The sequence below is a fragment of the Lynx canadensis genome, chromosome C1, assembly GCF_007474595.2.
Source record: "Lynx canadensis isolate LIC74 chromosome C1, mLynCan4.pri.v2, whole genome shotgun sequence".
Lineage (NCBI taxonomy): Eukaryota > Metazoa > Chordata > Mammalia > Carnivora > Felidae > Lynx > Lynx canadensis.
This window is the reverse complement of record NC_044310.1, coordinates 92429397-92492536: the sequence shown is the minus strand read 5'-3', so window position 1 is coordinate 92492536 and position 63140 is coordinate 92429397. Positions and strand designations below refer to the sequence as shown.

The 63140-nt window shown below is 40.3% G+C and overlaps 1 protein-coding gene across 1 annotated transcript; it reads left to right on the top strand.

Moving 5' to 3' along the window:
• The first annotated feature begins 22177 nt into the window (after positions 1-22177).
• Positions 22178-62210, top strand: AKNAD1 (AKNA domain containing 1). The gene is made up of 13 exons (XM_030324594.1): positions 22178-23167; positions 25531-25570; positions 26189-26337; positions 26431-26493; positions 31645-31775; positions 39482-39638; positions 46997-47082; positions 50731-50828; positions 54355-54477; positions 54569-54676; positions 58619-58700; positions 61161-61284; positions 62040-62210. Exons 1-13 carry the CDS (start codon positions 22178-22180, stop codon positions 62169-62171), a joined length of 2283 nt encoding a protein of 760 aa, XP_030180454.1. The 3' UTR covers positions 62172-62210.
• Positions 62211-63140: the final 930 nt, after the last annotated feature.

The window sequence follows — 63140 nt, the reverse complement described above, 5'->3', positions numbered from 1 at the left end:
TGGATATCTTCTCTTTATTGAATAAGCCAACAGAAAACATTTCATCACAGGGTTTATGAAATCCCCCACAAAATAAAGGAGAGGGAACCTCTTTCTGAATATTCAGATGGAGAGTAAAGTCTGAAACAACTTATTGTAGAAGTACAAGAACATTCCAGGGAACATCTGCATAACGGGATGCAGGAAGACCTGGCATAAATAAGAGAGACACACATTTTAGAAGCAATTGGGGAAATTTGAATGTAGATAATATATTACATAGTATTAGAGATTTACTGTTAATTTTCCTAGAGGTGACATGGAATTATGGTTACATAGGAGAATTTTTTTTTTATTTTTAGGAAATGCAAGCTGAAATACTCAAGGATAAAAAAACCATCACTTCTGCAACTTATATTCAAATGGTTCATCACTTCTGCACCTTATATTCAAATGGTTCAGCAAAAGACAGAGAAAGGAGAGAAATATAAACTAAATATTAGCAATTAGATCTAGGTGAAGACATCTCTCTTATTCTCGTACTATACTATTCATGTATTATTCTTTTACATTTGCTAGAAATTTAGAATATTTCAGAATAAAAAGTAGTGAAGAAAATCACTCTGTAGACTTCCATGTCTGACAGTAGTAAAGCAGATTCCCTGTTCAACTCTCCCACTGAAAACAACTAAAACAACTTAAAATGCTTTTAAATATTTTTTAAAAAATAGAAAATTTATTAATGAACCAGCATTCGGATTAGGATTACTCAGAAGCTAGGAACTAGTAAAATAGATTAGCAGAGGAACTTGAGTTTTAGTTGTCATGGTCTCATGAAGCATGGAAAAAGAACAAAGGTCAAATCCTACCAAGATGAGGAATCCAATGAGAGACTCCACACATAGGTCAGGATTCCCTAGATCTTTTCTTACTGTCTTTTACCAGAAGACAACAAAAGAAAATTACCTGTAATCATCCTTAGCATAGAATGAAAGAGGAGATATCTCCTCTGAGATTTTTTTTTTTATTTAAAAAAATTTTTTAAATGTTTATTTATTTTTGAGAGAGAGAGAGTGAGACAGAGTGTGAGTGGGGGAGGGCCAGAGAGAGGGAGACACAGAATCGGAAGCAGGCTCCAGGCTCTGAGCTGTCAGCACAGAGCCCGACGTGGGGCTCGAACTCATGGACAGTGAGATCATGACCTGAGCTGAAGTCGGACACCCAACCGACTGAGCCACCCAGGTGCCCCAAGATTTTTTTTTTAAACCAAAGGCAATAATCTGCTCTACCTGGCTTTGTCTGAAACTCAAGCACATAATTTAAAGTGGTTTCAGGTTGGTGGTGCCTCCAGCCAGCTGGCAAAGGTAAACCAAATCACCTCTAGAGAAAACCAACTGCTATAGACTGAATATTTGTGTCTCCCCCAAATTTTATGCTTAAACTTAATTCCCAATGTAACAGTATTTGGAGATAGGGTCTTTGATTACGTCATGAGGGTGGAGCACTCATGAATGAGATTAGTGCCCTTATTAAAAAAAAAAAGACCCTAAAAACAGCCTCTTACACAGGGACACAGTGAAATGACAGTGCTCTGAGAACCAAGAAATGGGCCCTCACCAGACACAATCTGCTGGCACCTTGACTTTAGACTTCCCAGCTTCCAGAACTGTGAGGAATAAATGTTTTGTTTAAGCAACCCAATTTATGGTATTTTGTCAGCTCAAATGGACTAAGACACCAACTTAATCCAGACCCAAAAAATTTACACAGAGAAAGTTCCAAGAATTATTCTTAAACAAGAATTAGCAGGGAAAGACAACAGAATCAAACTCTTAAAGACATTGAAATTAGAATTACCAGTCATAGATTATAAATATGTTTAATATATTTAAAGCAATAAAAGATTGAAAATATAAATAAAGAGCAAAGTTCTGCCAAAAATGAATAGGCAGACTTAAAAAAGAATTCAAGGGGTGCCTGGGTGGCTCAGTCGTCTAAGCATCTGACTTCGGCTCAGGTCATGATCTCATGGTTTGTGAGTTCGAGTCCTGTGTCAGGATCTTTGCTGACAGCTCAGAGCCTGAAGCCTGCTTCGGATTCTGTGTCTCCCTCTCTCTGTGCCCCTCCCCCACTCAAGCTCTGTCTCTCTGTCTCTCAAAGATAAATAAATGTTAAAAGAAATTTTTTTTAAAGAATTAAAAAAAAAACCCTTCTAGACTTAACAAAAAAAAAAGACATAATAATTAGAATTTAAAAGTCAATGGGCAGGTTTAACAGTGATCAGACATGCTGAAGAGAAAATTAGCAAATTGGAAGCTAGAACCAAATTCATTTTTTCATGTAAAAGAAAAACATGGAGGATAGAGGGAGCTCTAACGTGTCTAATTGAAATTCTAAAATAAGAAAAATGGACAATAGGCAATATTTTAAAAAGAAAAAAAGAGGGGCGCCTGGGTGGCTCAGTCGGTTGAGCGGCCGACTTCAGCCCAGGTCATGATCTCACGGTCCGTGGGTTCGAGCCCCGCATCGGGCTCTGTGCTGACAGCTCGGAGCCCGGAGCCTGTTTCAGATTCTGTGTCTCCCTCTCTCTCTGACCCTCCCCTGTTCATGCTGTGTCTCTCTCTGTCTCAAAAATAAATAAACATTAAAAAAAAATTTAAAAAGAAAAAAAGAAAAAAGATACTTACACATAAGATAATGAAAATGCAGAGCACCAAAAACAAGTAACTTTACAAGCTGTACAAGAGAAAGGGCTGACTACCTCCAATGAAACAACACTTAGCTGATAGGTGAGTTTGCAACTGTAAAAATATAAGCCAAAAGAATGTGCTGAGAGAAAATGACTGTCAACCTAGAATTATTTAACCAGTGGAAATATCATCTAAAAAGGAGAGTGAAAGAAAGGCATTTTTAGATGAACAAAAAGTTATTTTGCCATCACAGGCCCTCACTAATGGAACTTATAAAGGTTCTGCTTCAAGAAGAAGGAAAATGATCTTAGATGGATAAAGATGCAGGAAGGAAGTGATAATCACAGTAAGTGGTAAATATGTGAATAAATATAAACCACTATTAACCAATGTCATTGCTTTCTTTGTAAATTCACTCATTCATCTGTTCAATAACACATATGTTTAAATACCTACTATGTGCCAAACACTATTCTGGGTGCTAGGGACATAGTGGGGTTTTTACTGCATTTCCACATCTCTTGAAAACTCCTCTGGTGTTGACACTGCTGACATTGACACTTCTTGACCATTTTCCAATGCCTTGGAGAAGAGAGAAAGCAATGAGAGTGTGCATAGCCTTACAACATGCAAGGTTGTTAGGATAGCCCAAGCTTAATGTCTTCTTTTTGTTTTGTTTTGTTTTGTTTTGTTTTGGGTTTAAGATAAAGCTAGGGTGGCTGGACTCTCCTCTGAGTTATAAAAGAACCAAGTCGAGGCAAATTTGAATAATCAAGGAGAAAACACTTTTTCTTCCCTTTCCAACAAAGTCTATCAGAGTGTAAGAGTGCTTCCTTAATTAAAACCAAGTCAGAATATTAGGTATAGGGGCTCCTCAACAAAGATGTGGACTTGGTAGCTCTCTACCTTTTGGAATAAAAGAGGGGGGAAATGAGAGGGAAAGAGTTTTCCAAAGGAATATCTAAGAAAAGGGGCATGGAACGGAGACATCAAAATCCAGGAGAAACAGTCTATTTGTAGGCTTAATCTTCCATTTGAAATGTAGAATGATTTAATAAATAATGATAACTAAGATTTATTGATGCTAAATATGCACCAGCACTGTTCTAAGCACTTTACATGTTTCAGGATTATACCTGGACCCTGACTGATTTAAGGACTAAATGAATTAACATGTGTAAAATGTGTCTGACAATGCCTTACCCATAATAAGTACAAGATACTATTAATTAATATTTAATCTTTACCACAACTCTATGACACAGGTACTAAGAGCATCCCCTTTTACAGAATCTTAAGTTGGTTCCCTAGAAGCAGATTCTGAAACAGGGATTAAATATGCATGATTTATTGAGGAAGGGCTTTTCGGGATGAACCTGTAAGGAAAAGAGCAAAACCAGATAGGGAACAGAAAACAGACAAGCAAGACTGTATCTTAGAAAATCTAAGCCTTGGTCTGATTTATACAGGGAGGTCTCTAGACTGTAGAGCATAAACCATAAAATTAGCCCCCACTTTATAGAAGAGTGGCAGCTTTTTGTATCTCTGTATTGGGATGGGATGGGGTATAACTTCCCCAGCTCCCTGTAGTGCAAACTCTAGAGAGAGGGACAGCTGTAATCCTTAGTAGCCAGCCTCACAGGTCTGAGAGATGTGGGTACTGGTCAGTAAAAGGTATCTGAACAGGGCACCTAAGCAGCATAACCACAGCTAGTAAATGGCAGAGCCAGTCTGTTTCAGGGCCATGCTTTTAACCTTTCCCTATATTGCTTCTTATAAAGTTAAAAGGAAAATGGCAAATGGAGACATGTGATAGGCAAAGGGTTAATTATGAAATACTTATATTTAAAGAGCTCTCACAATGAAACAGTCTAACAGAAAAAAATGACAACAATCCAAATAGAAAGGCAAAGGACAAGTACTAGCACTTTCTAGTGGAATTTTAAGAGACCACAATGAACCCACATATTAACTCCAGCTTCACTAGTGTTGAAATAAATTCAAATTAAAACAATGGGACACTTTTTTTTTGCCTGCCAGATTTCAGATGAAAAAGAATAATACTCAATGTTGGTGAGGATATGATGTAATTAGTCCTCTCACATGTTGCTTTTGGGGCTGGAAATTGGCATAACCATTTTGAAGGGAGATTTTGTAAGGTATATCAAAAGCTTCAGTACCCCTTGACCAAAGAATTTTATTTATGGACTTTACCTATGTAAATGATCAGACAAGTGTGAAAAATAAATGTACCAGATGTTCATCACTTTCATCACACAATCATTTATAATATGGAAACATGAGATACAACTTATATGCCCAGAGATTGGTAAAAACAGTATTTGTTCATCCATACAATGGAATATTATACAACCATTTAAAGTGATGGCTTAATACACAGTTAATACACAGTGGAATGACCACACCCAAAACCATTCCCTCAAGTTTAGAAAAAGTAGCTATTCTGCCTAATTCATAGAAACAAACACAAAACATCAAGCAACAAAATATCAGCAAACTGCATTCAATAATATATTAAAAGGATCATATGCCAAGATCAAATAAGATTTATTTCAGGGATGCAAGAATGGTTCAACATCTGCAAATCAATCAGTATAACAAAACACATTAACAAAATGAAAGATAAAAATCACATAATAACCTCAACAGACGCAGAAGAAGGGGCACCTGGGTGGCTCAGTTGGTTAAGCATTCAACTCTTGATTTCGACTCAGTTCATGATCTGATGGTCATGAGACTGAGCCCCATGTCAGGCCCTGTGATGTACATTGAGCCTGCTTGGGATTCTCTCTCTCCCTCTTTCTCTCTGCCCCTCTCCCTGCTCACGAGCATGTTCTCTCTCTCTCTCTCTCTCTCTCTCTGTCTCTCAAAATAGATAAACAAACATTAAAAAAAATAGATGCAGAAAAAGCATTTGATAAAATTCAACATCCATTCATGATAGAAACTCTCAAAAAAGTGGGTTTAGAAGGAACATACCTCATGCTTGCTTCAGCAGCACATATACTAAAATTTGGAATGATAGTGGGAATATATGTCAACATAATAAAGGCCATATATGACAAACCCACAGCTAATATACTCACTGGTAAAAGAAAGAAAGAAAGAAAGAAAGAAAGAAAGAAAGAAAGAAAGAAAGAAAGAAAGAAAGAAAGAAAGAAACCCAAAAACCTGAGAGCTTTTCTTCTAAGATCAGGAGTAAGACAAGGATGTCTACTCTTGACACTTTCATTCAACATAGTACTAGAAGTCCTAGCTGTGGCAATCAGACAAGAAAAAGGAATAAAAGGCATCCAAATTCGTAAGGAAGAAGTAAAACTGTCATTATTTGCAGATAACATGATACTATACATAGAAAATCCTAAAGACTCCACCCAAAAAACCTGTTAGAATTAATAAATGAATTTAGTAAGGTTGCAGGGTACAAGATTAATATACAGAAATTGGTTGCATGTCTATACAGTAATAACAAAATAGCAGAAATAGAAATTAAGAAAACAATTCAATTTACAATTGCACCAAAAAGAATAAAATATCTAGGAATAAAGTTAACCAAAGAGGTAAAAGACCTGTATGCTAAAAACTACAAAACACAAATGAAAGAAATTGAAGATGACACAAAGAAATGGAAAGACATTCCATGCTCATGGATTAGAAGAACTAATATTGTTAAAATGTCCATACTACTCACAGTGACCTACAGATCCAATGCGATCCCCATCAAAATACCAATAGCATTTTTCACAGAACTAGAACAAATAATCCTAAAATATGCACAGGACCACAAAAGACTCTGAATAGCCAAAGCAATCTTGAGAAGGAAGAGTAAAGCTGGAAGTATCACAATCCCAGATTTCAAGATATACTACAAAGCTATAATAAACCGGTATGGTACTAGCACAAAAATAGACAAATATCTATGGAACAGAATAGAGAGCCCAGAAATAAACCCATGCTTATATATGGCAAATTAATCTACAACAGAGGAGGCAAGAATGTACAATGGGGAAAAGACAGTCTCTTCAATAAATGGTGGCAGGAAAACTGAACAGCTACATGCAAAAGAATAAAACTGGATGGGGCACCTGGGTGGCTCAGTCGGTTGAGCATCTGCCTTCAGCTCAGGTCATGATCTCACACTTCATGAGTTTGAGCCCCGCGTTGGGCTCTGTGCTGACAGCTCAGAGCCTGGAGCCTGCTTCAGATTCTGTGTCTCCCTCTCTCTCTGCCCCTCCCCTGCTCATGCTCTGTCTCTCTCTGTCGCAAAAATAAATAAAAACATTAAAAAAAATCTATTTAAATAAAAATAAATTTAAAAAAGAATTAAACTGGAGCATTTTTTATACCACACATAAAAATAAACTCCAAATGGATTAAAGACCTAAATGTGAGACCCCAAACCATTAAACTCCCCAAAGAAAATATAGGCAGTGATCTCTTTGACATCAATCTTAGAAACATTTTTCTAGATACTTCATCTTAAGCAAGGGAAACAAAAGCAAAAACAAGCTATTGGGACTATACCAAAATGAAAAGCTTTTGCACAGAGAAGGAAACCACCAATAAAACAAAAGTCAATGTACTGAATGGGAAAAGATTATTTGCAAATGATATATCCAATAATGGGTTAATATCTAAAATATATAAAGAACTTATACAACTCAACCTAAAAAAATTACCTAATTCAAAATGGGCAGAGGAACTGAATAGACATTTTTTTTCCAAGGAAGACACACAAATGACCAACAGACACACGAACAGATGCTCAATATCACTAATCATCAGGGAAATGCAAATCAAAACCACAATGAGATAAATTCACATGAGTCAGCATGGCTATTATCAAAAAGATAAGAAATAACAAGTGTTGGGGCACCTGGGTGGCTCAGTTGGTTAAGCACCCGACTTTAGCTCCAGTCATGATCTCACAGTTTATGAGTTCGAGCCCCACGTCGGGCCCTGTGCTGACAGCTCAGAGCCTGGAGACCACTTTGGATTCTGTGTCTCCCTCTCTCTCTGCCCCTCCCATGCTCATGTTCTGTCTTGTTCTCCTTCAAAAATAAATAAACATTAAAAAATTTTTTTCAAATAGCAAGTATTGGCAAGGATATAGAGAAAAGGAACACTTATGCACTGTTGGTGGGAATGTAAACTGGTGCAGTCACTGTTGAAAACAGAACAACAATTCCTCAAAAATTAAAAAAATAGAAATACCATATGATCCAGTAATTCCACTACTGGGTATTTATTTACCCAAAGAAAATGAAAACACTAGTTTGAAAAGATATATGTACCCCTGTATTTATTGCAGCATTATTTACAATAGCCAAAATATAGAAGTAACCCAACTGTCCATCAAGAGATGAATGGATAAGATATCATAATCATATATATATATATATATATATATATATATATCAGATACATATACAATATTTGCAATTTGCAATTTGTGACAACATGGATAGACCTAGAGAGTATTGTGCTAAGTGAAATAAGTCAGAAAGGGAAAGACAAATACCATATGATTTCACTTATGTGTGGAATCTAAAAAACAAAACAAATGAATAAACAAAGCAGAAAAAGACCAATGATATAGAGAACAAACTGGTGATTGCCAGAGTGAAGGGGGCTGTTGAGCAAAAAGTGGTTAAGGGCAGTGGAAGGCACAGGCTTCCTTTTATGGAGTGAATAAGTTATGGGGATGAAAGGTACAGCGTAGGGAATATAGTTAATGGTATTGCAATAGGATTATATGGTAGTTATACTTGTGGTGAGAATAGCATAATGTATAGAGTTGTCAGAATCACTACATTGTACACTTGAAACTAATGTAACATTGGGTGTCAACTATATTTCAAAAAAAGATGGCTTAAACATACACTCGTTGACAGATACAATATATTGGATTGAGTTCTTTAAGGGGCACTATAAACAGTTATAAAACACTATCAATACTAGCATTTTCTAACACATTTCACAATGAACACGTATTACTTTTGTAATAAGAAAAAAATTAGTCATATTGTAGATAGTAGATAAATGAGCAAAGGACTGAGGTAATTCACAAATGAAAAAATAAAAAAGACCAATAAACATATGAAAAATGTCCAACCTTACCAGTCATCAAAGTACTGCAAATTAACACAGTGTTGAAATACTTTTTTTTTTTTTTTTAATTTTTTTTTTCAACGTTTATTCATTTTTGGGACAGAGAGAGACAGAGCATGAACGGGGGAGGGGCAGAGAGAGAGGGAGACACAGAATCGGAAACAGGCTCCAGGCTCTGAGCCATCAGCCCAGAGCCCGACGCGGGGCTCGAACTCGCGGACCGCGAGATCGTGACCTGGCTGAAGTCGGACGCCTAACCGCCTGCGCCACCCAGGCGCCCCGAAATACTTTTTTTTTAATTGACTAAGATTTTTTTTAATGTTAGTGTTCAGTGTTACAGAGCATATCAAAGTATCACTGGCATGTTGCTGGTGAGAGTATATGCTTGTACAGCCTTTTTGAATTCAGTATTAGGAACATTAAAATGTTTATACTGTGTCCTAACACTTTCTCACATAAGAATTTATCCTGAGGAGATAATTTAAAATATAGGTAAGGATGTTTACTGTTATGTCACTTAAAAATATTGAAAACTGGGTACAATCTAAATGTCTATTGTTAGCAAAATGATTACAGTATAGCCATGTAGTAGATATAACTATTAAAAAGATATTTATTTCAAAGTATAATATGAGGAAATGTTCTTTATGTCCGGTGAAATAAAAGCAGGTTGTAAAACTGTTCATTTATTATGACCCCAACTATGTAAAACATGTTTAATAAATAGAAAGAATTATGTTGAAGTTTTCTGATGCTGGACATTTCTGTATTTTCCCATTTTATACAGTAAGTTAAAAGCATAAAGCAATAAAAAAGGTTTAAAAACTAAGACAAAATACTATGGAGATGAATATTCGCTCATAAGGGTGCTCTCTGTTACTTCCTTCTGGTGCTTTCTATTTAAAAAAGAGATATGAAACGGATAAAAATTTAGAGGTGAAAGGATAACAGGTTAGGAGTTTGGCAGGGGTGAGGGTAAATGCCATACACTACATTCTTGGACTGAGGGCATCCCAGGATGAGAAATTTTTACTTTAAATCCAGAACAGGAGTTGGTAAAGGCAGGTGAGCAAGGCAACCCTTTAAGACTTGCGGAAAAAAGAAGATCCTTTTAAGAAGCCTGTCTGAGAAAGAAAAGCAAGTAAGTAGTTCAGGGCTCTGATCAGGAAACAGCCCTGTGTTGCTTTATAGGGTTAACTTTTGGGGTTCTCTAAATAAAGTTCAAGTGGTCAATATCACTGCTTAACAGCGGATTTGGAGGCTCTTGTTAGCAAAGCAATCAAATGCTTTTAATTCTGGTGATGTCAGGCAGAAAGAAGTTGCACAATGAACCTAACTTACTACTCTGTTATTCTAAAGATCACTTAGGGTGGATTGCTTAGGAAGGAGGCGGGACTTTCTTACCTGTTGCAGTCTCCCATGTGTCCAACTTCTAAGAGTCTGTTTGCCTTTAGGATAGTATGCGTATTCAGATGTTTCCCTCTAAAGATTATACCCATTATTTTATGATGCTATTATCAGTCTTAATTATGGGATTGCAGATGTGCCCAGAGGTTGCCTTGATGGCAAATCATATGAATCTAAATTGTGGTCATTTAGAACTCTTTCTACTTTAGTGGCTAGAAAAGACACCTCATATAATGTTTACTGACCCTTCCAAGCCTACCCGCCCCCGCCCCCCGCCCCCGGCCCCTTTGGCATCAGTGGGACTTCAGTAGGACCCTGATCTCAGAGACATAAAGGACCAAGTAACTTTTTAGAGGTGACTCACTTCCCAGTTAGCTCATATTGCTTCCAAGAAACCAGGTATAGCCATCCAACATATACTTGTTGCATGCTGGAGGAATTATGAAGAGAAGGTCTTACAAGAATATTGAGCAACACTCCACATCAGTTCTATGAATTCCCCTCATTGCTTCTACTCACAATCTATTACAACCGTCTACCCCCTGACCATGGGCTTTCTTTAAGACGTTTGTGAGTTCTCAGAGTCACTTAAGTCCATTTAGAAGGCTTATAGAACTGCTCTCCGTCAAGCTAGGCATCAAGGTTTTTTTAGTCCAGCATTTACATGCCCTTCCCTCAGGGGAAGAGGAGGGAGAGAGAGAAAGAAGATTTGGCATTTACCGAGTACCCTCCATGTGTCAGACGCTAAACAAGATACTCTGTATACTTCTGTCCTTTAATTGTCACTAACACCTTTAGCCCCATTTTGTGGATGAGGAAACCAAGGTTCAAATCAGTTAGGTAACTTACTCAAGTTCCTCAATTAATAAGAAGCTGAGCTAAGAGTCTGGTTTTTTTCAAATGCGTGTTCTTTCCGGGGCACCTGGGTGGCTTGGTCGGTTAAGCTTTGGACTTAGCTCCAGTCATGATCTCACGGTTCGTGAGATCAAGCCCCTAATGGAGCCCCGCATTGGGCTCTCTGCTGTCAGCATAGAGCCTGCTTTGGATCCCCTGTCCCCCTTTCTCTCTGTGCCTCCCCTGATCACACACGTGCTCTGTTTCTCTCTCTCAAAAATAAACATAAAAAAAAAAAATGTGTGCTCTTTCCATCCTCCTCAAACAGCCAAATGAGTCTTCTTCTCTGCTTCCCTCCTCCCTCTTTCCCCTTCTTCCTTCCACCAAGGTTTTATCCTTGTAATAAAGGCTATTAGAGAGATACACAGAATGCTCTGGAAGCTTATATCAGGGGAAACAGACCTAGTATAGGAAATGAGGGAAGCTTCTAGAGGAAATGACATGCTAAGGATGAGTAAGGAGTGACCAGGTAGAAGGGAGGGAGGGGGAGCAGCCTCTTCAGGCTGAGTGAACAGCGTGAAGTGAAGACCCCAGGGTGGGAAGGAAAGGATGAAGTGCAGACAGTAAGAGGGAAAAGTGACACTTGGCTGGTGAAGCAGACAGGGGCAGGGAGAGTGAGTGCTTGCAGCTAGGGGAGAGGATTCTGGTCCTTTCCCTGAAGCACTGAGGATGAGGAATATTTTCAGTCTCTATAAAGAAAACACCCTTTATCTTTAGAGTAGTGTGTTTTATTTCTAAATGAAGGCCTTATTGGCATCTTGGATGTGATAATTCTTCTTTTTACAGGGCTGCTCTGTACATAGCTTCCATCCGGTCTCCAGGTACAATGTGCCGGTAGCACCTTCCTGGTCAGACAGCACTGTGATAACCAAAAGCACCCCACAGTTTCTGAAATCCTCTGGAGTGGTCCTGCCTCCTACTGACAGCCATCGCTCGAGTTGGGGCCACGGCAGTGTCACCATCACCAACTTCATGACCATGCTTTATCCCTTCATCCACCAGCATCCAAATTCCTCTTCTGGTGGATGTCCTTCCCTACAGATACCCTAATGGCTCTGACGTTTGTCTCCATGACATACTGGGAGCATTTCTAATTCCATGAAATAGCTGTTGAGTCTCTGCTACATGCCAAGGTTGGGAGTACAGATAGGCTAGTGACAGAGACAGATGTGAAACGATTAGTTACAATACAGTGGGGAAAGTGCAACCAAAGATGCTTGTCCAAGAAATGGAGGTGGTGGAAGAGGAAGTGGTGGCTTCTCTTGGCCAAGGAGGCAGAGAGGACAGCAGCACATTTTATGGAGACATAAAACACCAGGTGAGCTTGCACAGCTATAAATAGCTTGGCATTGTTGAAGCATGAATTTCAAGTCCAGGTGTGGTAGGAAGACAGGTTGGAGAGGTAGGTGGCCCACACAATTCACAAAGGATCTCCTATGCCAAGCTAAGGAACCGAGATAATATGCAAAATAAGCTCCCAAATGTGTTACACTTGCAAATTTTCAATCATCCTGAAATGATAACATCTGAATGAGGTGTTTAGGAATTTTCTGAAGAGCTATGTAGATAAGGTTAGTGAAGCATGACACAAGTTTCTCTCTGGCTCTTGAACCTCATTATGCAGTTCTTGGGTGCCTTGGAGGATTTTGAAGTTGCTTTTCATGTATGTTTTAATACTGTTGTTTATTTATTTGTTATTTTTATCTTAGAGAGAGAGTGAGACCAGGGGAGAGGGGTGGAGAGAGAAAGAGAATCTTTTTTTTTTTTTAAGTTTATTTATGTATTTTGGGAGAGGGAGCACAGATACACACAGGCATGCGTGCGTGTGTGCGTGTGAGCAAAAAACAGAGAGGGATAACAGAGAGAGAGAGAGAGAGAGAGAGTAAAAAAAAAAAAAAAAGAGATGGGGGAGGGGAAGAAAGAGAGGGAGAGGGAATTCCAAAAAGATTATGCTGACAGCATGGAACTCAACACCAGGCTTGATCCCATGAACCCTCAGATCATGACCTGAGCCAAAACCAAGAGCCAGATGCCCAACTGACTGAGCCATCCAGGGGCCCCTCATGTATTTTTAAACAGCTTTATTGAGCTGTAACATATAAGAAACAGTACGTAATTAAAGTACACAATTTGTTTAGTTTGACACTTGTATGACATATTTATACATCTGTGAAACCATCACCACAATCAATATATCCATCAATCCTAAAAATGTTCTCATGTCCCTTGGTAATCCTTCCCCCAGCCTGCCCCTCAACCCAAGGCAACCAGTGATTTGCTTTCTGTCACTATATATTAGTCTGCGTATTGTAGAATTTTATATAAACTTGTACTCTTTTCTGGCTTATTTCAAATAGCATAATTATTTTGAGATACATCCAAGTAGTTGCAAATATCAACAGCTATCATTTTCTTTTTTTTAAACCTTCCATGTTTGAGGTATGCCCTCCTATAGTGTTCAATTTGCTCCATGAGATGACAGAGTTCCATTTTAGGAGGGGCTTTGGGGGTAACAGATATAAGAGATGCTAGTTGGGTAAGAAATGATGAGGCACAGATCCTAGTTGTTTTTTTTAATTTTTTTAATGTTTATTTATTTCTGAGACAGAGACAGAGCATGAGTGGGGGAGGGGCAGAGAGAGAGGAAGACACAGAATTTGAAGCAGGCTCCAGGCTCTGAGCTGTCAGCACAGAGCCTGACGCGGGGCTCGAACTCACAGACTGTGAGATCATGACCTGAACTGAAGTCGGATACCCAACCGACTGAGCCACCCAGGTGCCCCAGATCCTAGTTTTCTAAGAATTCTCCAAAATAGGGGCACCTGGGTGGTCAGTTGGTTAAGCTTCAGACTTCAGTTCAGGTCATGATCTTGAGGTTCGTGAGTCTGAGCCCCACATTGGGCTCTCCGTTGTCAGCCTATTAGTGCAGAGCACACTTCAGACCCACTGTCCCCCTCTCTGCCCCTCCCCTGCTTGTGCTTTCCCCCAAATAAATAAATATTAAAAAAAGTTTTTTCCAAAATATAAAGTACTGTGATAAGCAAAATAATGGTCCCAAAGATGCCTATATCTTAAGCCCTAGAACCTGTGAATATGCTCCTGTACCTGTCAGAAGAGACTTTGCGGGTAATAAGTTAGGGATTTTAAGGTGAGGAAGTTATTGTAGATTATCTGGGTGGGCCCATTTTTGTAATCACAGGGGTCCTGTTAAGTGAAAGAGGAGGTACCAGGGTCAGAGTCAAAAAGAGATTGAAGAGGCTATGATGTTGGCTTTGAAGATGGAGAAAGGGACCATTGGCCAAGGAATGCAGATTGTGTTTAGAAGCTAAAAAAAGCAAGGGAATGGATTCTCCCCTCAAGCCTTCAGGAGGAACGCAGACTGCTGACACCTTGATTTCAGCCCAGGGAGACCCATTTTTGGACTTCCGACCTCCAAAACTAGAAGATAATAAATCTGTGTTGTTTTAAGCCACTGAGTTTGGGATAATTTGCTACAGCAGGAATAGAAAACTAATTACCAGTCTTTCTTTTTTTTTTTTTTAAGTTCTGGTGAGTCTGAACTTTCTATTTCCTCCCACTTTGTGACACGTGGTCTAATAGGAACAGAAGCAAGTTGGCTTTGGAATCAGACTGACCTGTTCTCAGCACACAGTAGGGATCATAGAGTATTTATCTCAAGGGCCACAGAGAGGACTGATGAGATGAAATACACAAAGGGCTCAGCACATAGTTGGCCGTCCATAAACACATGCTTTCTTTACTTTCCACCTGATACTAGAATCTCAGGAACCAAACCCTCGCTGCTAGTGACCTTCTGTGTAATTTTGGCTAAATTGTTTTTTTTCCTTCAATCTGTTGAGGTTAAAGAGAAATACTTATTAAGTCTCTGAGAGTGTTTACTTAGCGTTTGTAATGTGGCTGGAAACGCTTGGTTAAAAAGCAATGTTTAGATGCAAAGTACTGTTATCTTTTGAACAGGTAATTATTTCCTGTCCTAAATTGTTTAGCACTGTACTGAGTTTCCATTTCTGAGATGATGATATTGCTTGAGTGGATGAAGAAATACCTCATCTGGGTATTGTGTATCTGAATTAATTAGTGTTTATTAAGCCTACACAAGCCAATCATAATTGGCTTAATGTTGAGCATTATTTTCCTTTTGTATCGTTGTCATTTCTAGGATCTTAATATAGCAAGTAAAATTGTCCAATAAAAATTGGTATTTCAGCATCTGATTAATATTTACTTCATAGTGATGCTGGGGGGAGTCTAATTGATTACTATGTAAAATGCTCTGGGTGTTTTTTGTTTGTTTGTTTTTTAATAAGAAAGGGGTTAAGGAAGTAGTACTAGTATTTTTCTACAAGGGCATAATTTATATTCTGGCCCTTATCTCCAGGGGTTGCTAAACTTAAGCTAGAAAGTTTAGGGAAAGGACAAGGTGGATGTTTTTGGTTTGTTTGTTTTTAATTATACTTCTTTAAATCAGTGTGCTTTAAAATTTGTTATTAGAGGGGTGCCTGGGTAGGCTCAGTCAGTTAAGCATTGGACTGTTGATCCTTGCTCAGGTCATCATTGCACAGTTCGTGAGTTCAAGTCCCATATGGGATCTGGGCTGAGAGTGAGGAGCCTGCTTGGAATTCTCTCTCTCTCTCTCTCTCTTGCTCTCTGCCCCTCCCACCCTCTCAAAACAAATAAAACTTAAAAAAATTATTATTAGAATTATTTTCAGAAAATCAATTGGCAAGAGTTTTCTAAATGTTTCCAAAGCACAGCAAAGGTCCATGGTTTACAGCACAAATTAGACAATCTATGACTATATGGTTATGTCAACGGGAAAACTGGATAAAGAGATAGCACTGGTCTCCCAAAGCATAAGAAAACCAAGCAAAGTCTGCTGGTGAAACACAGGGAGGAAGCTTTTCCAAATACTGGTTCACACATAGTTTCAAAAGGGTTTTTTGATCAGATTTTTCAAATAGTTTCAGAATAAATAATTTGTAACAGCTGGTCATCAGATTCATGCACACTCACCTAAGATGGGCTGTAATAATATACCCATATGGCTCTCGAGGGAGCACTGGGTTGATTTGTTGTTCCAACACAGTGTCTCCATTCTACCGCTCAACAACAGGAGGGAACCAGACGCCACACTGAAAGGTATATGGTTACAGCTATAGACACTGCATTTGTGGGCACCCACATTTCTGAGATAAAGTTAGCTGATAGCATTACCAGCACGTAACCAAATGCAGTCATTGCAGAGGGAACCTGTATCATGTTACCTTTGAAAATATTTGAATCTAGAAACACCGTACACTGGATACAAAATCCATGAATACCTGGCCTCTGGGCGTGGCCTAGGACATATTATTCTGAACGATCTCCTATATGCCTTCATGGGTAAACAGAAACCTTGAGCTAGAAATAGAGGGAGAGAACTTGAAAATTAAAACAGAGTCAAACTAAGTATTTTTGAATGCTCTTTAAAGACCACACACACACACACACACACACACACACACACGTTTTGATCACATCAGAAGTTCCTTATATAGCCATATATAGTCTTATAGTCATTTCTTGCAATGGAAGGAACATGGAAGAAGCAGGCACACCATGATTTGGAAGCTCAGTTTTTGTTCTATTAATTAATTGCAGCCAACTTCCTACTATTGAAAAAAAGAAAGATGATTTAGAGTTAAAGGATTGCTTATCTGTATTAAAGGGTTCACTGGTTCATTCCATCGATGCCCAGAGACCCCAAGATGGAGGTGAGTTTCTATTGCTACTGCTATTGTTTCACCTCTTCGTGTTGACTGTGTGTGGCATGTGTTGGTTGAAGTCTTATAGAACAGCATATTGCCTTAGGTGGTACAAAATATTGTTGCAGGGGCTCCTAGCTGGCTCAGAAAGTAGAGCATGGGGTTCTTGATCTCAGGGTTGTGAGTTTGAGCCCCACATGGGTGTAGAGATTACTTAAAAATAGAAAATCTTTAGGGGTGCCTTGGTGGCTCAGTCGGTTAAGCGTCCAACTTCGGCTCGGGTCATGATCTCACGGTGCGTGGGTTTGAGCCCCGCATTGGGCTCTGTGCTGACAGCTTAAAGCCTGGAGCCTGTTTCAGATTCTGTGTCTCCCTCTCTCTCTGCACCCCCCCCCCACTCATGCTCTCTCCCTCTGTCTCAAAAATAAAAATAAACATTAAAAAATGTTTAAAAAATATATAAAATCTTTAAAACTATATATGTCATTGGATCATGAACTTAGAGCTCCTAACTGTAATCTATTCATATTCTTCATCACACACATATAATGGAGGAAGGAGAATTTGGGTCCAATAGTCAACTATTTTTTATTAGTTACTAGGGTTGGTCTTAGAAGAGTGGCGTTCAAGACCTGAGTGTTAAGTGGTTCATACTTTAGTGCAGGGAGTCTTAGAAGGGTAGGTAGAAACAATGCAAACATTGTTTCTCCTCCATCTTTGAGTCATATGCACCATGTCTGGAGGCTAGCAAAGGTCTAAACACAGAACAGAAGGTATTGGGGATGAGGTTAAGAGATTGTCACAGGCACATGGTCCCACAGTTTTCTTTTGAAGATGGAAATTATCTTCCCATATAGAACATGATACACAACATTGAATAAAACAAACATCATCCACTAGCCAGAAACAATGATTTTCTGACCATCTTTGGCCTCTAACCAGTAAGAAGTTTTGGTTTTCCCTTGTATAGACATTCTTTTTTTTTTTTAATGTTTATTTACTTTTGAGAGAGAAAGAGAGAGACACTGCAAATGTGCACATGCATGCAAGGGAAGGGCAGAGAGAGAGGGGGGACAGAGGATCCAAGGCAGGCTCTGTGCCGATAGCAGAGAGCCCAATGCAGGGCTCAAACTCATGAACCATGAGATAATGACCTGAGCTGAAGTCAGACACTTAACCAACTGAGCCACCCAGGTGCCCCCCTTGTATAGACATTCTTAATTGATTCTATCAGATTCCTAGTCATCCCAGCCATAGTTACCTTTTTCTCTTAAACTAGTCAAATTACTGAGCGTAAGTCAGCACTTCAACACCAAATTCAGACTTTATAAAAAAAGTAAACTACACAGGGAATAGATGTGTAGCATGGTGAGCACCTTGTTGTTCATCCCTGCTCAGGGCCCAGACTAAAAGTGTTTTCACAGGGCTGGGCTCCTGGGATGTGCTAGCCATTTGCTCAGAGTGTTCATGCTCAGGGTGATTTATGAGCTATTGCTGAGCACATAATGGTCAGTACAGCTACATAAGCAGTCTTGGCCCCAAATGTGTTCACTTGAACTTAGTAAGTCAAATTGGGTCTATAGAGAGGTTCTGTTGGGTTCTGACTGGAAACTCTTTGGATGCGCCTTTGAATTCCAAGACTGAGCTGGGTTTGACGTGAGAAGATGTTCCAGTTCCCTCCAGCTACCTGTAAGGGGCCCATTATAATGCCAAGGATGTAGATTGTCCTTTAATTAGACTAAATCATTTTGATATTTTACACACACACACACACACACAACAATAACAATAATAGTAACAGAAGCTGTTTTCCCATGTCTAATGAGAAAGTTCTTTAAACTTCTGGCTTATCTTGGTGGTCTCTTTCTATTTTTCTTAGCATAAATTAAATTTTATCAGTTTAAGTGGGATGATATTTTAGAAAGTAGGATCTGGTTAACAAAGGATCTTTCCTTCCTTAGCAAGAAAGACTTAGAGGTCAGCAAGGAGCATCTCAAGATACAAAGAAGGCATGAGGAGGAGTTTGGGGCTATAGCCTAGGTCGCTACAAGTCTTGCAAAACTAGAATTCATCTTTCTTTTCTCTGTAGGCATTTAAAGATACTCTTTTTACCCTCAGAAATCAGACTTTTTTATTGAAGTATATTTGACTTTTCATATTGTGTAATTTTAAAGTGTACTCATTTAATTTGATACATTTATATATATATACTGCCATTGTAGTGATAATTAGCATCTCTATCACATTACATAATTATCATTTCTTGTTAGTGGTTGGAATAATTAAGTTCTAGTCTCTTAGCAAGTTTTATGATTATAATACTATACTGTTGTCTATATTCACTGTGCTGTGCATTAGAGCTATAGGGCCTATTTGCCACTCATTTCAAGTTTACACCAGAAAACATCTGTCCTAACCCCCAACCCCCATCACCCATTTTACTTTCTGTTTTTACAAGTTTGGCTCTTTTAGATTCCACCTACAAGGAGTATTATTCAGTACCTGTCCTTCTGATTGACTTATTTCACTTAGCATAATGTGCTCAAGGTCCATTCATGTTGTTGCAAATGGAAGGACATCCTTCTTTCTTATCTTCTTCATCTACTCATCCACTGATGGGCACTTAGGTTGTTTCCATGTCTTGGCTGCTATGAATAATGCTGCAATAAACATGGAAGGGCCTATATCTCTCTGATATCCTGTTTCCATTTTCTTTAGGTATGTACCCAGAAGTAGGATTGTTGGATCATATAGTTGATCTATTTTAAATTTTTTGAAGAAACTCCGTATTGTTTTCCAGAGTAGATGAGCTGATTTACATTCCCACCAAGAGTGTTACAAGAGTTCTCTCTTCTCCACATCCTTGCCAATATTTGTTATCTCTTGTCTTCTTGATGATAGCCATTATAACTAGTTTGAGGTGATATCTCATTGTGGTTTTGATTTGCATTTCCTTGATGATGAATGATGTTGAGCATCTTTTCATGTACCTATTGACCATTTGGATGTCTTAGACACATTCTGTTTAAATTTATTTAGTGATAGTTTTCACTGCCAAACAATATATTCATTTATAGGTAGATTTTTAAAATAGTTTTAAAGCTTTTATAGAGATCATGTCTCATATATGCTGTTTCTTCCTTGATCCTTTAAATATTCCCACAAATAGAGTACCTAGCCTTCTATATCTGGGCATTCTTCAGTATTGTTTTTTCTTTTCTTTTCTTTTCTTTCTTTCTTTCTTTCTTTCTTTCTTTCTTTCTTTCTTTCTTTCTTTCTTTCTTGGCTTCATGCCCGGTGTGGAGCCCAACATGGGGCTTGAACTCACAACCCTGAGATCAAGACCTGAGCTGAGATCAGGAGTCAGATGTTTAACTGACTATTCCCACAAATAGAGTACCTAGCCTTCTATATCTGGGCATTCTTCAGTATTGTTTTTTCTTTTCTTTTCTTTTCTTTCTTTCTTTCTTTCTTTCTTTCTTTCTTTCTTTCTTTCCTTCATGCCCGGTGTGGAGCCCAACATGGGGCTTGAACTCACAACCCTGAGATCAAGACCTGAGCTGAGATCAGGAGTCAGATGTTTAACTGACTGAACCACCCAGGAACTCCTTCTTTTTCATTTTTAAACTACAAATTACTGAATGCTCATTCTGTGCCAAACACTATGCCAAGAGATTTACATGCATTATCTCATGTTCTCCTAGCAATCCTGTGAACTAGGTATTATTATTCCTATTTTTCAGAAGAGGAAACTAAGACTCAGAAAAATTAAGTAACTTGCCTGAAGGCATATAGCTAATGAGTAGAGAAGCTGGAACTCACATATAAGTCTCTCAACTCTTGCTTTCCCACTGTGCTCTTGACTTTCCTGGGAAGCATTTTTCCTTGTTCTTCAATTTGGGTTGGAGTAATCTTTAATTCTGTTCATGAAGATATGCCTCACTTCACAGTAAATATTAGGCACTAAATAATTCAAAGTAATCCTTCAGTGATTCTTCTCCTCTTTCTCCCATCCTCCTCCTCCTCTCCCTATTCCCTCCTCCCCCTCTTCCTCTTCTTCCTCCTCTTCTTCTTCTTCTCTTCTCCCTCCCTCCTTCCCTCTTCCCCCTCCCTCTTTCCCCCTCCTTCCCTCTCTCTCTCTCTCTCCTCTCCCCTCACTTTAAACAAAATATTTTTTTTGATTTGAGTTCTCTAACATTGGCATATATCTATAAATTAAGATTTTGAACAATGTTCTGTAGATGTCTTTACCACATTTAGTTTGTACTCCTTTTTTCTTGGACAATTTAGCTCATTTTTTTTTTGGTCAAACATATTATTTTAGATTTTCAGGTTATCTAATAAACCACAAGTTCACAGACTCAGAAAAATTTAGAAGGGGAGAGAACCGCAGAGATCCACTCATCCAACCCTGTCATTATATGGTCAAGGGAGGTAGCTGGTGGCTGCAGGCCCCCTGGTTGAGTCAGAGCCTCAGTTACTCCACCTAAAACTGGAGGAAATCTTACTGCTTCTAAGGAGTTGTTCCACGAGTTCGCAAGTTGAGAAGAGGTATCTAAATGGATGGTTTTTTTTACAGAGAGGGAGGGAGGCAAACCATAAGAAACTCTTTTTTTTTCTTTTACTTTTTTATATGTTTATTTATTTCTGAGACAGAGAGAGACAGAGCATGATCAGGGAAGGGATAGAGAGAGAGAGGGAGACACAGAATCAGAAGCAGGCTCCAGGCTCCGAGCTGTTAGCACAGAGCCAGCTGTGGGGCTCGAATTCCCGAATCCATGATCATGAGATCATGACCTGAGCTGAAGTTGGTCACTTAACTGACTGAGCCATCCAGGCACCCCTAGCCCTGCTACTTTAAAATAGTAATCTTTCACTTTCACCCTAAGTTCTTATTTTGTGGAATATATATTCCAAATAGCATTTCCTAAGAGAGATTGAAAAATACGTGCTCATCAACTGGAGATCAAATTCTCCCTCAAAATTTAATGAATGAAACATGTAAAACCTCCTCCCAACCTTTTTTTTTTTTTAAATTCCTTGCTTATATACCACTTGGCTGAGCATTCTGCCTTCATATTTATAACTGAATTTCCCTAAATGAAAAGCATCCATTTTGTTCTGGTATAGACAGCAATATAAGCATAGTGTCATACATTATTCCAATATATTTAACAATGACGTTCTTCTTGTTTTGCACAGACTAGGAGACACAATGAAGACAACCAATGAAAACCAAAAGATCTACAGTTACAATTAAGAATATCAAAAAGAGGCAGCAAAGGACAAAGGAAGTCAGGCTGCACATACATGGAGGAAGCCAGTTTCTCAGAAGACACAACTCCTAAGCCACAGGAACATTTGCTTTTTGGTAGGGATTTCTCCCAAATTAAGATATACAGCGATTACAATTTTACCTCAAAAAATGACATCCTTGATGTCTCATATCAAATTATGTCAACAGTAGATGATCCTCAAAAAAAGGCCACATACAAAGAGATGTGTGGAAATGTAGACATAACCAAGACTTGGGATAAAATGACTGAAACTGTTGTTAACAAAAACTATGATAAAGAGAAACAATCCACCATAAATCTTAATATTCCAGCTAATGAAAGAGACCCTTCAAAGTCAAACCTTTCTGATATTTTACTCCATCATCTTTCCAAAGAGGAATTCTTAAAAGGTCAAGGCATTAATTGTGAAACTTTCCCTGAGATTTCTAATGCTGGCTGTTCTGATGAAGCCATTATTAAAAATATTATTTTGCACTATGCTAAGAATTCTTGGCCAAAAGAACAAACCCCGGAACTCACAGGCCCTCTCAGCCCCAAAAGGGATGATGAAAGCAGCAATAAGCTCTATTGTTCTCGAACTATGAGAGAAGAAAACACCTCTAATTTAGAAGAGCCAGTGGTTGCTGGAGAGAGCAGCTATCAAGAAACTTCAAATTTTCTAACTAAGATCAAGAGTCTACGTGATAAACCAAAAAGTTTCCAAGGGCAGCCACCCCAGAAACAACAGACTGAAAAAGCAATTTCAGGCAATTGGTTGAAATATGGCCATGACCAGGTTCATTACCAGTTCTCTGATTTCTTTAAGGTTGCTCCCAAAGTGAAAATCCCTAAAAATAACATAATTAATAAGCCACTTATAATAGATACAGAAGCCAGCCTTTCTCCTAAACTGAGAGATAAGTCAATTATGATGCAAGATATTTTAGAAAGCATATCTAGGTCAAATTGTATTGAAAAACAAAAGCAGAAAAGGAAAACTACTGATTCTTCACAACAGACAGAGGTGAGTAAAAGTAGTCTCCAGGAAATGCATAATCTGGGCAACTTCCCATCCATATCAGTGGGCCTTTGCAAGGTGCATGGAACTGACTTCTAGTCTTTGACCCCTCAGAAGCTCAGTGGGTGTCTTCCTGAGAAGAATCAGGGGCTGGACAAACAACACACAATAGTATAAATTCCAAACTCTTTGACCTGGAATTTGAGTCCCCCCGCTGCCCTGCTTTTTTTTGCTTCATCCTACCCTTATAAACTTAGCTCCCATCCCTCAGGAGTCATCTTCAGTGACCTGGCTGGTCCCCAAGCTCTCTGGCCGCTCACCCACTGAGCTCCTGCCTTCCATGGAACATCCCACCTATGCCTATTCAAAATCTGGTCATTTTCATGGCCTCTTTCAATTCCCTGTTGGCCACAGGACTTTTCAGACCCTCACTCCCACTCCCATTCAGTCCTTCACATCCTCTTTTGTTTAGTTTTCTGTCAGAGCATTTATCTCAGCCTGTTTTGGATCATAATAATTTGGAAATATCTGTTTCTTCCACTAGATTTGAGTACTGTGGAGGGCAGTAACCTTGTCTTCATCTTTCCATTGCCTAATTCCCCTAGGGGCTTGGCCTTGTGTCTTCTATATATTACACCCTTAGTTATTAACGCTAAATCAGATCAAATTAAGATCTTTAATAACATAATCCAAGCTTGCTACATTGGTAACTAGTTAGTACCATTTTTTAAATGCTTATATTGGGATTTTTTTTTTTAATTTTTTTTTTTTCAACGTTTATTTATTTTTGGGACAGAGAGAGACAGAGCATGAACGGGGGAGGGGCAGAGAGAGAGGGAGACACAGAATCGGAAACAGGCTCCAGGCTCTGAGCCATCAGCCCAGAGCCTGACGCAGGGCTCGAACTCACGGACCGCGAGATCGTGACCTGGCTGAAGTCGGACGCTTAACCGACTGCGCCACCCAGGCGCCCCGGGATTTTTTTTTTTAAAGTAATCTCTGCACCCAACATGGGGCTCGAACTCACAACCCTGAGATCAAGAGTCGCAGGCTCTACTGATGGAGGCAGCCAGGAACTCCCAAAGACCAAATTTTGTTAATGTTTAATTTATACTATTTCCCCTTTCCTCATCTCCCCGTCCCCCCATCTATCTCCCAACACGTTGAGGCTCAGGGCCTTGATTATTTAAGATTCGGTGGTAAGGTAAATTCACATTAATGATCAAAGTAAACATTTCAGTTCTCTGGCACTTTGTCAGGACAGTATGATCTTTCCCTGAAGCTTTGTATGAAGGGCACTCTGGACTGAACACTCTATGCCTGTTTCCATTTCTACTCCTTCATGCTTCAACTCCCTTCTCTAGCAACTGAATGCTCTGGGGAGCTTGAACAGAATCCCTCCCCAACCCCCACCCCCCCCCCCCCCCCCCCCCCCCCCCCCCATACCTGAATCTAGCAGCTCCACTTGGCCTTGACTGGAATGCTTCTCTATGTCTGACATTGGCAAGTCTCAGGGGTCCTCATTCTGCTTGCACCCACCCCTGGGTGCACAGGGGTGCACAGTCCTCAGTGCCCTGAGGTTAGCAGGAACAGAAATGGATATTAGGCTCACCTCTCTCTGGCAATGGAAGTCTAAAGTCAGGTGTCTTATTTTCTCTAGTCCTGCTAATTGAGGTTGGAGAACTAGACTCTATCAGTTCTCTATCTGTCATATAGTTGAGACATTCATAATAACCAAAGTCTAATTTGACCACCACCATTTAGCTCTCTGGCACTAGCATGTTTCTGAGCTTTATGTGTAGACTCTCAAGGTGAGTCACTCTGGAATTTAAGCTCCTGTCCTGTTAGCTTATGACAAGTAAACAATCACTATCATGACATACATTTTGGAACTTAATGCATACTATTTTATATTATTCTCCAGAATGTGGCTACTGTGTGCATGGTGTTAGTGAGAGTACCAGTGACAGAGCTGCTGACAAGACCAACAATGGCCCCTGCCCTCATGGACCGCATGGTCCAGTTTTAGGAGAAACGTTTCAATGTTCCCCACAATAGTATCAAACATGGTAGTAGTAACAGATATGGTAATATCTAACACTTAATCCTTGTAACAACCCTAGGAGGTAGGTTCTATTTGTACCCTTATTTTATTGCTGAGGAATTTGAGGTTTACAGCGATGGAGTCATTGCCTTGGGTCACCTGGGAGGTAAGTGTCAGAGTGGAATTCAACCTTGGCTTTGGGAGCCCAGCTCTTGACACAACTCTGGGCTGCCTCCATGATGACCACAACATTTTGGATCATTTTGAATAATGGCGTCACTGATCTGTGTCAACAATAATGTTTTCTTATCCTTTAATTGTGCAGATGGAGCCCACAATACATATTCACCAAGACAATCTCACAGGTACCAGCATTTTTATTTTATTTTATTTTATTTTATTTTATTTTATTTTTACTATTTATTTATTTTTGGGAGAACGCAAATTCAGGGGGGTGGGCAGAGAGAGGAGAACAGAAAATCAGAATCAGGCTCTGTGCGGACAGGCTGACAACAGCAAGCCCAATGTGGGGCTCAAATTCATGAACTGTGAGATCATGACCTAAGCCAAAGTTGGATGCTCAACTGACTGAGCTACCCAGGTGTCCCACTAGCATTTTTAAACTTCTGACTTAGATATACATTTTGAAAACTTTTTTTAAACTTTTTTTTAACGTTTATTCATATTTTGAGAGACAGAGCATGAGTGGGGAGAGGCAGAGAGAGACAGGGAGACACAGAATCTGAAGCAGACTCCAGGCTCAGACTGACAGCACAGAGCCCAATGCAGGGCTCGAACTCACAGACAGTGAGATCATGACCTGAGCTGAAGTTGGACGCTTAACTGACTGAGCCAGGCACCCTGAAAACTTTTTTTTTAATAGCAAATGGTGATGGTTGCCACAGACTTCTGTTTTTAGTACTTCATAAATCTGCAGTGAAGTTGAGATGAACAGAAGCCAAAACTTATTCTCTCTTATACAGGAATAGAATCTGAGACAAGTCTCTTTAAGGTGTCATCAACCTCTCAGAAAGACCCTTGCCCAAGTTCTTCTTACATATTTCAAAAGATAACTGAAGGGAAACAGATGTGCCAGAAGTTAAAAGAACAGACTGACCAACTGAAGACTAAAGTAATATTTTAAAAGATTATGACCAATAGAAGTGACCAAATTCAGACATAAGACATCATGCAATTAATGAAATATTGCATTTTTTCACTACAGGTACAAGAATTTTCCAAAAGCATAGCACAGGACTCTCCTTGTCATTTGCAAGACAAGAAGCTGGTAAAAATTTTATCAAGTTTTAAACATCTTTGTTAGGGAATTTGATGTGCTTAAGTATGAATGACTTTATAGCACCATGTTTCCTCTACATTGGGGGGCATAGAAATGTTCTGGTGGAAATGTTTTGCTGAAGATTAAGGGCTGTGACCTCCAGAGGCCTAGCCTTGTGTTTCACATATGTTGTACCCTTAATTATTAATGATTAATTGAATTGAATTAAGACCTTTAATAATCTATTTCAAGCTTGATATATTTGGTAACTAGTATAAAATTTTGTCAACGTTTAATTTATACTATTTCCCCTTTCCCTCTACCCGACCTCTCAACATGCTGAGGTTCAGGATCTCCTTGATTATCTGGCTCAGGGGTTTGTGTTATAGGAGCTAAATGAACTTAGAGTTCTATTTCTATGTGTATTTATCCCTCGTTCATTCTCAGAGGAGTCTATTACTTATGGCTATTATTCCTCAGTGGCCACCCAACAATAAATCTGAGACCATGGTAGGCTTAAGAGAATAACATGCCAGCTGTTATACAGGGCAAGTCCATCCAGAGTTGGTGGGTCCTGGGGGATACAGATTATAAAATTTGCCAATATCTGACAACTCAACATATAAAACTTTGAAAATTCAAACCTGATCTTAAAACTATGCTTTTCAGATGAAAATCTGTGATTTTCACATCCTTGCTTGTTGTTGCATTTAATCAAATCACTAATTTATATTGTAACCACAGTTCATCAGTGCCAGGGTTGTGGGAAGTTGGGGTGGAACATGGTAATGGGGCAAAAAGCTGAGATTGTTAGAGCCAGAAATGTGCAAAGTCAAAGACGTCATTCAGGCCACTGGGTCAGCAACAAGGCAGGTGGTCAGAAGTCCTGATGTGAAGGAGCACGAACAAAGCAATGGCAGGCTGTGCGGTAGAAACCAGACAGTATAGACAGAGGAAAGGAGGACTCAAATGTTAAGACACAGTTGATCACTCTCATTCATCTATTGTATTAATTAAATAACTTATTAATTAATTAATTAATTGATTCAACATATACTTATCAGGTACTTCCTGTGTCCAAGACTCTGTACCAGGCACTAGAGATTTGGAGATAAAGAAACAATTTCTTTTTCAAGTGGCTTACAGTCTCCTGGGAACAGATAGGTAAATAGACAAGCAACATGAAGCTTGAGAAATAATGCTAATGGCAGCTTAGAAGCGGCTCACCCTTGACAGTTAGAGGGTACTTTGCAAGGCTCCCTGGAAGTGACTGACCTTGGAGTTTGGCACTGTAGGATGAATATGTATGAGATTGACAGGGTAGTTACAAAACAGTGGTCCAAGAAAAAGAATCACCAGTCACAATGGCACAGGGGACAGAAAACCCTGATGGGATGAGGAATCGTGTGGTACTGTAATTAGTCAGATGGAATCCAGGGTTCATGTGGTGAAGAGGAAGGGACAAGACAAGGACTATTCATGAAAGACCTTTAAACAATGCTAAGAAGATTATATTTCACCCTGAGGTTGAGTGAGGGGGCAACACTGGAGGACTGAAAGCCAAGAAATGGTGAGCACCATGGGGGCAAGACTTAGGGACAAAGCCTGGCTAGGAAGCCATACTCCAGGTAACAAGTTATGAGCGCCTGAACCAAAACTAGCAATGAGGATGTAAAGGGGGACAAATCTAAGAGTTTAACAAAGTGGTTGCACATTAAGAGGGGAGAAGAAAGGAAGGGAGGAGGCTTGGATGAGTTTCAGATTTCTAGCGTGGGCAACCAAGGCCAGGACTAAAAATGGAAGATCCAGTTCCTAATGGGTGTGGGAGGCAGGCAGGAGGCAAGGTGCCAAGTTCATTTTGAGGTCCCTGTAGGACATCCAATTGGAAAGATCCAGTAGGCAATTAGAGCAATGGATTTGGACCTCAGAGGAGTTGCTTGGGCCAGAAATGTAAATCTGGATATAGTTGTGGGTTGAAGCTATGAAGTATATGAAGTTTACTCCCAGGCAAACCTGCAGAGTAAGCAGTAAAGAAGCCCAAGGAAAGAATCAGCAAACAGGGGCAGGTAAAAGAGGGTTCCTCAAAGGAGACTGACAAGCAGTGACCTCAAAGCTCAAGGCAGACCTGCAAGGGGCGGAGCTGTAAAGCCAAAAGAAAAGAAAGGGGTATGGGCCACAACAACACATGTTCAAATAACAGGAAAAAAAAAATCAAGAAGTGAATTGGATTTGGCAACCAAGAGATCATGAGGGACCTTGACAAGCCCCGTTTTATTTAATGAAGTGATTCTGTAAAAGCCAGATTGCCAGAGTGAAGCAGTGAATGATAAAGGAGATATCAAAAAAGTCTGGTTTTGGGGTGCCTGGGTGGCTCAGTTGGTTAAGCATCTGACTTCGACTCAGGTCATGATCTCACAGTTCGTGGGTTTGAGTCCTGCATCGGGCTCTGTGCTGACAGCTGAGAGACTGGAGCCTGCTTCAGATTCTGTCTCTCTCTCTCTCTCTCTGCCCCTACCCTGCTCACACTCTGCCAAAAATAATAAATAAATATTTAAAAAATTTTTTTAAAAAGTCTGGTTTTCAGGAACTGGGAGAACACAGATTTTTTTTTTTTCAACGTTTATTTATTTTTGGGACAGAGAGAAACAGAGCATGAACGGGGGAGGAGCAGAGAGAGAGGGAGACACAGAATCGGAAACAGGCTCCAGGCTCTGAGCCATCAGCCCAGAGCTTGACGCGGGGCTCGAACTCACGGACCGCGAGATCGTGACCTGGCTGAAGTCGGACGCTTAACCGACTGCGCCACCCAGGTGCCCCATAGATTTTTAAAGGGCTGAGCAAAGCAGAGGGAACTGGTTCAAGGCACTAGCCTTCTGAGGCCTCAATCCAGGAAGTTTCCCCTTGATGCTAGAGGATATGAGGGGATTCATATTAGGGCAGAGATGAGAGTCAAGGTGATTCCTGACAGTGTCAGCCTTGGCCTGAGATTTCCAGGCCCATTTGATTCAGCATTGGAAGAAGGCCAGAGAGGGCGACACTAACCTTCTCAGCATGAACAACACAACAGAATGGAAAGCATCTGGATGTTGGAACAGACAATTTAGTTCTATATACTGGCTGTACGATCTTAGGCACTTCCTATCTCAGAGTTGCCATGAGGATTACATGAGGTACATTTATAGCTAGAAAACTGTGCCCTATCTTCTTCTGAGATATAACACAATTTAAATCCCAAGATCTTAAATTATAATTTGTAATTGACTTTCTCTCTTTTCTCTGTCCTTTGAACACCTAATTCCTTCTTACGTTTTCACTATCTGCATGCTACCAATTCCTAAATTCCTGGTCCTACCTTCTCATCTACAGCTCCAAATGTTTGTGTGTATCTTTACTTGGCTCTCCCACTCTTGCTGAAAATTCTACATGTCCAACATTGACAGCTCCATTCAAATCTGTTAGCCTTTCCAAATTCCTCAGTTTAGTCAGGGGTTCACATTCTTTCCGCCTCCCAAGCTAGAAACCTGAGCATTGTCAGTGAGATTTACAGTAGTACCAGGCAGGGTCCTGGCAGGAACTAGATGGTTTATTCCGATGGAACAACTGAGGGGAGTTTAATAAGGCATCATTTTACAACAGTGTGGGTAAGGTTAAGGGAAACCAATAAGGGACAGAAAGCATCTCATAGAAGGAACAGTGGGGAAGAAAGAAAGGAGGAAGAGCAGATATTGGAGCCTAGGGAGAGTAGCTATAATGGTAGGAGTAGCTGACAAGCTCTGCTTTTGGTAGAGAGACACAGCCAATCCACTGGGATACAGGCAGGAGGACATCAGGGAAATAAAGACCCCTACCTCATCTTTCTTCATTTCCTCTCTTCTGTCATTGTTTTCCATTGACTGAAACCAATGCCAGGGCAGGGGAGCCTATTGGTGCAGTCCACTGAAGGTCAGCTTCCTGGCTGGGGCACGGAGAAAGATGGAGGACAAATCTGGGTGAGGGGAACATGGAAGACATCTACCACACTTGCCATTTTTTATGCCCTATGGTCAATATGTTTCCAAACTTGGAATAATATTCAGATTTAATAATGATGATGGTGATGATCCTGGCACTAAGCATTAACTCATTTAATTTTCACAGTATGAGGTGAGGGCTATTATTGTCTCAGATGAGAAAACTAAAGTTTAGAGTTCAAACTGACTAAAATCATAATAATTATTAGGTGAAAGAGTCTGAACTTGAACCCTGGGGTGTCTGATCCTGTAACCCTATTGTTGTGTCCCTCCAACCATCCTTTCCTCTCCATGTTCATGGACACTGCCTGGTCCAGGCCTTCCTGAGCATCCTTCAAGCCTGATGTAGGTCTCACTTCTTCCACTGAGCCATGGCAAAGTGCCATGGCAAAGTCCTTGAATCCCGTTTCTTTTCCCAACTGGAATAAAATCCCTGAGACTGATGTAACTTTTGTATTTCTCACACATTTGGCCCAGGGGCACGTATAGGCAGTGCTCAGGGAATATTTAGCTATTGGGGCTGCAGTGCTGAAACCTCTATACATCAAGACCAGACCTTAACCTGCACCATGTAAGTGTTAATCTGCACGAGGCTGCATGTGTTGACGTCTAGAAGACCCATTTGAAGCTCTGGCTAAACTTCCTAATGCCCCATCCCTCCAAGTGCCATAGACTCAAACTCAGATCCTCTAACTTCAGTCTCTTTTAAGGTCCTTGTGGCTTCAGACATACTTCCTAGAGCTCCAATTTCCTCCCATATACAATCGAGATAATAAAATCTACTTTGCAACATTTACAACATTGATGTGTGGATTAAGTAAGATAATGCTCAGGAAAGTGCTCTATAAGCTAAAAGCCATTCTGCAATAGCACAGGACTATTGATATCCTATTAAGGAGTTCAGAGGCCTCTGAGTGGGCCCTGGGGAAGAAATCGGAAGTCGCCGTATTGAAAAAGCTGTGTGCTAGAAGGGCGTTGTGAATGTGGAGATGCCTGGGTTGCCTCTGTTTTAGATGTCAGTCTCTGAAACAAAACAATTGCCAGGAGAAGGATGGTGGCTTCATTTTGAAACTACCATAGTGTACACCCTTCTTGTATTTTGGGGGGAAACAACCACTCATGCGTGATTCTGGTGACTTTACTGCTACAGGTCCTGGAGAAACTGCAGGGACATCTTGAACTACTGGAGCAGGAGTTTAGGGACAACAAGGAGAAGCATCTGGCTTTGAAGCAAATTCACAGGCATGAATCCCCAGCTGTCAGTGACTTTGATCCAGAAAGGTCAGGCTTAAACTGTGTGAGGTGGAGGGGTCAGAGGCAACCTCCTTCAGGTGGGATTCTGATATGGCTGCTGGCTTAATGCTTGCACAGCCCCTGGCCTAGGGTCAGCAAAAACTGTGCCATCAGTGAACAAGTGTTAGCGCCTGAGACAAACAGTGTGGAACTCCCGCTACGTATAAAGTCCTGTCCTGGGCACTGACCCAGGTGGAGTCCTCCACATGAACAATTGTCCCCCAGAGGAGCAATTTTGTACTACAATCCTGCCCTTTGTTGTGTGTCATAACTGGTTCTGAGACCCAGAACAGTGTAAGAAAATCCTGGAAAGGCTCACACGCTAACCCCAGAGGGCCTTCTCTCTAAGCTCCTTGTGTCCTGGCCTTCATCCCACTCCTTCCTCTGTCTCCCCTGCCTGGTTCTTCTGTCCTTCCCTTTTTCCCCCTTTTCTTTCCTATCCACAGACAATTCCAAAGGGGCAGTGGGTATGAGAGGACCATTGCTAGGTTGGTTAATGTGGGGGTGAAGAACCCACAAAGCCTGATAAATTTAGGGAAAATGTTAAAGCTTGAAGTCAAAATGACTTCTGAGTTAATTCACATTAGAAACTTGGATGCAAACTCACTGAAGTTTCCAACTGGCCATTTTTATGGCCCTGTGCTCCTCTCTCTCCAATCCAAACAATTTTAAGATGTATTCCAGGACTCAAGGCTAGGATTGTTTCCATTTAATTTCCTGGTATGAATTAAAAGAATCCATTTAGGAGACTTAATTTCTGTAAATTCAACTCTTCCTATTCATTGCATTTTTACACGGAATCTTTCTTGATGCCAGATTACTTTAATGGTTTATATTTCAGCACTAGTGTCCTGAGGTATTTTTTCCAAAGTACAATTTCACCTTTTCAAAATGAATGAAATCTCTGTCTACTGTTATTTCAATACTGAGTAATTAGACAGCAAGGATGAAGTTTTAATATTGATTTTTTTTTGCCCAAAGGCTTATTTTGTTTTCTGGGAAAAGAAAGATCTCTACATACTTTCACTATTTATTTAAAAACTAATAGAGTAAGGATATTTATTTTCCGAGGAATCCCACTTGTCTAGGCAGTCATTTTAAAGTTGGGCCTCTGTGCACATTCAGACCAAAGTTATGCAACACCTTATTTATATCCTAGTTACACCCACAGTGTGCTGGACCCAGTATAAATCAAAAAAGTTTCAGCTGTAATTATGTCCCATATACAGGAAAAGCTTTCAACACTGGGGCAAGGGAAGGACCCAGTCTCTCCGAAACTCGGTTAAAACCACCTCAGAGCAAGCAAGGCTGCTCGGTTTGACACTGGTCCTCTTGTTCTCGCATGGGCATAATGTGGCAGTGAGCAGAACCCCATACAATTAATTGTCCAGAACCTTCTAAGTGTTGAATCTAAAGGCCATTGTAGATGGCTTTCTGCAAGGGAAAGAATTCTGCAAGTTCATTGGCTAATTACTTGTTTAAGTCTGCTATGTGCTCTTACTAAAACCTTATTGGGGCACCTGGGTGGCTCGAGTAATTAAGCATCCAACTCTTGATTTCTGCTCAGGTCATGACCTCGTGGTTCATGAGTTTGAGACCCGTGCTGACAGTGTGGAGCCTGCTTGGGATTCTCTCTCTCTGACTCTCCCATGCACTCTTTCTCTCAAAATAAATAAACGTTAAAAAAACACAACAAACGTATTATTGCCTTTAAAAGGTAATATGCGGGGCGCCTGGGTGGCTCAGTCGGTTAAGCGGCCGACTTCAGCTCAGGTCATGATCTCGTGGTCTGTGGGTTCGAGCCCCGCGTCGGGCTCTGTGCTGACAGCTCAGAGCCTGGAGCCTGTTTCAGATTCTGTGTCTCCCTCTTTCTCTGACCCTCCCCTGTTCATGCTCTCTCTCTGTCTCAAAAATAAATAAATGTTAAAAAAAAAATTTAAAAAAATAAAATAAAATAAAAGGTAATATGCAAAAATAGTTCTTTTATTTCATGCATCTTGTTTGTCAGAATGTAGTCTGATAGTCATTTCACACGCTGACCCCAGAAGTCAAGGAGTCAAGAAATGGGGTTCTGCCTCCACCAATCCCTCTCTCTGATATTATCAACATACAATCTTGTCTTCTGCTTTACGGAAAAGATCACAAAATCCCTCGAAAATGTCTTTTCTCCATCTCCAGATCTGCATGTTTTCACCTCCTCTTTCTTCCTTCACTCACCTCCAACCCATCTGGCCCTGGTCCTTGGGCCCATTTCTTCCCACTACCTTCAGGTCTATCTCCACCATTTCAGAACTTCCTTCAAATTTTCAGCCTCTCCTTGTCCTCTGCTTAATTCTCATTTGCCTGCTAGATTAGACCATATTTTCCTATATTTTACTTGATTATCAACAGTTTTCCATGCATGGATCTTTGTCCCACCGCTTGCTGAGTACAGCAGCCTTTCCCACGGGATGAAAAGGCCACTTTTATCATATAAAAAACTCTCCACATATAGATAGGACTGGTTCTCTTCCATCCCATTGATCTGCGTTTCTATTTCTACATTAACCACACAGTTTTAAATTAGTATAGTCTAGGGGTGCCTGGGTGGCTCTGTCGGTTGAATGCCCCACTTTGGCTCAGGTCATGATCTCATGGTTTGTGAGTTCGAGCCCTGTGTTGGGCTCTGGGCTGACAGCTCAGAGCCTGGAGCTTGCTTCAGATTCTGTCTCCCTCTCTCCTCTCTCTCTGCCCCTCCTCCACTCATGCTCTGTCTCTTTCTCTCTCAAAAGTAAACATTAAATAAATAAATAAATAAATTACTATAGTCTAGTGTATATTTTGACATATTTCTTCTTTAAATTTTCTTTAGCTGTTCTTGAACACCCTTCTTACTAATAAACTTTATAAATAGCTCACCAAACTTCCTTAGGGACATGCCACTCGAATTTTGTTCAGAATTGTGTTGAATTTACAGATTAGAGAAGAGTTGAAATCTTTGCAATGAGTAGTCCCATCCAGGAGCATGTTTTCTTCATGCAGATTCCATGCATGTTTTGTTAGATTTATTCCTACCTATTTTGTAGGTTTTCTCAGCATTATTAACAGATGTTTTCTGTAACTGATATACAGGAAATAAAGAAAAACAATATATTTAACTTCTGCTGGGCTATCTTATGTATTTCTGTTCATAGTGTTTTTTGATTAGCTGTTGATTGTCTTAGTTTTTAGGTATGACAATCATAGCATTTGAAAATAATGACAGGTTCCCCCAACTCCCATTTCCCCCTAAATATTTATACTTTATCTTTTCTTCCCTGATTCTTATATATCATATTTTTTAATCAATTTATTTTATTTGCTAGGTTTTCCAAAACAATGTTAAATAATACTAGCAAAAGCAACCATTCTTTTCATATTCCAAACAGTAATGGGATTTTTTTCAAGTATGACTCTTGCTGTAGTTTCAAGTAGATAAGTTTATCAAGAAAGTTTTCTTCTATTCTTGATTTACTAGGATTAGATTTGTTTTTTTAATGTTTTAATGTTTACTCAAATGGGATTTAGAAATCTATTTAATTTATTTCCTAACTCTATTAATATAATAATAAAATGTATTCATAAATATCCTAATGTTTAGTTATAGAATGATTGGGAAATTTTTCCCTTTTCTTTTTATGTTTCAAAAGGGTTAAAGTCTTACTAGAACTCACCCATAATCCCACTTGGATTTGGTGCCTTTTGGGCTGGTGGATTTTTGATTATTTTTTCTATTTTTCTCTGGTTACTAGTTTTTTTCCAGATTTCCTACCTCTTTTTGAGTAGATTTTAATAATTTATGTTTTTATAGAGACTTGTCCATTTCATCTAGATTCTAAACTGTATTGGCATCAAGTTGTTCAATCCCATTTGATTTAAAATTTTTCTTCTGGCATATTTCCTTTCTCATTCTTAATGTTACTTATGCTTTTCAGTCAGACTTTCCAGTGGTTTCTTTTATAGATATTTTCAAAGACAATGTTTTATTTTATTAATCAAATTCTTTTAAATTATATTTATTTCTCCTTTTGGGGGGTTCATTTGGTAGTTCTTTTTTCTATTTTCCTGTTTTGGATAGTTAGTTTATTGATTTTGAACTTTGCTCCCTTGTAAATGCATGCTAAAGCTATAAATTTTTCTCAGAGTACTGCACTAGCTACATTACATTGGTTTTATATGTTTTTTTCGCATTTATTATTCACTTATAGAGTATCCTTAATGTCTATTAACCCAAGAGTTAGTAAGATGAGTGTTAAAATTTCCAATTAGTTGTTTGTTCTTGTTGTTGCTATCTTTTTGTTATTAATTTCCAGTGATCAAATTTTTAAGACTTTAATTTTTTAAGACTTTAATTTTTAAGAGCATTTTTCATAGGAAAATTGAGAGGAAGATACAGAGATTTCCCACATACCTCTGCCTGCACACATGCATTATCACCATTATCACCCCTCACCAGAGTGGTACATTTGTTACAACTGATGAACCTACACAGATCCTAACTGTTCAAAGCCCATTTTCTGCATTAATGGTTTACTGTTGGTACTGTACATTCTATGGTTTTGGACAAATGTATAATGACTTGTATCCATCTTTATAGCATCAGAGAATTTTCACTGCCCCAAAAATCATCTGTACTCCACCTATTCATCTCTCTGCCCCCACCCCAACCCTTGGCAACCACTGATCTTTTTACTATTGCTATTTATTGCTTTTTACTATTTCCAGAATGTCACATAGTTGGAATCATGCAATGTGTAGACTTTTCAGATTGGGCTTCTTCCACTTAGTAATATGCATTTAAGGTTCCTACATGTCTTTTCACAACTTGATAACTCATTTTTTTTTAGTGATGAATAATATTCCATTGTCTAAATGTACCATAGTTTATTTATCCATTCACCTCCTGAAGGACATCTTGGTTGCTATCAAGTTTGACAAGTTGAATATAGTTGCCATAAACATATGTGTTCACGTTTTTGTGTTGACATAAGTTTTCAACCCCTTTGGGTAAATACTGAGTGCATTGGATTGTATGGTGAAAATATGTTTAATTTAAAAAAAAAAAACTGTCAAACTGTCTTCCAAAGTGGCTGTACCATTTTGCATTCCCACCAGCAGTGAATAAGAGTTCCTATTGCTCCACATCATTGCCAGCAATTGGTATTGTTAGCATTCCATATTCTGACCATTCTAATAACGTATAGTGGTATCTCATTGTTTAAATGTGCATTTCTCTGATGAACTATAATATGGAGCATCTTTTCATATGCTTATTTCCCATCTTTATATCTTTGTTGGTGAGATATCTATTAAGGTCTGTAGCACATTTTAAAATTGGGTTGTGTCTGTTTTTTTATTGTTGAGTTTTAAGAGTTCTTTGTATATTTTGGGTACTAGTCGTTTATCAGAAATGTCTTTTGCCAATATTTTTTCCTGGTCTGTGGCTTATCTTCTCATTTTCTTGACATTGTCTTTCTCAGAACATAAGTTTTAATTTTAATGAAGTCAAACTGATCAATTATTTCTTCCAGGGATAATGCCTTTGGTGTTGTATCTCAGAAGTCATCACCATATCCAAGATTATCTAGGTACTCTACCATGTTATCTTGGAGTTTTATACTTTTGCATTTTACATTAGGCCTGTGATCCATTTTGAGTTAATTTTTATGGAGGATATAACATCTGTGTCCAGATTCAAATTCTTTTTTCCACATGGATGTCCGTATGTTCCAGCAGCAACTGTTAAAAAGACTATCTTTCTTTGCTCCATTGTATTGCCTTTTCTCTTTTCTCAAAGATCAGGTGACTATAGTTATGTGGGCCTATTTCTGGGTTGTCTATTCTGTTCCACTGATCTATTTGTATAGTCTTTCACCAATACCACACTGCTTTGATTGCTGTAGCTTTATAGTAAGTCTTGAAGTTGGGTAGTGTCAGTCCTCCAACTTTGTTCTTGTCCTTCAATATTATGTTGGCTATTTTGAGTCTTTTGTCTCTTCATATAAACTTAGAATCATTTTGTCAATAGCCACAAAAGAACTTGCGGGGATTTTGACAGGGGTTGCATTGAATCTATAGATTGAGTTGGGAAGAATGGCCATCATGACAATATTGAGTCTTCTTATTCATAAACATGGAATATCTCTCCATTTATTGAGCTCTTTGATTTCATTCATCAGAATTTTATGTTTCCCTTATACAGATCTTGTATATATTTTGTTAGATTTATACCTAAGTATTTCATTTTTTGGATCTTAATGTAAATAGTACCGTCTTTAATTTCAAATTCTACTCATTCATTGATAGTATATAGCAAAGTGATTCACTTTTGTACATTAAACTTGTACCCTGTAACTTCTCTATAATTGCTTATTAGTTCCAGTTTTTCTGTTGATTCTTTTGGATTTTCTACACAATCATGTCATCTGTGAACAAAGACACTTTTATTTCTTCCTTTCCAATATGTATACCTTATATTTTCTTTTCTTTTTTTTTAATTTTTTTTTCAACGTTTATTTATTTTTGGGACAGAGAGAGACAGAGCATGAACGGGGGAGGGGCAGAGAGAGAGGGAGACACAGAATCGGAAACAGGCTCCAGGCTCTGAGCCATCAGCCCAGAGCCCGACGCGGGGCTCGAACTCACGGACCGCGAGATCGTGACCTGGCTGAAGTCGGACGCTTAACCGACTGCGCCACCCAGGCGCCCCGCTATATTTTCTTTTCTTATTGCATTAAGTAGGACTTCCAATGCAATGTTGAAAAGGAGTGGTGAGAAGGGACTTCCTTGCTTTTTTCCTGATCTTAGTGAGAAAACGGTGATATAATTATTAATGATTTGGAATTTGTTGAGATTCTTCTTTGTGGATTAATATAAGGTAAATTTTTATAAATGTAATGGATTTGAGGAAAATGGGTTCTTCCTGGGTAAAATAGGTATTTATATTTATAGATACATTTACACATATACATATATGTATACATGTATATATATATATGTACAGATGCATATAGATCCAGCTTGTTAATCAAATTCTTCAGATAGTTCATTTCCTTCCTCTTTTCAATTGATATAAATCATTATTTCCATAGAATCATAGCTCTTAGAACTGTAAAGGATTTCAGGGTGCCTGGATGGCTTCGTCAGTTAAGCATCTGACTTCAGCTCAGGTCATGATCTCTGTGGTTTGTGGATTTGAGCTCCATGTCGGGCTCTGTGCTGACGGCTCAGGGCCTGGAGCCTGCTTCCAATTCTGCATCTCCCTCTCTCTCTGCCCTTCTCCCACTTGTTCTCTCTCTCTCTCTGTCTCTCAAAAATAAATAAATGTAAAAAAAAATATTAAAAAAAAAAAAGAACAGTAAGGGATCTCAAAATAATTAGATCCAGGTAAGCAGAGTATTGTTTTCCCATGTTATAGTTGAGACATTGGAGGCACAGGAAGATTAAGTGATTTTCCCAAGGATACACAGCTAATGAATAACAAAATGAGGATTTTAGAGCCCAGGCCTTTGGAATGAAACTCTAAACAGGATGCATGTCAGGGCGGGTGTCCATTATCCTTCCTGTCTGAAGCCAAACCACCTTAATAATATAGACCAATGCTATATTCAAGAACTGTTGTTACTAATTAGAATGTTGACTACATATCCAATAAGATGCTTGTTTATGTTTATTAGAGAAGTGGAAGGTGAAATCTTCAAGTTGGAGATGCTACTTGAAGATGTTAAGGAGAAAATTAATAAGGGCAAATATACGTCAGCCGTCTGTCTTCCCGGGAGTTCTCCAATCATCCCTGATGACTTGGCATCCACATCCTCTCCACCCTCAAATGAGGTAATACAGTAACCTACAGCCTAATTTTATGCCAGGAAAAGATGTTTTTTATGCATTTATAGAATCCTAATTCATGGACTCATGAATTCTATTTTAATATCTCATGAAAATTTAACTTTCCAAAGTCCCATGGAACCAGCTTTTAAAAATTAGAAGATATTTTAAGTGTTGGTTTTTGAAATATCTTAATAGTTTAAGATGTAACAACGCAGTTTAAACTGATGAACCACTGAAAAGCTATTTCTTCTGGATGAATAGCAACATTTTTGTGGATCGTGCCTGGAAGAAATAATTTTTCTTCTTAATAGTTTTATATTCCCTCTTCTACATAAAGAATAACATACTCAGCAGGAAGAACTATTTTCCACGAGTCCACTTCTGCATTTTCCTTCTCTCAAGTTCAATTCTTTTGGATTGTTTACATATGCAAGATTAGGAATTCAAATCAATCACCACCCAGTATTTCTACACTTTTTGTCTTTGTGGCCTCAACTATCAGAACATTCAGACTAAATTAAAGTTCTGAGAAACTGAATCATCTGGATAATTGCCTTAAATTGACTCTTTTGTTTCAGACAAAATTTGCCTGTGGCTGACATTCAAAATCTGAATAGGTTTTTGTTAGAGTTAAGAACAAAATGCTGAAGATTATATAAATATTAGCCTTGCCAGAGAAGTGCAGTTGCCCCTTCAAAACAACCTGCCCAGCAAAATTTCATCCATTTATATAACCTTGACACAATGCCTCCCCATCCCAGGCAGAATTCTTTGTTCAGACCTCTGTGCCCCTACAGCACTGTGTCTCATTTGTCCCTGTGCCTTTGTACCTATCTTTTTATCCCAAACATCTGACTAAACGCCTGGTGTAGCATGAATGCTCAGTATAGTAACCTCTGAGCCCTTGTGGATTTAATAGTTTCAACACCTCACAACTGTCTCCAAGGTTCACAGCACTTTATGCCTACAGTTCTGAACCTGAACTAGCTTCCAGGTGGTGCGAGGGAGCCCAGGAGTCAGCTTAGCCTTCCGCCCAGCAGCTCCCTCAGGTCTGGGTTTGCTCTTCTTTATTTGGTCCCGAGTTTACAGCACTTGCTGTGAAATAATGAGAACTCTGTAACTTTGTGATAAATAGCCCTGAAAAAAGAGTCTACTGCTAGGATCATTCATTCCTTCATTCATTCAGGTACTTTTCAGGTATCGGGGTAGAACGTAAACAAAGCAGGGGCACCTGGATGGCTTAGTTTGTTAAGCGTCCGACTTTGGCTCAGGTCATGATCTCACAGTTCGTGAGTTTGAGACCGGAATCAAGCCCTGTGCTGACAGCATCGAGCCTAGAGCCTGCTTCAGATTTGGTGTCTCCCTCTCTCTCTGCCCCGGCCCCACCCCTGCTCACACTCTGTCTCTCTCAAAAATAAATAAACACAAAAAAAAAAAAAAAAGCAGACAAATTACTTGCCCTCCAGATGCTTACATTTCTGTGAGGGACACATACAATAAACAAAATGTGTGGTTACAGAATGTTAAAAGTGCGATGCATTTATTTTTTTTTTTTTTTTTTTTTTTTTTTTTTTATATGAAGTTTATTGACAAATTGGTTTCCATACAACACCCAGTGCTCATCCCAAAAGGTGCCCTCCTCAATACCCATCACCCACCCGCCCCTCCCTCCCACCCCCCATCAACCCTCAGTTTGTTCTCAGTTTTTAACAGTCTCTTATGCTTTGGCTCTCTCCCACTCTAACGTCCTTTTTTTTTTTTTTTTTTTTTTCCTTCCCCTCCCCCATGGGTTCCTGTTAAGTTTCTCAGGATCCACATAAGAGTGAAACCATATGGTATCTGTCTTTCTCTGTATGGCTTATTTCACTTAGCATCACACTCTCCAGTTCCATCCACGTTGCTACAAAAGGCCATATTTCATTTTTTCTCATTGCCACGTAGTATTCCATTGTGTATATAAACCACAATTTCTTTATCCATTCATCAGTTGATGGACATTTAGGCTCTTTCCATAATTTGGCTATTGTTGAGAGTGCTGCTATGAACATTGGGGTACAAGTGCCCCTATGCATCAGTACTCCTGTATCCCTTGGGTAGATTCCTAGCAGTGCTATTGCTGGGTCATAGGGTAGGTCTATTTTTAATTTTCTGAGGAACCTCCACACTGCTTTCCAGAGCGGCTGCACCAATTTGCATTCCCACCAACAGTGCAAGAGGGTTCCCGTTTCTCCACATCCTCTCCAGCATCTATAGTCTCCTGATTTGTTCATTTTGGCCACTCTGACTGGCGTGAGGTGATACCTGAGTGTGGTTTTGATTTGTATTTCCCTGATAAGGAGCGACGCTGAACATCTTTTCATGTGCCTGTTGGCCATCTGGATGTCTTCTTTAGAGAAGTGTCTATTCATGTTTTCTGCCCATTTCTTCACTGGGTTATTGGTTTTTCGGGTGTGGAGTTTGGTGAGCTCTTTATAGATTTTAGATACTAGCCCTTTGTCCGATATGTCATTTGCAAATATCTTTTCCCATTCCGTTGGTTGCCTTTTAGTTTTGTTGGTTGTTTCCTTTGCTGTGCAGAAGCTTTTTATCTTCATAAGGTCCCAGTAATTCACTTTTGCTTTTAATTCCCTTGCCTTTGGGGATGTGTCGAGTAAGAGATTGCTACGGCTGAGGTCAGAGAGGTCTTTTCCTGCTTTCTCCTCTAAGGTTCTGATGGTTTCCTGTCTCACATTTAGGTCCTTTATCCATTTTGAGTTTATTTTTGTAAATGGTGTGAGAAAGTGGTCTAGTTTCAACCTTCTGCATGTTGCTGTCCAGTTCTCCCAGCACCATTTGTTAAAGAGGCTGTCTTTTTTCCATTGGATGTTCTTTCCTGCTTTGTCAAAGATGAGTTGGCCATATGTTTGTGGGTCTAGTTCTGGGGTTTCTATTCTATTCCATTGGTCTGTGTGTCTGTTTTTGTGCCAATACCATGCTGTCTTGATGATGACAGCTTTGTAGTAGAGGCTAAAGTCTGGGATTGTGATGCCTCCTGCTTTGGTCTTCTTCTTCAAAAAAAAGTGCGATGCATTTAACATTATACATTCCTGTGACTCTGAAGCCGAACTGCCTGGGTCTGAGTACTGGCTCTGTCACTCATCAGCTTTGTGACCTTGGGAAAGTTACATAACCCTCTCTGTGCCTCAGTTCCCTCCTCTGTAAAATAAAGATAATAAGATCTGCCCAAGCTTCCAAGTCCTCTTCTGCAAAAAGTCTCTGCAAACTGTAAAGCTCTGAACCAACAGAATTATTGTTTACTTCTCATTATAATTTTGTTATCATTTTAGGCCCACAGAGTTTTAATCCCAGCACTTCCAATTAATTTATAATGAAATAATCTCAAGTGTGGTCCCCAGACCAAGAGCATTAACATCACCCGGCAGCTTGTTAGAAATTGGCATGATGTTACAGTGTCAAGTTAATATAAGTAAAATATGTGAAACAGAGCCTGGCTCATAGAAAGCATACCTGGGTGTTAGCTCTCGTGACTATTAAGTAATGGCATGTGACCAAAAGTCACTCACTGTGGGAGGGCAAAGTCACTCGGGAGACATGGTCAGGGAAGGTAAGATTTGAATTGAGTTGGTTGGGAGGGAGGGATGAGAAGGCAGTAGGTAGGTGAAGAGTCTGGGGACAAGGACCCCAGGTAGGATGTGATGGTGCCTTAGGGGTGGGGTGGTGATGCTGGAGCCCTTGGTGCCCTTTCCCATGGGAACTGATTGGAGCCCTTTCCCCTGGGACTGCAACCCTAAAGGCAGTCCCTCTGTGTGCCTCCATGGATTCCCAAGGAACACTGGGGCCATCCTTTGGAGCCCATGTGGGCGTGAGGGGACAAAGGGCACCCCGGCAGGAGGACCCCCTCCTCCGAGGGGCTTGGCGGCCTGGCCCCACAGCCCTGAGTCCTCAGCCCTGCAGGCCCCCCTACCAGCTCCCTCAACACAGAGACAGGCCCCTTCCTTCTCAGACAAGTTCCCAGAGGAAAGAGGGAGAGTGGCCACATGATGTCCCCATCACACCCTACCTTAGGTTGCTCCTTCCCATTATCCCAGGAATGCTGAAATTAAATTCCCACTGACTCTTAGGCAAATAATCCTCCAAAGTGAGACTCAAACGTAGCCTAAGAACTGATTCTAAAAACTTCCTTAAAAAACAAAACAAAAATACCAAATCCCAAACGACAACAACAACAACATGAAGTAACTAGATCAAATGGCCATAAGGTTGTCCTCTGATTCCAGGGTCATGTCCAGCAGCCCAGTCCTCCTTAGTTCAGTTCATTCGGTTGAATCTCTGACCATAACCAGTGTTACTTACTGAATGTGGCTCTGAAACTGGCATTGTTGAGATCACATGGCTCTTATACTAACACCTTGGGTGTTAGTGCTGGAGACAGCTGCTGGTATTGCTAATGTTTCCCACTCTCTCAGCACTCAGGAAACACCAGTCTGAGGCACCTGTTCTAGATCAGGGCTTCTCCAACTGCAGTGCATCTAGGAATCGTCTGCAAATCTTACTGGATGCAGGCTTGATTCAGTGGGTCTGGGGTGAGCCTGCAATTCTATAGTTCTAACAAGCTCCCAGGTGATGCCAATACTTCTGGTCTGGGGACCACACCTTGAGAGTATTTCTTTTCTTTTTTAAAAAAAATTTTTAATGTTATTTATTTTTGAGAGAGAAAGAGAATAGAGTGTGAGTGGGGGAGGGGCAGAGAGAGAGAGAGAGAGAGAGAGAGACAGAATCCGAAGCAGGCTCCAGGCTCTGAGCTGTCAGCACGGAGCCGATGAACCATGAGATCATGACCTGAGCTAAAGTCTGATGCTTAACCAACTGAGCCACCCAGGCACCCTGAGAGTATTTCATTATGAATGAATTGGGAGTACTGGGATTAAATAACCCCCCCTGGGTCTAAAATGATAATGACAAAACTATAATAAGCAGTAAACAGTAATAGTTCTGGTGGTTCAAAGCTCCACAGTTTGTGAAGACTAGGCAGAAGAAGAGTTGGAAACTTAAAGTGAGAATTGATCAAAGAAAACACAGGGAAAACCCTTTATTTTTTAATTATAAAAATGATTCATGCTTACTACAAAAAAAAAATTAGAAGGTAGAAAAAAAGTATAAAGAAGAACATTTCAAGAAAGAAAAAGCATAGCTAATATATTAGTGTGTATCTGCCCAGTTTCTTTTCTTCTCTGCATACACATATACATTTTTGCAAAAATGAGATCATACTGTATGTATTGGTGTTTTATAGATGTTTTTTAATGTTTATTTATTTATTTTGAGGGGGGTGGGGTAGGGGAGGGCAGAGAGAGAGGGAGAGAGAGAATCCCAAGCAGGCTCCACACTGGCAGCACAGAGTCCGATGCAGGGTTTGATCCCATGAACCGTGAGATCCTGACCTGATCTCAGGTCATTGAGAATCAAATGCTTAACTGACTGAGCCACCCAGTCAGGCTATACATATAGTTGCCCCATACGTATTGTTTTATGATGCTTTTTTTTCATTTAACATTCTATTGTGGGCATCTCAACAATCACTTAGAATAAATCTATAGCTTCATTTTTAAGGATTCCATTGTATTTCATTATACCAATTCATTTAACCAGTCCCTTGTTGATGGACATTCAGGTTTTTTCCAGTTCTTTGATATGATAAACACTGCTTCAGTAACATCATTTTATATGCAAGCTTTTGGCCATACTTGATATTTCCTTAAAATAAAAACCTAGGAGTGCAGTTAATGGTTCAAGAGGCACAGAGTGCAAATTCTGATAAGCTGGCCCTTAGCAAGGTGGTATCTGTCCAGCTGTGCACGGGAAAGGAGATGTGTTCACCTGAGTGCACCCTGGGTATTTTTTTCCAACCTCTGCTAAAGTGATAAGTGAAACCAGTTTCTCATTGTTTTCATCTCTATTTCTTTGACTATTTATGAAATTTAACTCATTTTCATGTTTCTTGGCCATTTGACAACATCAACATTTTAACTAATATTTGCAAAACTGAAACCGCAGCCACTTTTTTTAAGGCAGACATATTGAAAAATATTAAGAACCAATAATGTTCAATATTGAGGTTTTTATTACACAAAGTGCTCTGACAAATGCACAAAGGAGTAGTAAAATTATGGTTAATAACACAAACATATGGGTAAAGGTTCAAATCCCCGCTCTGCCACTTACACCCTGTGTGACCTTGCCAGGTTGCTTAAATCCTCTGAGCCTCAGATGATTAAAAATGGGCATTAAAATGGGCACAACGTTTCAGGATGGTGGGAAGGAACAAAGGAGGCTGTATGAGAAGCACGTGACCCAATGAGTGATCAACAAATGGTTGTTTTTATTAATAGGGAGACACTGAAACCCTCCAAAAAATTAATGGACAAAGGATATGAACTAGAAGTCACAAGTAGGAAACACAGCCAATAAATAAGCACATGGGAAAATGTTTATCTCCTTTAATAATAGAGGAAATGCTAATTAACACAAGGTGCCACCTTCCTCCTCTTGAAATTACCAAAAACATTTTCAAGGATAATTCCTGATGCAGAGGAAGGTGTGGTCAAACTGAGCTGCCCACATTTTGGCGGTTGTGTAATTCTTACCACGTTTGTGGAAAGCAATTTGGCAATATGTATCATCATGCAAACATGTTCACAACCTTTGACCTAGACATTTCCTAAGGAAGTAATTCAAAATATGGAAAAAGCTATCTGTACAATGATGCTTATGCCAGCATTGTTTATAATGGCGAGAAGAGCACGGTTTCTGTTTACATAAAGGGTAAAACCATAGTAAAAAAAATACACACGGGGCACGGGGGTGGGGGCGGCGTCAGGCCTTTTCGGTGAAGTAGTGTAATTTCTCTGTGTTGAAAAGGGACATATAGACACTTTAAGCCTCTAAGTGATTTCTAAATCTCATTTTAATTCAGTTTAATGCATTTCTTTGGAAAAGCTTTTAAACCTCTACTAACAGTGGTCAGATTGATGGATTTAAGTATCTTCTTAAATCTGTTCATCCCCTGGTGGAGCTTGGGGTCATTTGAAACTAAGGAAAGAAAAAAGGGGGGTGCAGGGGAAGTATTCTCTCATCTGTAAACTAGATTTTCAAATGTTTGGAGAAGGAAAGAAACCAAGCCAGTGTTGCAGCCTTCTTTCTTTGAGCCCCAGGCCATTACAACACAGACCCCATCGAGGGAGTGAGAAATCAGAACTGAAGGAGTCCTGGAGTGGTGAGTTTGGCTGCCTCTGTGTGTGAGCAGCGGAGGGATGAGTCACTTCCTCAGTCACATCCACATCTGTCTGTGCTTTGTGGTGCAGGAGAACCCCAACAACACCTCAGGAAGGCCCAGTCGTGCAGAGACAGCCAGTCCAAGCTGGGCCTGTAGCCACCTGGTCTTTGAATGGTGAGGGCTTCTTGCTGCTAAATTCCCAGGGTGGGTGGGAGCCGGTGCTGGTATAATAGCTCCAGTGAGAGTGGGCGTCAACTACTGGAACAGGTGCCAGAAGCCACTGGCCAAGTTACAGAATCACAGATGTCAGGGCTGGGCATGCCCAGCCTCCCTCCTGATTCACAAACCCTTCTAGCAGTGGCTCGAGTGAGGAGAGCATCAGAGTCATTGGGGAGATTTTTTGATCATGCACATGCCTCAACCTCACCTAGTATATCAGACTCACCAGGGCTGGAGCCCTAGTAGGAATACTTTTAAATCTGCTCAAGATTCTCCTAAGTTCCCTTGGTTAAGAATCAGGGCTTCGGAACACGAAGGGTGGTTTGTCCTGTAGGCTGCATTTGAACATTATCCACACGGGAGATTATTGGGCACCATTGTATAGCAACTTCTCATGATGAGTGAAAATCTTCCCTGTCCTTCCCTCTGTCCCCAGTCCCACTGGAAATAAGCCTAATCCCATGTATAGGGGTTTACTTCTCCCCATTCTTCAGCAAGAAATCTGGAGGTTACAAGCTGTAATTGTGCAAAAAAAAAAAAGCTATAGATGTAAAATCCTAAGGAGAAATCCTTCGTGTTCTTAAAACTTTCTTTGGCTCAACTGTTAGGCCATATGGATTCAAAATCCTTTATTTGAAGCTTCTATCAGTTAGTGAGAGGCACCAACTCCAAGCTCAGGAGGCACTGTGGACTTCTGCCAAAGCTTGGCTAATTTACCTTCCAAAGGTCAAGAGTCAAGGAGGGAGGAGCAACCATTCCTTGTGGTTTAGCAACCACTATTACATGCACATAATAAGCTCTAATAGAAGCAGATGACAAGGTCTGAAGTTAGAAAGCATTCCGCCACGGGAATGGGCACTTGTCATAAGTGTTCTACTGAGTTTCCACCCCCTGAAAAAGGAAACAGTATGCTGTTTGTGCTAAATATGACCATGCGTCATCTGGTGTGGACCATTATTTTAACTGACATGCCAGTCATCAGCTTTGACCCTCCTTTCAAATATAGGAGGCAATAGTGATGCCTACTCCCTGAGTCACCACAGGCCCACTATTTTTATTTATTGAGTTAAACCTAGGTTTTGGGATTTTTTTTAGATTTTATTAAGTATAATAAAGATAGTTTGACATTTAAAAAACATTCTGATGAAGGATTCAAGGTACTAAATGTTTGTCTTTCAAATTCCTAGTCTAGAACTTCAGATACTCTTTACATACCAATTGTAAAGAGTATTGGGTCAATACTCTTGGCATTGGCATTGGCTTAAGGACCAATGTCCCAGACTAAATTTTCTGTTTTATCACGGACAAGAGGGAAGGAAAAACACAACCAAGTGCAAAATCAGATCTAACAATGCATCTAACGCTGGGGTGTGAAGTGGAGATACACATGATTTATAAATTGAAATCTTGGTAAACTACCTAATACTCTGAGGAATTAATTGAACAAAGGGCTATATATACTCTTTGCTCTTCTAAAAGATTTGATATCTCTCAGACAAGACATGTGCTTTATGAAGCTAGCTGGCCTTTGAGGGATATTTTTATATATATGCAGATCAATGGTCTATATGCTACATATAAAATGCAAATCCCTTTGTGTTATGTCTGATGCAGGATTTGGGATTTAAGAGTCCACTTTAGCTACTCAGTCTTCTCGGAAAACTGTCTTCTCAAGTAGAATTGCCCTTAGCTCTTATGGTTGGCAAGAAGATTTTAAGCGCACAAAGAAGTTTAAAAGAGGCAGAAAAAGAAAGTCATGTGTTAGACTGAACTCACTTGAAAGAGATCCAAGTTTTCCACTTTGGAGAGCAGATGTTCAAATGCCCCGAAGGGGGAGGGTGGAGACAGAAAATGAGGTGTGAGAAAATATGTGACTCAGGAGGAGAGCATGTTTTTCCAAGGAGAGGGGAAGGGCCCAGCTCATCAGCCCCCAACCCCACCAACTCCAGAGCACAGTGGCTCTCTCCACGGAAGGCAGGCCTAGGCATAGGCCTAGGCATAGCTGGGTGTGCTGCATTTGCCAAGCAACTCCTAGGGCTCTCACCCCATCCTCGAGGGGATCAGCCTCATTTCTCACCAGCCACGTGCAGCAGATCTTGGGCACAGTGCCTTCCACACTAAGAATGAGCCACTTTCCCGGAGGGGCTATTACCATATCGCTGGGGCTGAGCAAGGGCTTTGTTAAGAATTGTGATTAACTAGAATTCCTTTGAAGGGGTTAGGATTTCTGTGAAGAAGGCAGGCAGAAGCTACAGCCAAGTCAGAGGGTGTCCTGGTAACTGACAATTGTAAGGCATCTTTCTGATGCCCCCTGGTGGCCTTGTACAGCTAAAGTTAACCCTACATGCTCCCTTAGCTTTTAGCCCCATACACACTGGACAAAATCCACCTTGCTGGGCTTTTTAGACACATTCAGCTTATACTTATGGAGCCAAAGCCACGGGACCTAGTACTGCCATGTGGCACATCTTCTTCCCCTGATAAGAAGTGAATTTGAGGGGTGCCTGGGTAGCTCAGTCGGTTCAGTGTCTAACTCTTGATTTGGCTCTGGTCATGATCTCACAGTTTGTGAGATCGAGCCCCATGTTGGGCACTGCACTGAGCGTAGAGCCTGCTTAAGATTCTCTCTCTCTCTCTCTCTCTCTCTCTCTTTCCCTCTCCCCTACTCATATGCGCACTCTCTCACTAAAATTAAAAAAAAAATCATTTAAAAAGAATTGAATTTGATTATGGAAAGAGCCTAAATGTCCATCAACTGATGAATGGATAAAGAAATTGTGGTATATATACACAATGGAATACTATGTGGCAACGAGAAAAAATGAAATATGGCCTTTTGTAGCAACGTGGATGGAACTGGAGAGTGTAATGCTAAGTGAAATAAGCCATACAGAGAAAGACAGATACCATATGGTTTCACTCTTATGTGGATCCTGAGAAACTTAACAGGAACCCATGGGGGAGGGGAAGGAAAAAAAAAAAAAAGAGGTTAGAGTGGGAGAGAGCCAAAGCATAAGAGAATGTTAAAAACTGAGAACAAACTGAGGGTTGATAGGGGGTGGGAGGGAGGGGAGGGTGGGTGATGGGTATTGAGGAGGGCACCTTTTGGGATGAGCACTGGGTGTTGTATGGAAACCAAGTTGTCAATAAATTTCATATATTAAAAAAATAACTAAATAAATAAACGTTAAAAAAAATAAAAAGAATTGAATTTGAGACATGAGTATGAAGAAAACTCCAAATATAATTCCATACTTCAAATTTCTATATTGCATATGTGTGCATGATAATTAGATATTATCCTCTGGGGAACAAACCAGATTTACTTTCAACATCTGGTAGACTTACCTGGTAGTTCTTACCAGGCCAATTTGTCGCTGGGTGCAGTTTCTTATAGGGAAGCTCTCAGAAAGGCAGGCAGAAGGGATCTCTGTGTGGAGGACAACATGCCACGCCCGTATCATCCCAGTCTCTGATACAAGAAATTTAACATTTCAGTTTTACCGATACTCTCACGATCTCTATTAGAAGTATGTTAAATAAATAAATAAATAAATAAGAAGTATGTTAAATGTTTATTGGATCTTATGCATCTTTTTTTAGGAAGGAAAATATGGAGAAAAAAGGGCACAGAAGGCCCAGCTGTGGAAGGTGTCCCACTGCCCTTCAAGAAAAGGCACTGCATGCAGACTCAATTCTCGGTAAGTTAAGGGGCCTGGTGCTGTGGGTGCTCTGTCTTCAAGGTCCCTCTCCAGGGGTCTGCCCACTGCAGGCAGACCATCTGCCACACCAAATAGCATTACCCAGATTAGGGTGTTACATGTTGTGTTTTTTTGCAAACCGTAAAAAATTAACAATTAAATAGATTCAAACAGATCAAGTGTGGTCAGAGAGTGTGAAAGTGCCCACCTCTGTTTGTGCGGGAGCCACAGGACTCCATGCACTCAGTCGTGCAGTGGCCTCAGTTCTATGTGTCATCCTTGCAGCACGACCCATAATCTGCACCTGGTGAGCTCACAGGACGTGGGAGAGTTGCTGCCGACTTGTCCATAACATTTCTCAGAAGCAAAGAAAATGAGAGCTGGGAGGGGACCTGGAGAGCACCAGGGCATAGAATTCAATGATTTTTAGTCATAGGAGCCTTCCTCCAAAGGTAGTTTAAGCAGAAAAACATCCCTGAGAGAACCGCCCTGGGTGAGGAAGAGGTGAGGCCAAGGCCTGCCTGTTCAGGCAGCTCCTGAGCATGAAAATCAGCACCTGAGCCTAGTCTACCCTGTTTCTACGTGAGAAACCAGGTCCGGAGAGCTAACGAGGCTTGTTTACATTCATACAAGCTGTTAGTCAAGAGCCTTTCCTTCAAGTCAGTATTTTTTTGCTATGTCACATGGAGTTCTACTTCTTCTCTGCAGACGACTCATTTTTTTTTTTACTTTTTAAATGTTTATTTTTGAGAGACAGAGAGACAGAGAGTGAGCAGGAGAGGGGCGGAGAGAGAGGGAGACACAGAATCCAAAGCAGGCTTTAGGCTCTAAGCTGTTAGCACAGAGCCGATACTGGGCCTGAACCCATGAACCATGAGATCGTGACCTGAGCCAAAGTCAGACGCTTAACTGACTGAGCCACCCAGGTGCCCACCTCCCTTTTTAAAATTTTTTAAATGTTTACTTATTTTTGAGAGAGAGAGAGCGAGAGCGAGAGCATGAGTGGGGGATGGGCAGAGAGAGAGAGGGAGACATGGAATATGAAGCAGGCTCCATGTTCTGAGCTGTCAACACAGAGCTCGACACCCAGGCTCAAAATCATGAATCGAGAAATCATGACCTGAGCCAAAGTTGGCCACTTAACCGACTGAGCCACCCAGGTGCCCAGATGATTCATTTTCTGATGGTAATAATAATGTTTCATTGACTGAACACCTACTATATCAGATGCTGTCACAGAGCTTTCAGAATGTGATCAGAAGGCCCTTGGGGGTCCCTGAGACCCTTTCAGGGTACCACGAGGTCCTCTCTTTCCCAGCTACATATCTGTGCAAAGCCAATACTGAAGGAGATTGAATGGAGGTGCAGCTATGTAATCCAGCTGCCTTCTATTAAGCCAGATAGTCAAGACACTTGCCCAAACATAAAATACTGCCTCTTCTAATACTCTTCATTAAAAAAAATAATAACCTCTTTGCATTAAAAACCTGTTATTTGGTGAGCATAAAATGAATTACTGTTGGCTTTAAATGACATAATAAATAAAATGTTTTTAAATGCCTCAGTTTAAAATTCTATTAAAAAAAAAAAAGCCTTGGGGTGGCTGGGTGGCTCAGTCAGTTAAGCATCTGACTCTTAATCTCAGTTCAGGTCTTCATCTAAGGGTCATGAGTTCAAGCCCTGCGTTGAGCTCCACACCCAGCATGGAGTGTACTTAAAAAATAATAATAATAAAAATAGATAAAGAAAAAAAACTTAGAGCCCTAGGACTGTCCATTCAGTCTTGGGAAAATTTGAATGATTCTGCACAAGCAAAAATGACTTGAAATTTATAAATACGTACCTCTATACCAGTCCATCATCAACTGACTGTTGTATAATAGCTCTTCTCCAATACACGGGGAGATTTTTCACCACAGGTATAAAACAGGGTGCATATTATGATATATGATAGATAAAAACTGTAATAAGCAGAAGCTCTTTAAGGTCCTCAATTTTAAGAGTGTAAAAGGGTTCTGAAAGAAAAAAAAATGAGAATTGCTGACATAGTGTATAACATTTAGCTATCCTTATACCCCTGTAAGTAGGAATTATGATTTTTATTTTACAGATAAGGAAATGGAGACTCAAAGAAATTTAATGACTTGCCAGTCAAAGAGCAGTTGTATTATCTACTGCTGTGTAATGCAGTATCCCAAAACTTAATGGTTCAAAACAAAAAACATTTTCTATCTCATAATTCCTATGGGTCAGGAATTTGGGGGCAGCTTAGCTGGGTGAATCAGGCTCAGGTTCTCTCATGAGGCTATCTATGGTCAAGATGTTGGCCAATACTGCCATCATATGAAGGCTTGACTGGACTGCCATTGGCAGGAGGTCTTAGTTCCTCATCATGTGGGCATTTCCAATAGGCTGCTTGAGTATCATTATGACATGGCAGCCAAGTGATCTAGGTCTTTTATGACCTAGTTTTGGAAGTTATACACCATCACTACCTCTTTATCTGTGAGAAGCAAGTCACTAAGTCCAGTCCACACTCAAGGAGAGTGGAATTACGCTATACCTTTTGAAGAACATATAAAAGAATTTGTGGACATATTTTCAACCATCACAGCTAACTAGCGGTAGACCCAGACTGCAAACTCAGGTCTGTCTGAACCTCATGCTATTGTAATTTCCTTGAGCTCTGGATTAAGAAGGAATTCAATGACTATTGACTGACTGAGATTTGGGGGGGTGGGGTGGGAAAACCATCCCTAGAGCTCATTCCATTTATGAGTTACTCTTTGAAAGATAATGTTACAAAGGAGCGTAATCATGAGAGAAGCAAGGCAGGTAGCCCTGACAGATGCTTTGTCACTCGGCCTCATCTCTCCTGGAACTGAGATGTTGTTTGAACACCCAAGCCTGTGTGCTCACCTATCCGGCACAGGATCTCATGTTCTGGTCTTATCTGGAAGTCTCCACTGCCCACAGCCTGCCAGGTTCTAGACCGGTACCACACACACACTCTCTCTATTACTAGCCCCTCTTTGGCAGAGATGAGGGCAAAGCTATAATTCAGTTTCCCATATCAGCTCATGAATTTGATGTAGAGTAAAACCATCTTTTCAATTGTCTGGATGACAAAACACAAGTTCTTGGCCAAAACAGGGTCTGAGAAGAGAATGTGGGTGTGTCAGGGAAAATCTGGAAAAATACCAATCTTGTGTTTGTAGTTAATTCAGGGGGTCAAATTCTCACAGATCCATCAGTTCAGCAGGCCTTCACTAAACACCTACATGTGCTAGGAAAACCTTGAGACTTTCCTATCAGATTTGTTACTTCTGAAAACATCTCTCAGTTGTCATAAGGGGATTCCAAATGCCATCCTGAGGCTGGTGACTCCCCTTGGTAATGCAGCTGGGGAAGTTGAACACTTCTGCACCTAATGCATACCTCCCGTGGTCAGAGCTCTACTTTCCACACACTCTATGACTATAATGAAGAAACTCACCTGTCCTTTGTGTAACTTGGGATTTTTCAGGTTCTGATACAGGCCACAGCTGCTATTCTGCTCCTGGGACCGGACTGCTGAGTGATAAATGTCAGAACTGCGGCACTAAGAGTCATAATTCTGGAAGAACCTGTGGCAAAAAACCACTTGAAGGTGAGTGAGACTTAGGGGCCTTAGAAGGAAGGCATAAGTGGGAACAGCTGCTGTTCCCAGGCAGTGAGTTGTATTTCTCTTTTCTTTTTAGAATTTCATTATAGATACAACACCCCAGGAGAGAATTACTTATATCATAGTGAAAGAAGAAACTTTGTCCAGCTCTGCTTTTTAAATGACAATAAAAATTCTTCATCTTGTAAGTACATCTGCTGCATGATCTCATCTTTGTAAACAACCTGGTCTCCCAGGCGTGGGGGACCCACATCACACCAGCCACTGCTTCTGTTTGGGGAGGCCCTGGCCTCTCCAGTGTGCTGTCTGGATCTCTAGTACTCATCTGATGCTCCCACATCCTGGATGGCAAAAGGCTGGGCCAGGGCTGGGAGATAAGAAATCCTAGCAATAAAGGACTCTAAAAGTTTTTAAGGGCTAACTCAGTGTAAGTTGGTAACAAATTGCAAATATTTGCTAAACAAATGACCAACTAAATAATTGCCACTATTATTGCTATTCAGGAGTGGTCAAAACTTTACATATATCCCTACTGAAAGCATGTAAAGTAATAGACTATTTTTACACTCCTTAAACATCATATTGCTAATTTCAATTAGCAATTTGGAAAAAACTAAAATCCCACATTTATTTATAAAGATGAATAAAACATGCCCCCCACCCAAGGAGTTCACAATCTCTTAAGAGGAACTCATACCCAAATAAGGAAAGTTCATGGCAAAACGTGGTGCTAGAATTAAAGTCAGAGTGTGCTAAGGGAACAAAAAAGGAGGGAAGGACATGTTGTCCTTGTTGTGCTTCTGAATGACAGTCATATCTGGTTCTTCGACATCCTCTCTTTGTGGGAAAGTTCATACCTCCAGAACTCTTTCTCTCCTGAGTGACAAGGCGTCAGGGAGAATGTTTCTTATCTTTCACAATTGCCAATTTCCAAGATGAAAGAATGCCATTTACCTGATTGAACTCAGCTGGTGAGTTCCCTACACCGCCATCCCCCAGCTGCTAAATCCTCCAACTGGATGTATTCTCTCAAGATGACAGCCACTAAAACTGCAGAAGCAACAGGGCTAATTTCTTTATCATCTCCCTGGCCTTTGAGTCTATAGCCCATGGGACTTGTTATTCTGATATATGAGGGCATGAGGGAATCAACTATGTCATCTGAAGTGTGACCTTGAACTACATTAGTAAATGTATAGTGGCTAAGAGGGTAGATTCATAGGGAGGCATATTTGCTCAATGTTGAAAAGAACCTTTCAGAAACTGGAATGGAGTGGGCTGTTGTAGGAGGACGTGAGCCCCATCTGTAGAGATGTCTCTACAGATCCCATCCAGAGCCAATGTACTTTGTCAGGATGTTGCAAATCTGTGGACTGGACTAGAATCAGAACTGATGACGCTATGGTCCTTCCCAACTCTGAGTTTCTATGTTTCAAATAAAATCCAAAATTATATTTGGAGACTAGCAAAGGATTAAGACTGAACTCATTTGTGCCTCTGCTCATCAGGACTTACGTTTGGGTGGTCAGCATGATTAATTTGGACTTTCTAGCTTCTACCTTCCATGTCTTAGGGACAGTATTTCCCAGATCGCTTGTCAAATGGGACCCTCCTGAGGGGGAGTGAAACCTAGCTACCAGAGACTGATGAATAAGATAGAAGACGTGGAAGGAGACCCAGCAACAGAGAAGGCAGATTTATTGGCTGTTGGCCATTGACTCTTCTCCTTTCCTTTCCCTGGCTTTATAATTGTCTTCCATGGTGGCTTTCTTACATTGATCTTCTCTGTTTAGTCTCTATTTTCTGGAGTTGTCTTAGTAACATAATTTAGTTTTTGACTCCCCAGAATCCTTGCACCTGAATTTGAAGACTTCCAGGAATCCATTTGGTCCATGCTCTTGAAAGGGATTATCCCTCCACTTGTCAGATGAAGTAGCTGAGTCCACAGAAGTTGGACAGCATGCCCAGGTGTCACAGAGTTAGCACCCAGGGAATCTAAATCCAGACTCCTTGTCTCTTGTCTACTGAAAAAACTCCTTTTAAAGGGGCATCTGGGTGGTTCAGTCAATTAAGTGTCTGACTCTTGATCTCAGGGTTGTGAGCTCGGGCTCCACATAGGGCACCGTGCTGGGTGTGGAGCCTACTTTAAAAAAAAGTTGAATTTTTTTTTCTTTTTTAGAATTTAACGACTATTCTAAGATGTCAATTATTTCCAAATAAATTAATAGATTCAACATAATCACAGAATTTTAGAGATGATCAAGGAGTGCAAAGACTACCCCCAATAACCATTTTGCTCTCCGCAGGTAAGAATTCTGAGAGTTTTAGTTTTTATTTTTTCAGTGCAGAAAGAATTCAGTATATTTATCTATTTTTTAAAATTTATATATTGTTTAATTTACATCCAAGTTAGTTAGCATATAGTGCAACAATTTCAGGAGTAGATTCCTTAAGCCCCTTACCCATTTAGCCCATCCCCCCTCCCACAACCCCTCCAGCAACCCTGTTTGTTCTCTATATTTAAGAGTCTCTTATGTTTTGTCTCCATGTTTTTATTTTTGCTTCCCTTCCCTTATGTTCATCTGTTTAGTATCTTAAAATTCCTCATATGAGTGAAGTCATATGATATTTGTCTTTCTCTAATTTTGCTTAGCATAATACCCTCCAGCTCCATCCACATAGTTGCAAATGGCAAGGTTTCATTCTTTTTGATTGCCAAGTAATACTCCTTTGTAGATATATACCACATCTTCTTTATCCATTCATCCATCAATGGACACTAGGGCTCCTTTCATAGTTTGGCAATTGTCGATAGCACTGCTATAAACATTGGGGTGCATGTGCCCCTTCGAAACAATACACATGTATCCCTTGGGCAAATACCTAGTAGTGCAATTGCTGGGTTGTAGAGTAGTTCTATTTTTAATTTTCTGAGGAACCTCCATACTGTTTTCCAGAGTGGCTGCACCAGTTTGCATTCCCATCAGCAGTGCAAAAGAGATCCTCTTTCTCTGCATCCTCACCAACATCTGTTGTTGCCTAAGTTGTTAATGTTAGCCATTCTGACAGGTGTGAGGTGGTATCTTGTGGTTTTGTATTTCCCTGATGATGAGCGATGTTGAGCATTTTTTCATGTGTTGGTTGGCCATCTGGAAGTCTTCTTTGGAAAAGTGTCTATTCATATCTTTTGCCCATTTCTTCACTGGGTTGTTTTTTGGGTGTTGACTTTGATAAGTTCTTTATAAAGTTTGGATACTAACCCTTTATCTGAAATGTCGTTTGCAAATATCTTCTCCCATTCTGTCAGTTGCCTTTTAGTTTTGCTGAGTGTTTCCTTTGCTGTGCAGAAATTTTTATTTTGATGAGGTCCCAATAGTTCATTTTTGCTTTTGTTTCCTTTGCCCCTGGAGACGTGTTGAGTAAGAAGTTGCTGCAGCCAAAGTCAAAAGAGGTTTTTGCCTGCTTTCTCCTTGAGGATTTTGATGGCTTCCTGTCTTACATTTAGGTCTTTCATCCATTTTGAGTTTATTTGTGTGGATGGTGTAAGAAAGTGGTCCAGGATCATTTTTCTGCATGTTGCTGTCCAGTTTTCCCAGCACCATTTGCTGAAGAGTGTCTTTATTCCATTCGATATTCTTTCCTGCTTTGTCAAAGATTAGTTGACCATACGTTTGTGGGTCCATTTCTGGGTTCTCTATTCTGTTCCATTGACCTGAGTGTCTGTTTTTGTGCCAGTACTATACTGTCTTGATGATTACAACTTTGTAATACATCTTGAATATCAGGAGTGTGATTCCTCCAGCTTTTTTTTTTCAAGATTGCTTTGGCTATTTGAGGTCTTTTCTGGTTCTATACAAATTTTAGGATTGTCTGTTTTAGCTTTGTGAAGAATGCTGGTGTTATTTTGATAGGGATTGCTGAATTTCTTAAAATAAATAAATAAGCTGAATTTCTTTTCCTGAATTCAGAAAGAAAGTTCTTTGTTTTCTATGTTCCCTAGTTTTCTTATTAAGATTTCATGAAATATTACATTCATACAGAAAAGTTCGGGAAATGCTACCCATATGTCCACCATTTGGGGGTCATTTTTGATACTTTGAATTTAATCATAGCTAACATTTTTCAGCTTGTTCAAAACCAGAATGGATCTGTTCCCAGACATCGAATCCGAAATCCTCTCAAGACGAACATGAGCCCATACCAGAAAAGTAAGTATTATTTTATTAATGATAATAACCATGCAATGTGCTTAGTGCATTAAATTACTGGCTCAAGGTCACTGAGATCATAAATCGTAGAGCCAAGATTCAAACCAAAGTATGGCTAATACTTCATTCATTTATTTATTCAACAAGTATTTTGAGTGTCAATAGCAGGGTCTTGGTCTAGGTCCTGAGGACACAGTGAAAAATTAAACCACTGTCCCTACCCTCATGGAAGTTACCTTTTTGGTAGAAGAGCCAGTCTTTTAAGTGCCACAAAGGGGGTGTACACAGTGCTATTACCTAATTTGGGGGTTCAGGGAAGCTGAACACCAAAGGATAAGTGCGAATCAACTAGCAAAGGGATGTGGAGGTAAGAGGGCATCTAGTCTATGAAGGCTTCCTGGAGCCGAAAGGCCCCTTGGCAAGTTCAGGAACAGTGTAGTGTGAGGGGCTGTGGGGCAAGATGGGGCTGGCAAGGGGAAGCTGAAGGGATGGGTAGGGCTAGACCATGCAGGGGCTTGTCAGCTACAGGAAGTATTTCAGACTCAAGGGTATAATAAGCCAATGAAGTTTTTTAACAAGGCTGTTTTTAAAGTTTCCTAGTGTTGGGTCACCTGGGTGGCTCAGTTGGTTAAGCATCCAACTCTTGATTTTGGCTCAGGTCATGATCTCAAGGTTCGTGAGATTGAGCCCCCATCAGGCTCTGCGCTGACAGAGCAGAGCCTGCTTGGGTTTCTCTCTCCCTTTCTCTCTGCCCTTCCCTGCTTGTGTTCTCTCAAAATAAATAAACTTAAAAAAAAAAGTTTCCCAGTGTTTTTAAAAGATCACTCTACTAAAGGAATGGGAATGGATTAAAGATGTCAAGAATTGGAGCACAGAGGCCAAGTAAGAGCCCAGTGCAATAATCCAAGTGGGGTGATGGTAGCTTGGCCAAGGGTGAAAGAGAAGGAGAGACAGAGGTCTAGTATTCAAGAACTATTTAGGAGGCAAAATCAATAGTGTAGCAGAGTGGTTAAAAGTTCAGGTTCTGCACTCAGTCTGAACTCACTAGCTACTACCATATGTAGTGCAGTGTTTAAGAATGTGGCCTCTGGGCAGGTCTTGGGTTTGCATCTTAGTTCCGTGTCCTTGGGCTGGTTGCTTGACCTCTTTGTGCCTCCCTTTCCCCACTGTGCGTCTTCATTATTCTCCAAATGGGAATAATAGTAGTGCCAAACTAAGAATTGGGTCAGTACATATGAAGCACGTGGAAAGGTACATGGCACTCAGCAAGTGATGGTGATTATTGTTGATCATCATGACTGACTGGATGTGAAGAGAGAGAGGACTCTCAAGCCCATACCCTTCCCACTGCACCACACTGCCCTGCCTTGTCTGAAGTTTTTTTATTAGCTAGGGGCCGCTGATGCTCTTTGATGTTCTCAACCGGATAATAGATCCAAAGTGTTAAACTGACCTGAAGAACCAACTCCTGTTAATGTGGTAGAGGAGAGGCACGAAGGGAGGCTTAGAGTCACAAACATTTGAAATCAGACTTCCTGGAGATGACTGCTTACAAGTGCTGTAAGTACCAAAGAAGTAATGCTTAACAGAAGGAATCTCAAGTCAGGGAGATATGAAGATGGCTCCATGGCCCACCTGTCAACAGGCAAGACTTGTGGCATCCCCTACAGCCACTATTCATGGCATAACTCCAGGCAGTGCCCTTCACAGAGAATGTGTGAATGAAACCTCCCAGAGCTATGCAGTGCACAACCGAACAACTGTACATAGTGACCCTGGCTCTCCTTATTCACCCAGACCATCATCAGAGAGAGTCATACTTAGTGTAGTAGTCCAGAGGTGCCTATTTAGAGGTGCTGCTTTTCTTCTTTTAATTTATTTTGAGAGACACAGAGTGCACACATGTGGGGGAGGGGCAGAGAGAGGGAGAGAAGGAGAAATCCCAAGGAGAGCTGGTGCAGAGCCCAATGTGGGGCTTGATCTCATGAACCGTGAGATCATGACTTGAGCTGAAATCAAGTGTTGGACACCTAACCGACTGAGCCACCCTGGCACCCCAGCTTTTATTTTTCTATTGCTGCTGCCTCATTGCTGTGTAAGCTCCCTGGTGCTGAAGCGAACTCAAAGTGCCTACAATTGGCAGATTTGTGTGCATTTGTTTTATAAATATGCCAAGGTGGAAGGTTGGCCCCCAAAGAATGAAAACTGAATAAACTGGAGTGTTGCCTCTTTCTGTGACAATGGGAAGATTCTGGGAGGAAACACTTCCCAGATCGTGGTCATGGAACCATCTTTTTCTGAAGCTCATCTGTGGTCAGCCACACGGGGACTATAAGAGCTACAAAAAGCGGAGAGTGCACAAAGTCCTAACACCCAACACGCACACAGCCATTACTGAACCACAGAGTTAGGGAAGAGAGGGGAGCTTTACACAAGTATCAGTGTGCTTTTGCCTTCCAGAAAAAATAAGATTTTCACGACCTACAGTTCAGACATTGCTACACCCACACCCCATTTCCACTCCTGCAGGATTTCTGGAAGCAAATCCTTAAGCAACTTGCGCAGTATGGAAACAGAATCTGAGGTGAGGACTTAGAAAAATCCATTCCAGAATCCTTGCAGCTTGTAAGTATGGTCTTGGTCACAAAACTGATGGCTTTTAAATTATTACAGTATGGTGGCACCAGGAAATGCTCTGCTAATAAAAACACTTTGTGCTCCGCACTAACATAAAGACACACAGCCTGAGCAGCCACATGGTTTGTATTATTCCTAAACTGGTTCCAAGGGAAATTTCCTGGAGAAAGTGTTTTGTGGGTGGTGCCTCCACTACAGGATCCCCCTGGCCCAGGAGTGAAGGTAGTGGACTGTTTCCAGCTGCTCACAAGTCTGTTCCAGTGACACTGGGGTTAGAGCTGCCAGCACTTCCCTGTTTTCAAATCAAATCCCAGGCCACCTTCAAATGCTTTGGAATGCAAGCACTAATGGCCCTGGGTGCCCTCTCAGGGGTTATGACCCCTAAATCCTCTTCAATCAGCCCCAATAGCTTTCCTTCTTTCTCACAAATTTGTTCCTCTGCACCAGGGCAACAGCCCAGCAGGTTGCTGACCTCACCCTCTGATTCACACTCATCAGTCACGTGTTGGATCTTTTTTCTGTCCCTTTCTCTAAAAAATATATTCCATCTCAGACTGGTTTCCTAGGAAACCAACCGTTAAAAACAGGAATAGACCGGGTGGGAAAAGAATGCTCCAAAAATTCCACCTTGCAATGTTTAATAATGAGATAACCCAATTAACAGAAACAGTAACTTTAAATATGTGAATTTTTCCTCTGTAGATTTTAAACTCATCTCTGGATCATGCCCTAAGGACAGCAACCATTTTGAAAGAAACTACTGATCGAATGATTAGAACTATTGCAGAAGATCTTGCCAAAGTACAGAGATGGAGGAATCGGCTGAAATACTAGTTTGACCCAAGGCAACCAAAGACTTAAAAAAAAAAAAAAGAAAAAGAAAAATGCAAAGAAAACTTTATCTTCCCTCAAAAAGTATCTTATTACACAATTTAGGAAGGTGACTTTCTAGAGACAATACCAAAACCATAGAAAATGGGGGGTACCAAGTGCTTAAAAGGAAAAAAACCCAATGGACCCTGATTCTTAAATTGAAATCAACAAGTATTTATTTTCTTTTTTTTTTTTTGTCTTCATTCCTTTATTTTTTTTTTATATATGAAATTTATTGACAAATTGGTTTCCATTCAACACCCAGTGCTCATCCCAAAAGGTGCCCTACTCAATACCCATCACCCACCCTCCCCTCCCTCCCACCCCCCATCAACCCTCAGTTTGTTCTCAGTTTTTAACAGTCTCTTATGCTTTGGCTCTCTCCCACTATAACGTCCTTTTTTTTTTTTTTTTTTTCCTTCCCCTCCCCCATGGGTTCCTGTTAAGTTTCTCAGGATCCACATAAGAGTGAAACCATATGGTATCTGTCTTTCTCTGTATGGCTTATTTCACTTAGCATCACACTCTCCAGTTCCATCCACGTTGCTACAAAAGGCCATATTTCATTTTTTCTCATTGCCACGTAGTATTCCATTGTGTATATAAACCACAATTTCTTTATCCATTCATCAGTTGATGGACATTTAGGCTCTTTCCATAATTTGGCTATTGTTGAGAGTGCTGCTATGAACATTGGGGTACAAGTGCCCCTATGCATCAGTACTCCTGTATCCCTTGGGTAAATTCCTAGCAGTGCTATTGCTGGGTCATAGGGTAGGTCTATTTTTAATTTTCTGAGGAACCTCCACACTGCTTTCCAGAGCGGCTGCACCAATTTGCATTCCCACCAACAGTGCAAGAGGGTTCCCGTTTCTCCACATCCTCTCCAGCATCTATAGTCTCCTGATTTGTTCATTTTGGCCACTCTGA

Excerpts from the sequence above, each read along its gene's own strand:
- AKNAD1 (XM_030324594.1), top strand. The coding sequence starts at position 22,178 with ATGGAGGAAGCCAGTTTCTCAGAAGACACAACTCCTAAGCCACAGGAA. Across the intron at positions 50,829-54,354 it reads GCATGCAGACTCAATTCTCG|GTTCTGATACAGGCCACAGC; the intron begins GTAAGTTAAGGG and ends GGGATTTTTCAG. Across the intron at positions 54,478-54,568 it reads TGGCAAAAAACCACTTGAAG|AATTTCATTATAGATACAAC; the intron begins GTGAGTGAGACT and ends TTTTCTTTTTAG.